Source organism: Solea solea, chromosome 2, assembly GCF_958295425.1.
Source record: "Solea solea chromosome 2, fSolSol10.1, whole genome shotgun sequence".
NCBI lineage: Eukaryota > Metazoa > Chordata > Actinopteri > Pleuronectiformes > Soleidae > Solea > Solea solea.
This window is the reverse complement of record NC_081135.1, coordinates 19,800,047-19,871,264: the sequence shown is the minus strand read 5'-3', so window position 1 is coordinate 19,871,264 and position 71,218 is coordinate 19,800,047. Positions and strand designations below refer to the sequence as shown.

The 71,218-nt window shown below is 41.5% G+C and overlaps 1 protein-coding gene and 1 long non-coding RNA gene across 3 annotated transcripts in view; one reads left to right on the top strand and one right to left on the bottom strand.

Annotated features, from left to right (window-relative positions):
- Positions 1-4,627, top strand: part of tmtc4 (transmembrane O-mannosyltransferase targeting cadherins 4) — an 11,667-nt gene extending 7,040 nt beyond the window's left edge. The window contains exons 10-18 of one of the 2 annotated variants that reach the window (XM_058622912.1): positions 1-45; positions 406-537; positions 665-744; positions 833-940; positions 1,050-1,191; positions 1,332-1,446; positions 3,865-3,977; positions 4,102-4,171; positions 4,357-4,627. The exon at positions 1-45 is cut by the window's left edge and continues 130 nt beyond it. In XM_058622912.1, coding sequence (XP_058478895.1) covers positions 1-45; positions 406-537; positions 665-744; positions 833-940; positions 1,050-1,191; positions 1,332-1,446; positions 3,865-3,977; positions 4,102-4,171; positions 4,357-4,505 — 954 coding nt within the window. In that variant the 3' untranslated portion in view covers positions 4,506-4,627. Of the gene's footprint in view, positions 46-405; positions 538-664; positions 745-814; positions 941-1,049; positions 1,192-1,331; positions 1,447-3,864; positions 3,978-4,101; positions 4,172-4,356 lie in introns of both variants that reach the window. The other variant, XM_058622911.1, reaches the window with a different exon arrangement.
- Positions 4,628-14,584: 9,957 nt separating this feature from the next.
- LOC131454314 (uncharacterized) lies at positions 14,585-58,377 on the bottom strand. Its single transcript, XR_009238988.1, has 5 exons — positions 57,950-58,377; positions 57,696-57,823; positions 57,434-57,604; positions 17,517-17,729; positions 14,585-17,384 (listed from the first exon to the last, which is right to left on the bottom strand). It is a non-coding gene; the product is annotated as an uncharacterized LOC131454314 (long non-coding RNA).
- Positions 58,378-71,218: the final 12,841 nt, after the last annotated feature.

Sequence of the window (71,218 nt, the reverse complement as noted above, 5' to 3'; positions counted from 1 at the left end):
GCCTACTCCGTGGGACACTGCTGCTATCGTTGGACCAAATACAGGGTAGGGTCAAATCATACTGAAAAAAAAAAAAAAAAAAGATCACACCAGAACAAGAGCTACTACATGGTGCTGATGAGCACTCAGAGTCCTGGAAAGGTACAAACCGGTGACCTTTATATTTCACAGACACTACGCCACGATATCCTGTTTTAAATTATTTTATTTATCCACCTGTTAATGCAGCTGTAATCCCTCTAGTGCTTAGACAGATATGCTAGGCTAATGAGTCCTCTGTTATATATATATATATATATATAGAGGCATTTTGAGGCTGTTAAATCTAAGTCACAGATAATTCATTTCTAAGCTTCAGGGTTGTAATGATTTTGCTTTTTCTGTTATTTTTCTCCCACATTACAGAGGTTGCTGTGTGTGTCGGTGCTTTTACTATTGTGTGTGCATGTAGCTCGCTGTGCTCTCCGCAGTTACCAGTGGCGGTCAGAGCAAAGCCTCTTCACCAGTGCCCTGTCTGTGTGTCCACTCAATGCCAAGGTAAAATGTGTTTGCCTCCCTATCTACAGCATGTTTTAGTCTTTTAGTCTTTAGGTGATGATCAATTACAGCCATACATGAGACGTCAAACTCCTTAACTGTATGTTGTTGTCATATGACTCTTCAGGTCCATTACAATGTAGGCAAGAACCTGGCTGACAGAGGAAATGCAAGTGCTGCTATTGGATATTACAGAGAGGCAGTCAGGTATGGTGAATCTCTTCAGAGTTACTCGCAAACTAGTCAGCTGGTAACAAATAGGCAATTAGTGTTATAGGTTTTCTGTGACTTTCAGGCTTCATCCTACTTATGTCCATGCCATGAACAACCTGGGGAATATCCTGAAGGAGCGGAATGAGCTAATTGAGGCAGAGCAGCTTTTGTCTAAAGCTGTTTCTATTCAGTACGTAATCTAACACATCTGATTCTCCTGCACTACATGTATTATTATGTAATATCACTGCTGTGAGTCCCTATTGATGTTATTGCAATGTATGTTTTAATCTGTGCAGGCCCGACTTTGCTGCTGCTTGGATGAATCTGGGAATAGTTCAGAACAGCTTACAGAAATTTGAGGAAGCGGAGCAGAGCTACTGGAATGCTATTCGCTTCCGGAAGAAATACCCAGATTGCTACTATAACTTGGGGCGCTTGGTGAGATTCTGGGGGGGGGAAACTCTGTTAAGGAGGTTTTTGCAAGTGTACATAAAGCATATACATTACATATTGCATGTTTCCTTTACTTGGATACTAATCTGCTCAAAATTAACAATGACTTAATATTGTATGCTTAGTATGCTGACCAGAACAGACATGTGGATGCCCTGAATGCATGGAGGAATGCAACGGTGCTGAAACCTGACCACAGCCTGGCTTGGAACAACATGGTTATTCTGCTGGACAACACTGGTAGCTAAGAATAATGCACACAAACACTCTAAATACTGTACAGAATACAAATGACTTGTTATGTTGGGGAGTCTATTTTTGCAAAAAACAAAACAAAACACAGAAACAACAAAACACTTCAAAATCATAACATGCAAACACTAGCAGATAATGTTGACTCAGTGTCAATCCGGCTTCCTGTCTTTTAATACAAAGATCACACAAAACAACTAGTTTAAAGTTTTCTTATGCTATCAAAGGTTTGTTTAGTTTTATAGTAATAGTTTAGTAGTATATTAATAGTTTTTATTATTGATGATGATGATAATAACAACAATAATAATAATAATAATATTAATAGGGGTTAAAGACGGATTTTCTGTCGATTGTTTAAAAAAAAAATGAGGGGAGAAATAAAACGGCTGCATTTGTTTTTGTTGTGGTTTTATTTTGGCCATTTAATAATCACCTTTTGAGACATTAAACTGATGCTGCTCACAACCAATAAAGCAAGACAGAACGATGGTATTAGCCAGTCAGAAGTAAAGTAGGGTGGGTCGGTCTTGCCAATGATGGACCTGTGCATTTTATTTTTTATCTCTGTGATGCTTGAACAGCTGTGGAATCATAATCTATGTTTATCCTCTCGGCTTTGGTAACACAACTGAGATGCTTGTGTGAACAGAGGCATTTTTATTTATTTTCTTGAGACTGTGGCTGCTAACCGTACACATCACAAGTACACCTCATTTCTTTTGCCTAGCAAAATGTGTAGTTGTATTGAAAAGTTTGAAATCAATGAAACAACTGACAATACAAAAGCTGTTCAAAATCTCCCACCTTCTTTTAAAAATTAGTCTTGAGTATTTAAATGGTGTAGATCAAAGCCTTCTTACTACTTAAATATTGCATTAGAGAACAGAAGATCTGTTGGGCTACGTGCATGTACACTGTACTTTTTTTTTTTTTTTTAAATGAAAACTTTTCAGAAGTGACTGCACAGCAGAAAAATGTGCCTCTTTTAAAGTGTGGTTGCTTTAATCCCTGTATTAATCAATTCCTTGATTAATTTATTTTTTATGAGTCACTCTGCTTGCAAAAAACTGTCCTTGGTTAATTTAGTTTCAGCCTTAACAGGACAGAAACACAGCATTGTTTCTTTTGAAAAAGCAGGAAATCAAAATGGCCAACAAGATTAGACCGGAAGAGCAGGAATCAGCAATGCTTGAAATTTATGTATTAAAGCTTTGTGTTGTGAGTTTTGAAGGCACTCTTCCCTGCCGTGTGGAGAATGCTCTGATTTCCAAACACTCGAGCCGTTTTGTCAGAAGCTGCTCCCGCGGGGGCGGAGCCTCCCTGGAGTGCACTGGAACTGTCCAATCAGGGCTCACTGTGCCTCTGATCAAACGTGGGCAAGCACAGCCAGAACAGCGCCCCCACTGCATTTGTTCCCCAAATCTGACAAAAAATTCTACCCCAGCCCCCCCAAAAAAAAGAGGGAAAAGAAGAACAATAGGTGTCGTTTTTCAAATAGCAAGGAAATGGGGAATATTCCTTTCCCTTTGGTGTTCAACCCCCTCTTTTGTTTTGATCATTACACAAACAAAAGACAGAATCAGTGTAGATTCAGGCAGATTTACTCAGACACAGACACACATGCAGGCACATGTTGGCAAACTGTGTCTGAAGGGCACAGGCCATGACTCAGGACATGACTGTCATTGTCTGACCACCTGTCTTCCTGTCCACTCTGTCTCTTTCTCCATTTCTGGCCAGACCTCAGACGTGTCTGTGACAGAGATCAATAACCCAGTGGGCCTTGTGTTCAACCTTAATTAGGAGACTAAACTGCTCCTCCATGTGTGGAGGAGGAAAAACTCTCCTCAAGACACTGTTGACAAAATAGTGCAAGTCTTCAGTGAGCAGCTCTGTTAAACCAACTGTCATTACCAATTCATCTCTAGGTTTTTAAAATGACTTTAAATGTTAACTAGGGATGAATATTTCAAGCAAATATAGTCATGAAAGGTTCACAGTGTCTTTAACTCAAAGGAGCTAATGAGATGTATTCACAGACCCAGGTAAATTTCATCATTTCTGCCAGATCTACAGTGTGTTGAGCTTAGAAAAGCAGTTTGAAGTTGCATTCAACAGTGTTCCCTAGAACTATGGTTCCTTGAAAGTTTGTGAATTTAAACCCGTCACGTCTGCAAAGTGCACACACGCAGTTCAATTACTAAATGTGTTTATTGCTCACTTTGTGATAATGGATGTACAACACATTAGGGGGTCATTGGAGGTTAAATATTTATTTCCTGAATACAGTCGTTGATAAAAATGTTTTTAAGGTGGGTATGTTTTAAATATAATTGCAAATAGTCACATTCACTGATTGACTTTTTATTATCATAATCTGTAATTTGCTTTTCTGTCTTCCAGGTAACTTGGGTCAAGCAGAACTAATTGGCCGTGAAGCTCTGAGGCTCCTCCCCAACGACCACACTGTCATGTTTTCACTGGCTAATGTCCTTGGGAAATTACAGAAATACAAGGCCAGTCAGCACAGAATAAAAATTTCAACTCAAGATATTATTTTTACATCTTGGTTATTCCATATAATGTCTGTCAGGAGTGGCAAATTAACTAGTATGAGTAATTAAGTGTTTGTTTCCTCAGGAATCCGAGGGCTTCTTCCTTCAAGCTCTTCGGATCAACCCAAATGCTGCCAGTTGCCATGGCAATTTAGGTAAGGCTACTGCAACTTTTGCTGTATCCAATAATTTACACAGCCGATGAGAGATTCAAAGTGCTCAGCAAGTAATTGTTCATGTTTATGCATGCAGACCTGCACTGAATGCATTATATGAAGAATACAATTAGAACTGCAGTGGCTTCTCAGCTTGATGAGCATTTGTGTTTTTTTTACCTCAGCTGTGCTGTATCATCGCTGGGGAAAACTGGAGCTGGCAAAGAAACACTATGAGCTGTCTCTAAAGATGGACCCTGTTGCTCCTGGGACCAGAGACAACTACAACATGCTGCAACGTAAACTGGACCAGCTTAAACACAACACACCCTGAAAGAACCCAGTTGGATCCTTGTCTGCTGTAATACAAATGTTTTCCATTGTTCTATTTGGTATGACCTCAGTTGACTGATTCTAACTTTGTACCATTTAGAAATAAAGACCAAGATTTGTCTATGAGGCTCTAGTTTTGTTCTGTGTTGGAGAAACTGCCTACAATGGCCAAACCGAAGATTAAAACAATATTATTGCATAGTTGCAGTTTGTATTTTTGTAAATACAACTCTTTAAAATGATTTCCTCATGTGTGATACTTCTAACACTATCTCTAATATGATTTCATGGGTGTGAGATTACATTTCCATCGGCACTGTGCCGTTTTGTTGCTGATCTCTTGCCCCATTTGAAGGCCATGTGGAACTGATCCTCGGTGAACCCCAGGCTTTTTTTTCATCTCTGACCCTGTGTTGTGTCAGCTGGACCGAACACCATGCATGTGTGGATCAAGAGAGTCTGTTGTAAAAATGTATTTGGGTTGGCCGTCTGTCAGGAGTCCCAAGTGTTCCCTGTATTCAAAGGCTTCAAGAGCATTAGTTTGAACAGGACTTTTAACTCTTTACTCAAGCGGGAAAACCACAGCACAAACTGAGAAGCATCAGCTGGTGAGTGTTGACCACTGGTGGGCTGATGTGGTGGTCATGTTTGCTTTTTAATACCCATCTCCTTGTTCCTGGGTAAGATGGCACCTTGAGGTTCAAACCTTTTTCCCTCCCCCCCCTCCAACTGTAGCCTCCGGTTAATGGGAGAAAGGTGTTTGCTCTAAGGAGCTTTTCTGAAGTGTCCAAGAGGAGACGAGGGGTCAGCTGAGACAGGAAACCCGTGGCTGGTGTAGTATGAAAACAACTCTATAGCACAGAGCCTTCAAAAGGAGACAGAGGTGCTCCCTGGGGACTATGCATGCACACACACACACATATATATAGTATATATATACTCAAACACACAGACCCGCTCCTCTTGAAGAACACAACCAAGGGAAAAGGCGACCCCGGTCTGAAACATCAGTCAACAAGTGTGCGCCAGAGGTCAAAGTTCATTGCACTTCTGTTTTTTCACCTGCTTCCTACAGCCTGCAGGAAACTTGAAGCTGCGGTGGGTTGGTATAGCTTTGCTTTATGGGCCGCTTAGTTTGTTTACACATACAGTACAATACACCAGTTGATGCTTTGATGCTGGGGAGATGTTACTGATATACACACGGGGGGGGGTGGGGGCGACACGGCACACGTAACCATCGACGGCCTCCTAATAGCTAATATCACATGATGAGGTTTCCTTGTTATGCTCGGTTTGTATTTTTCCTGCTCTGATGTGAAAGACTCAAATAACAAATAGCCTGTGTACACTACACACTCCAAGTATTGTTTAGAGATAAGATTAAACCTGTCTCAACAAGAGTGATGTAAAGGTCAGTATGGGGAAAGGGCTTCATGCTATGGGGCGAATGCAGACAGAATAAGATCAAAAAGGTTTTCATAGTGACATTCAAGACCGAAAGCATTTGCTTCATATTATTTTTCTTCATGCCGCGCCACTGATGGAGAACTGGTTGTAAAACCATCAGCTATTCACTTTATGTACTTATGGATCCAGTCTTTGCTTTGCTTACTGTGTGATCCCTTTATTCAGTGCCTGCAGCTGACTGTCTAGCTGCACAGCTGTGCTGGCACATCAGTGGGGGAGTCCACTTTTATCATAATCATTCTTTGAGTACCTTTCATTATCATAAAATATGTGAGTATTAAAGGGATGGATTCACCGGCCCTGCCAACATCTTCATTATCCATTCTGACTGACAAAAACCTGCTGTCCCAGGGAGTTACATTAATAAAAGATGGGGTACTACTGCCTTATGAAGTCCTTCCCTTGTTCTCTGGGTTTCCACTGTACACCTTTTACCTGCCTGGATGCTCCATCACAGTCATAATGAAATCAGCTCCCAGGTGGGGGTTCTTTATTGTCTTTCTATTAATCAGACTGATGAGTTTTGATCAGTGTAATCAATGGCTTCAGGAGAATCATGTCTGATTGTTCACAACAAAAGCCACTCAACAATCTGTAATACGAAATTCAACGTGGCATTTTGTTTTGATTGCCACAGAACTTGTTATGGAAAAAAGAAAACATTGTCACCCTTTTGTTGCAGCGGAATATTCAATACAAGAACAAGAAGCAGGGGAGCACTAATTTGAACCCAATGAGGGTGTTTTGGAACAGCAGGTGTGCTATTTTGCATCTGATAAGCAGGAACCCCCCCTTCCCAACAAAACAGAGAAACACGGCTTTTTTTTTTTAAAACTGCGACATGAAAATGTCCGGAGACAGTAAATGAAGCAGCAGTGGTAAAACGTGTGATGGCCACGCAGACACTGAATGAGCAGGCTCATTTCGATTTCATTATGTATAGTCAAGAAAACTTGAAACTGCAGTGTGTAACTTAAATGACTGTTACATCCAAACCATTGTCAACTGAGTTTAACCCTATCAGCTCCACTCTCGGCATTGTGATCGTAAAAGTGTGATGTCTGCAAACAGTTTGGAGTACTGAAAACACAAAGAAGCGCCCGCAAAAAAACTTACAGAAGTGAATTATATTGGTAAAAAACAGGATAATTGCCTCTTGCACCTGCCCCTGCGCTGCCACCCTATAGACAGAAACACGCCTTTATAGTATTGCTTGACAGCAGCTTAGAGATGCATTTGGTAGGTAAAGACCACAGTGTATCTAACGTCAGTTGCTGCTATTGTATTTTGTATGATTTGGAGAAGCACTGGAGGCAGGCACGGCAGCATGACGCACACACATAAACAGGCACGCAGCCACAAAGTGACTGTGGCTTTGACAGAGTTCTCATCAATGTGACAGGATATGATCAAGGGCCGTCCTGTGATGTGTCTGCTGGGCCTCCGTCGGGCCCTCGCTGTCCCTCCCTCCTGTTCCTCCCCAACCACAACAATCCTAATGGGCTCTGATGGGCACCTCCATCTTGCCTGTCTAATTGATGTAAATACTGCACATTTGAACTCAGTGTCCTTCCCACCATCTCAGTCTGCCCCTTCCTCTGTTTCTTATAACAGTAGGGGTCAGAGGTGAAGCTGACTGAGTGATCATTAGAATGGCAGTCCTTATTAGAGGAGCAGCTTGTCTGACACTCCATCCGCATCCCGGAGAGGGACCCACCCTGTCTGCTTCATCTAGATCATATTACATGACACGACCTCAGAACAGATACTACCAGTGCACTGCAGCACTGTAGGCCACTAGGGCACGGTGGCATTTTCAAGAGGGGTCCCCTCGCCTGTCACTGCGCTTCTCTGACACCACTCTGTCCGTCTGGCTTGGATGCACTCTGTCATTTTAAGGAGGGCTACTGTCAGTGGGTATTGGGACCGTCATGTCTACATGCCCTGGCATTTTCAGGGGTATTCTCCATAAATGAACATCCAGCCACCCTCTCGAGAGTCGGTGATGTCGCAGCCAATGATTAATAGTTAGAGATGGGCTATAAAATGTCCAGTGTGGCCAGATGCTAGCCAGGGCTTTGCTGAACTGATATAATGGTCCGAGTCTGCCAATTTGGCTCCCTTACAAAGGCTGGAAGTTCCCCAAGATTGATTCTGTTTCGATGTAGCGGTGCCCTGGGGGCTGAATGTTGAGGATGCACTCTTGTGAAAAATGCTATGGTGTATTATCTTCAATGGAGAAAAGCACTGTGAATCATCATGGATAAAACAAAATGGCAAATATAATCTCTGACATTTGCATGCAACAGTGAGATTTTAGGCTGATTTAGGAACATTTTGTCACTTCTCAAGTGAAGGAAAGGCTTTTTGAGAAGGGAGGGTGGGGGGGGGGGGGGTCGCAATTTGCAGCAGGAGACCTCTGAGGCTGTTTTGCAAAACAAAACAAAGCAGCTAGACCCTTATTGAAAAATATAGTGCAGTCAGACGGAAATTTATTAACTGGCACCAGTTAATGTGTGCATTATTCATTTCTGGTGAGCATGAAAAATGATCTAAAGAGGTTTGAAATTGCAGACGCGCAGGCTGACTGCACAGTGGCTGGGCTTGCTGGTTCGTTTCATCCTCTTGCGGGGGTGTTTGGGCAGAGAAGGTGGAGGGCTGGAGGGACAGAGGGATGGAGGATGGAGAGGGGAGGAGTGCAAGCCCCTCTCTGGACAGTAGGGCTTTCCAGTAACAGCTGTGCTTCTCTCACGAGGGGGCGGCAGCAGCACTGGGAGAGAGGCTGCTTGGGACAGATGGACCAGCCCAGCACCACCTCCCCTCTCACCTCCCACTATCGCTTCTCTTATTAAAAATACATCTCTACCACTATTACTGTGTACAAGTCGATGTGCACTGTGTGCGAGTATCACCGTAGCTGATGACATTTAAGGCATTTAAGGATGCATATTACCATTTCTGGGCAATATTGTGCTTGATTTTTCCCTTTCTTATCAAACTCTCGTCTCGATTTGCAATCCCATCGCTCTCCATCCTGCCATTTTCTCTGACTTCCTCCTTCTCCTTCTTCTCTCCACCACTGTTACAGTAGGAGGCGGTGGGCAGTGTAGTCAGTGCCAGTGGCATATGGCTTTCCACTGTGCTAAACATTCATACAAAAGACAGGCCCATCAGTCATGGCTGTGGCCGGATGAGGGGAGAGAGCAGGCCTCTGATGAATGGTGTTTGGGACTTACCTGCTGTTAAAACATTACCTCCCAAACACCGGCTCCCTGAAGCACGTTCAACATTAAGGACGGTATAATACCGCGCAATGCGACCCTTGTGGGCACACATCATGTACGCCAGGTTATAGCAAATAATAAATATGCTTCTTAAACCCCTCGCACAGAACCCCAGGTCAGGCCTTCATAGACCAATTAATGCAGAGCATCTGCTGTATAGAGGGAGCATGCTAAAGAGCCATTTCAAGCATTTTTTTTTTTTAAAAAGAAAGAGGAGCGCTGCTTCCTGCTTGCTCAAATAGCTCTCATTGCTAGAGTAAGCATGGAGTGGGTCTACTCGATTATACCAAATTAATCCATTCTTAGGGGATTCTTTTTCAGGTTCTATGGTGAAACCGGCGCGTCTTTGTTCTTTCTTGAGCCCCGGTGTTTTTTCTGCCAAATTTAACAGAAGGCTCGGAGGGTAACAGGGGTCCAACCCAGTATCACCTTCTGGAGCAGAGCAGAGAACTAGCAGAGAAAGACAATCAGACTGAACCCTGCTGTCTCCAGCACAAAGTGAAAGGACTCTAATTGGGCTTTTTTACGCTGCATTTTCCTGCAGGATTGCTGGATCATGAAAAAGCAATTAAACCCCAGAGCTGCAATTCATTCATTCTTATTTTTATTCTTTCATTGGAAAGAGATAAATTTGAAATCACTTGTGTGTGACAAGAGTGTGTGTTTTTTTTTTAATTTGTAGTTTTTACTGTGAAGGGGAGCAGATGTCCATTAAATGCTGTAAAATATTTAGACAAACACAAACAGAGTCAAATCACAAGAAAATGAATTGTTCTTGAGTAAATAATCAAATTTACTCAAGAACAATAACTCTGTGATTTTTAATGTGGTCTTTATTGCAAAATCATTTTCCACAAAAATAAATAAATCTTAACCTTAAAAACACATAACACAAATTGTGATGGGACTGTAGTTCTCAATGTCACATCTAGAGGCAGCAGTGCCCATAAAACTATGCCCTCTGGACTACAGTGAAAATAATTCAAAAGGGAGGAGAAACATTAGAGAGACCTAAACTCCATTAAGAAAATTTGTTTGAAAGAAAACGTTAAAAAATGTTTTAATTTAAAATATACAAGCATGTGTGTTTTACCTGCTGTATTTAAAATATTAAACCCACAGGCCTCTGCATCAAACTGAAGGAAACAGTATGTATTAGTGGTTGTTTTTTTTTTCTCCATGACTTTGTTAAAAAAAAAAAGCCTAAAAACAAAACAAGCAAAAACTAAAAAAAAGCAATCAATAAAAACAGCAACTCACACTGTGTCTAAGTCAATTGTTCAAATAAATAATAATTATTGAATAAACAGTAGTGAGTGAAAAATCACAATCAGATATGAATATAGAAGTTAGAATTTAAAATAGAAAAAAAGCATTATATACATACACCAGTCTCTTAAGAGACTCTTAGTAATAACTCATAATTAGAGACACACAGGATCACCAGCAGCCATTGGCCTCATTTTCAATCCAAGCATTGTTAACCAAGCGCATAACTATCTCATAACTCCAAATGTTCCAGTCGGCAGAGCCCATACATTGTAAATTAGGTCTGTTAATGTTCTCGACACTGCTCCCAGACACAGGCAGGAACAGTGGTGGGTGTAACCCCACACACACACACACTCACACACACACACACACACACACACACACATTCACACGCACACACTACTCTGTAGCGTTGGCTTTTGCGTGCAGTTTTTGTGTTCCCACCACGCACAAAGTGATCAACTATCACACCCCAGACGGTGAGATGTCAACATGAAATACCTTCATTTGCATCAGCTTTAAAAAACTGCCTGACTTCTTGTTATGCCACCGACCCACCAGTGTCTCCATAAAATTCACTTTAGCCGCGGGGGTCCTGAGACCTTGCTAAATACTGCCCCAATACTGCTGTCAACAGTCCGTCAATCACATGACAAATCCTTCTGATTAAACAGAGCTCCACTGGCCGCTTCACAATGCACTGGAATGAAATGAATTAAGTTTGGTCGTGTCTGTGTCCACAGCATTATGTCATGATTATTTTTTTTGTTTTTGTTTTGTTTTTTAAACTCACACATTAAGGATTGAACAGTAAAATCTTAATTTCAAACATATACACATTTGCTAAAATCAGTGTATTTGAAGTGTAAATTGCAAATGTGCTTAAGCCTGAAAGCAAACAAAACAATGAATAAATGAATATATATATATATATATATATAGACATATATATATGTGTGTGTGTGTGTGTTGATGCATTTGGGAGAATAAATGAATTATCCGATAAATTATGAATAAAGTGACTGTTGTTTTACAGTTGTGTTTTTATTGTTGATTTGAAAAGTAATGACCAAAATGGAGCACTAAATCATTCTTCATGAGGCAGTGAAAGGGTGCATCGTGCAAATCACGCCTTGCCTTTCTTAGAGCATCTAAGCAGTTTGTAAAAGCCTCAGACAGACAGCTAAATAAAAGGCGACTCAAAAGACAGGCTGTAGTAAGATAAGAGGCAACATCTAATCTGACTCGGATAGCTGATACAGCCTTGCCACATCTAAATCCTAGAGGTTTGGTCTGAAGAGGAAGGATTTAATTTAAACCCCCTTTTAACATGCTAAAAGTGTTTTTGTAATTAAACCCATACAATTAACACTGACAAGCACAGGTCAAAGAGATCACAGCTCCTCTGTTCAAATGGATCTCCACGAGTGAAAGGGGACAGAGAAAGAGGACGAGAGAAAGACAGATGAGGGAAGAGGGAAAGATAAAGGGGGGAGAGATCACACGCTGCCTCACTAAGTTACAAAAGCTGCTGGAGTGAGTGAGAGAAAGAGAGAGAGAGAACGAGAGACAGAGAAAGAGAGCGGTGAATGAACGGAGGGTAAGAGAGGCACCTTCATTGAAGTCGTATGGATTTCAGCATTCAGGCTATTTGGTGCTCTGCAAGTTAACCTCCAGACCACAGTGTTTATTCTGGGACTGTGTTCCAGATCTGGGGGGGGATCCAGTTCCCTCACATCAAAGACGCAGAGCTGTTAGAGCAAAGCTTTTAGCTGCTCCTCAAACCCCGACTTTAACTGAATTTGAGCAGCTGTGGCAATTTGTGACAATATTTTTACTATAAATACAGCGCCACATGGTAATGGGACAGCAATACAAACAAAATCCAGATGCATTACATGCGGGAAAAAAAGTGAATTCACAGTAAATATCAAAAAAAAAAGAAAAAAATTGACATAATTTTAAATGAATTAAAAACACTATATAAAACAATGTTATTCATCTATTTAAATAGAAGTACAATTTGGTGTACTAGTTGTTAATTGTTACATTCCATTCTATTATATTTTGTATTTTTTGTGGACTGTCATGTATATGTTCATTGTATTTGTCACTTTTATTTTATCACTACCAATTTTGACTTGCATTAGTAACATGTATAAATGACACATTTTTGATTTATTTATTTATTGTTTGTTATTGATTTGGCTTCTCCGCATTTCCTGCTTTCAAAATTCACCCTGTGCAACATGAAATAAAAGCTTCAGGTAATTCTAAGTGAGGCTGACAACATCTTTTAAGGAGCGTGCGGCTGATAATCTACCCAACCAACCATGAAATCATAATGGATCTCATTCAGTGGCCAATATGATGGTCCACTCATTATTGTGGAACCATTCAAAACACTGGTACCTCTGTTGTTGCCAGCACCACATGAAAGGATTTAATAGAGTGAAGTGAGGCCTGCAAAGAGAAAAATGAATGAGAGAAAATCTTTTATCAGTCTCTCTGTTGACTCAGTTGTCTAGTTATAATTGTAATTTTCTACCAATCTACATTTTATTACCTATTTTTTTAACCAAACATTTCAATTGTTTCTACCTGTCAAAATATGGACTGTAACTCACTGACTCTTAGAAAACACAATTTGTTTTGAAGCATAATTATTCACACACACACACACACACACACACAGTATGTGTGTGTGTGTGTGTGTGAATAATTATGCTATATATATATATGTGTGTGTGTGTGTGTGTGTGTGTGTGTGTAAGGTACATGATACAGCACTAATAAATGCAATACATTTGTAAATACCCTAGAGGTTTGTACATGTTTATGTGTGACAAGTGAGGACTGAAAGAGTTAAAAGGTTTATTTCTCTGTCTTTAATCGTGGGGGGGGGGGGAAAAAGCTGATTTCTTTTAGTTTGAATTAGGGCCATGTGGGAGCTTTGCACATCTCCTCACACATCTCTGTCCTGCACAAACAGCTGGAAGAGCTGCACTGCTGCCATTATCTTAGTAGGTTCTTAGCGTGTGACCCATGTCACAGGCCTCACGACCTGATGGACACAGCTGTCTTGCCGCAGGCAAAAAGGAGCAGAGAGGGACAGTGGGAAAGGGTAGAGACAAGGAAAAAGGACCAAGGGAAAGAAAAAGAGAGGGGGGGCAAGTGATTGTGTGTGTGTGTGTGTGTGTAGTGGCAGTGTCTTTTGGCACTTTCTGGGGCATGAGCCCACTCAGCACGGCAAAAACCCTCCAGAGAACACACAAACACACAGGAAGAAACAGCACCACTGACCATGGCAGGACATAGAGCACATGGGTAAAACTATAAGGTCTGAACACAGCACAGCAACACGATAAAACACTGCTAAGGCACCGGACGCCATAAAGGAAGGGCACACAAACGTCCCATGGGACGCTAATGTCCGAAACAATGGAAGGACCACAAACGCAACACGACTTGGCTGAAAAACAATCCTCACCCTAATGTGGGCTACAATAATATTCTGACAGAGACGAGAACATACCTCGGCAAGTTTTTCTTTATCACATGAGATAAATGTGTTTGCAGTTATTTTAGCAAATGTAATGGACAATAAATAAACACAAAACTTTCCTACTTTGTATGGCTAAGCATCACGTCAGAGGGCATTATCAGAATATTATGTGTACAGTATATCATCTTTATTCGATTGTACAATTATTTTCTATATATAGTTGCTACTGATTCGTTGACTTATTACCTGGATAAATGAGAATGTAAACTGACATTCATTATAATGGTTGAATGTAGTAAAGCACAAATCACATATTTATTTATTTATAAATCCCTCCTTCCCCCCAATTCAACGCATCGGCAGAGGTAGAGAAGAGAAGAAAAAAAGATACACAGAAAAGTGGTAATTATAAACATACATATACAGTATGTTGTAAGTGTATGTGTGTGTGTGTGTGTGTGTGTGTAGGATAACATGGCTTTAATCAACCACATCTCCAGGGATGATTGCAGAATATTTTATTATGTGTATACACAATATCTCCTCACAGTTGCAGGTGTGCACGTCTTTGGAAGCATTCAAATAGTTGGTAAGGCCCTGTTTGCTGCATCCAGGGCCTCAGAGAGCCGAGCAGGACCGGACAGGGACGAGGAGGCACAGAGCACATGTTCAGAACAGAGGAGAGAGCCACACAAACTGGAGGAGAGCCACATGTGCTGGGCCACGGAGAGAGACTCCAACACTGCTCACGCTGTCACCACGCTGACATATACATACGCAAACATTTGTGTGGCGGCGCAGACATGCACACAGACACACACCAGTGCACATACACACAGCAGGGCCAAGCCAATTAACACCCTGCCACAGCAAAGATCATATTCGGAGCAGTAGAGGAACAGGAGGGCATATGTGGATAATCATACATGCAAATGAGATGAACAAGAACGGCATCTAAATTCTGGCAACAACTCGTGACGACACCTCAAAGGCGGACTTTGAATGATCAAAAATGGTGTTAGCATATTCGACGTGAAAATATTTATTTAGGATTTGTTGATGCAGAACATCTAAACATAATTATCAGGGGGATAAAACCACACACGTACTAACAAGAGGCTCAAAATTCACTTAAAATAAATAATTTAGCAGTCGTTGTAGTTGAGAGAGTTCCGCCAGTGTAGAGATAAAGTCAATCTGCAAATATGAAAGATGGAGTGCTTCAGGTCTCAGGTAAAAAAAAACATTTTCCTTTTTCCCCTGAAGTTTGAGTCCAAAACCAGAAGATGGCAACATACCTCTGGCTGTGACACAGGCCACGTCGCTGCTCCTTTAGTTATTCATGCATTCACATGTTCACCTAGTGCTTCATTTATTTATTTATTCATTTACTTGCACTGCAATACAAACATTATACGTCCAGACCAGAGGGGCAGGTAAATATGTTGAATTATTCACAAGGTTCCTGGCTTGACTACTGGTGGTTAGGCAAGATAAAAGCCAGACACCCTCACACACCCGCAAGGTTGCTTTTTGAGTGTGTCTGAATTATTGTATGCACTTGTGTGTGTTTGTGTATATCTATGCCTCACATACTGTAGGTAAAGGGAGATGCATTTGTTAACTGCATCTTTTTTTTTTTTTTTCCGAACACTGTACTATTACTGTTGTGTGTTTTTTTTCCCTCTTTCCTCCTCCTCCTCTTCACTGTATCACGTTATTACATAAACGTAGAGGGAGAGACCACAACAGGGTTCCAATGTTCTTACACCCCAAAGCAAAGATATCAACGTCAGTCCTGACTAATGCAGAGTGGGTGCCTTTCAAACGAGAAGTGTGTGAAGCGGAGACTCAACAGTGCGAGTGGTAAATGATTCCCTTAGTTACAGTAGTAACGGCCCCTCGATATACGACGAGGGGCTGATCCACTTTACCCACTACGCACAGCAACGACTGTCACTTCAAACAGACTGGGCTAAGATGAGACTATTTACCATGGTAAACAATTTAATATTTGATGTACAGTACTGTGAGCAGCAACCCTCCCCTCATCTTTTTCTCCCCTCTTCTCTGTTGTTTTCATGTGTGTGTGTGTGTGTATCTATGTTGGCATAGTCAGCAAGGCTACATGAGGCAATGAGAACATTTGAGTGCATGCATAATCTCTCAGAGAGATGACGATGGAAGAACGGCTGCCATAATGATTAACACATATACGGCTGTCAACATTACTTATCTGTTTTTCAACCTTTTATTTTTTAATATCTCAACAGTAATCATAAAACACATTTGGCCGCGTGACACACATTTTCCCAAATTCATCTTTTATGGCCGTGTGGTTTCGCGATATCCAAAGTACAAAGTGTAGACCGCAATGTGAATAGCTGTCACTGAAACAAATTCTATTGAGGTAAAATAGCAATAAAATGAACATTATTTCTGGAAACAGACAGAAACAAAAGCTTTGAGAAGCATAAACACAAATCTATTTACATCAGTTATATCAGTGCCTACAAAAACCTTCATCTGCATACCACAAAACATACCACAAGAGGTACGTGTGTTTGTATATTGTAATAATAAATTATATTTGGCAATGCAGAAATCTATTTACAACATCAAACACATCAGCAAGTGTAGAGTCCTATTTATTTTTAATTGTGTATGCTTTTAAATCTTCTTGGTGTTGATATGGTATTGAACTGTAGAGTCACTGTATATCAGATCTCTGAGCTAAAGAACTGGGGGCTGATGCCAAGAAGGCCCAAGAGGGCAATGTGGCACAACCAAGAGGATGGAGCCAGTTGGATGGCTGAAGTATAAGAGCTGGGAGCAGAACAATTACAGCAGTCACTTACCATCACAGTGTCTGGTTGAAGCAATGGCACAGCAGGATGCCGCGGGGCAAGATACACGCGTTCATCCAGCTGGTATCACAAGATTAAGCTGGTCATGCCAGAAATGACAAAACAATATCCCGAGCTCATAAAAAGGTTTTAAACATGCTCTCTTTACCTTCTGCTTTTGTTTAACAGTGAACATGTTCAGATTTTGTTTAATGGAATTCAGTTACCACTTAATGGTAATCAATTATGTGAAAGGTTACTGAGGAGCTAACTTAAAATATATCTAAAATATCTAAAAATTGATGATCTATGTTTAACTCAATTTGATATTCTCAACCTCAACATGTGTCATTTGGCATCTGTCACAGTTTTGGGAAGGTCCAGCAGCCGACATGACAAACATTAAAAGTCAAACACTGCTGATATTTTGTCAGCTTTCAAAATAAAATGTAACATTCAGCAGGCAGCTAACGGAATACTTCAGGTCCAGATGGAGAATGTGACTGGAATGAAAAAAAGAGAAGAAAAGAGGATGTGTCAAAAAGCCACCCACAGACAGGTACGTCAAAATGCATGCACTTACAGAGACACATATCAGCATATCAACACATACACGCACACAAACACAAACCTACACACACTGAGGCAGCTGACCGCATCTGCCCCTCGTCCTCAGGTTCAGTGGTGGCCACTGCAGCAGCCTCACCTCCCCCTGTCACGTCTGATTCTCCTGGTAGGATCCATCATCTGGCTGGCAGTCTGGGTGCCAGTCAGCTGCCTCCCAGGGGACTTGCAGTCGATGGGAGCCGGGAGGCACTGGGCTGAAGCCTCCCCAGCCTCGGCAGCAGCTGTGTGGGAGACAGAGAGTTGCGGCACAGATGTGGAAGTCTGGAGCCAACAGAAGGTACGGCTGATTTCAACATCGGCCATATTTGTTATTCCACCTTTTCCTGGGAGGAAGAAGCAGGGCCTTGATCTCAGTCACAGCCAAACACTTAGCTTTTGTTCCCAAGATGAATAACTGCAAGAAGAACGAGGTGTAAGAGAAAACGAGAGAGAAAAGGGGGGGAAAGGAGACTTGGTGCCAGAGGAGAAATCCGGTGACCAAGTACAAAGTGAAGCGGGTCATTTTATTCCTTGCTGAGCCCCGTATTACAAGTGCCTCTGAGCCATGACATACCTTTCCCTTAGCTGCAGTTCCTTAAAGCCACTGACCAGCCTGCACTCAAACTCTGTCACAATTTCTTCACAAAACCTAGTCAAAACATAGTAAATGTGCCCATTTAGCCTCCACTTGAAATACATTTTTTCAGGGAAATAGAAATTGGCTTACATGCGATGTTAGATTTTAGTATGTAGATTTAAATAGAGAAACATAAGTCTGCATTAAATTAAATCAAATTAAATCAAATTAAATTAAATAGGTTTGGGGTTTTTGAAGCAATAATTGTCTTTAATGACAGCACACTCCAGTTACATTTACTATGGGTGGGAAGGGTTTCTGCCCACCATAAACAAACTTGCTCCGCTGGCACTCTGTGCACTCGTGATGAATAGTACCAGTCAAAAAAAAAAAAAAAAAGCTAAAAAAAAAAGCTCATAACTACATTTTCACTGGGAATTTTGCACAACTACGTTTCGGAGTAACACTATCCACCTTGTAAAAATGAACACCCTCTTCTGACAGCACAAGTGAGAAATGGGATAGTTTTCCCACTGAGTTCCCAGATGTAGGATTGCCATTGTATTCACACACCCGGTGTTAGCCCAAGACGGCACCCTCAAATACAGCTCTGTCTTGGCTTTGCAGAGAAAACAAAACTGTGATATGGAAGAGGTGGCAGCGCGAAGCTGTCAGTACAAAATGCTTGTTTATACTAGAATAACCCTGAAAGCACAATTTCGATTGGAAATCTGACAGTCTCTTCTCATGTTGCATTTTAAAACCATTGTAATGCAATAAATATTTGAGTTCCCATGATGCCTTCAACTAAAAAACACTGCATGTATGTGTGGCGAGCGTGAGCGTGTCTGTGTGCAGTACAGCGGAGAGCGGTACATCTGCAATAGCAAGGAAACAGGCTGTTGGCATACAGCTTTGACAACTCCATCAGGCCGGTCTCAAGGTAGCTGTCAATCACAACAAATCATCTCATCCCTCAGCGCTGCGAGGACGTCTCTCCACTACTATGCACATGACAGGCCCCTACAGCTCTATTTACCCATGCACACCCTTCTGGTGCCAGTGGGCTTGTAATTAGAAAACAGAAAATGAGGAAAGAGTCGGGGGTAGGTAAGTAAGTCAGTAACAAGTTTTGAAACAAAGCAAATGAATGGTGCCTTTTCACCAGTGCTGTTGGCATGTGAAGTGGGTTGGCACTTGCACGGTGGCAGTGCATTCAAAAGTAAGGCCTTCTCATTCACTCGTCCTGATTTACGGGACAATATGAGCGTGTGACTGTGTGTGTGTGTGTGGGTGAGTGAGTGGGGGAGTCCTGATTTCCAAGACTCATTCTCAGTTATAATTAATTAGCGCTGCGGTGGTGATGGCATGTAGCACAAATCTGGGCCCATTCTACTTCCATCCCAGAACATATGAATCACAGAATAAACACTTTTCTCTATTACTGGTGCTGGTGTGAGTGTTTAGCATACCCTTTATGATGGTGAAAGATGTTAATTGCATGCCATTACCTCTAAACTGTTTGCTTGTTGTATTAATCACTGTGCTAATTGATGCAGAAATAAAATTGTTGCCACAGGCGAGGAAGGGAGTGAACCAGAGTCAGGGATGGCAGATAAAAGATTATCTTAGTGAACATATGGAGTTGGCACTGCTTTGAAAGTCTGCTGTATCGGCTCATCAGCACCACATGGGATGATAACTGGAGTGCCAATGGAGGCAAAATCTAGCAAGGTTTTACTCGGACTGACACAAAGAATGATGGAAGGTTGGTTTACATAATCAGCTGAAGACAATAAATTACTGTGACGTTTACTTCACGATCATCCGGACCTTGTCATTACCAAATTGATACCCGTCACTAGATGTCATGTACTCAATGTGCATTATAAAGTGACTTATGGTGCCAAATATGGTGATTGACAGCCGCTTGATAACTTATTACCCACAGACTCTATGAAGAATAGCCTTAAGGTAAATCCTTACAACTATATATTCCCTCTAAAAAAAACAATTTAAATTAAAAACAATGTGCTGGTTTTTTTTTTGTTTGCGTTGTTTCATAAAGTACTACTTACGAGGAAACACAATAAAGTAAAAGCACAGACAACAAGGTGGATCTAAAATTAAAAAAAGGAGCTTTCCATTCACATGCCAGTCAGGAAGTAAATATGGAAAACTGTCTCCTCAGAAGTCTTTATTTTGCCTATCCAGACTAAAGCAAAGCCTCAGAGTTTTCAAGAGTAGAGTGGACAGTTGAATCTGCAGCAATATTTAATCTCATTATCCATCTACACTATGTCAATTATCTATACTGCTTATCCTTTGAAGGTTGCAGTGAAAGCTGGAGCCAGACAGTTGACAAGATATACCTTGGACATGTCGCCAGCTTATTATTAGGCCCACATACACTGACAAACAACCTTTCACATTCATACCTGCAGGCAATATAGAGTCTCCAATTAACCTTACTCCAATCTGCATATCTTTGGACTGTGGAAGGAACTATCTGGAGGAAACCCACACACTAAGATCTTTCACAGGAGAAGCCGCTAACACCAAAACACATATGGTCACAAAAACACTGAGGGAGTAAGAATGTAAAAATCAGGCTGGATTTAACTTAGTTTCATGCAAGTGATGTTCATGTGGAGTATCAGGCTGTTTCACTTGGTACTTGAGCTGATGCTCCAAGAGAACTTAGGTTATCATGTCTTCAGTGTGTGACCTGCGGAAGTAGAAGGACAACAGAGGTAATACTGCATGCAGTTTGATGAAAACAAAAGGCAGTTTGCTATTTAAGAAAAGCTTCATCTTATTGATAAATGAAGCGGCTCTACCCTGATTACAGAAATAGCTACAGAGAGATAATCAGAAGAGGTCACCATCTCAATTATCACCATTAAGGCATAATAAATACCAAAATAACCACGAGGGAAATAATATTATTATATGGTGTGTTCATATTAACATTGTAATTATGCAAGATGCTGAGGATAGAGAGATTTCACACTGTGCAGACTAAAGCTGAGACTTATAGAACATCTGTGACACAATTTCCAGAGATTAATTTCCTAAATGCTTTATCAATTGTTGATTAAAAATGTTTTCAATAAACACTCAAGATCGTTGTTGAAAGTATTTATGTTTTTTTTTTTTTTTTTTTTAATTATATGAGAATGCTGGGCATGGCGGGGTATGGTGCCCTCTGCTATTGTGCACATCAGAGCTGCTTAGAAAGAAGCTTCGTACTCTCACGGTTGAGTGTGTACCACATACACAGGATGCATTTTTCCTGTCGTCATTTCTATATTTATCTGAGCCTCTCCTTTTCTGTGTTAGATACGGCGGGTAAAATGAGGTGTAGGTGACAGTAGAAGCACAGAGCATCATTTAATGTGCAGCTGTATGCCTCACTGCCTCAGTAGCCTCCAACAGTGGATAAACAGAGGCAGCCATTTAAAGTACCATAAGTCCATAAGGAGCAGGCAGGCGGTGAATGCAGAGACTCAGAGAGAGCATCAGAGGCCCCTCATCATTGGCCCAGCCACTGCCTCCAAACCCGCTGTGTTTTTGTATGCAGATTCCCCTTGTCAGAATTCATTTATTCAAAGGGAGTTATCCGAGAGAGCGGGTTATGAGACAAAAATAGTCGCATTCACATTCGTCTTGAAAAACATTTGGAATGCTAATGCCACGAGAACATGCCGTTTATGTGCTTGTGTTTGCGTAAGAATCTGATCCAGTGCTGCCTCGGCTTGCTGGCCAAGAGGTGCAGTTCACGTAGAAAGGAGAGCTCTGATACTTCTTACAGGCTTCAGTGGTCTGAATTTGCTCTGGGGGGAACACTTTTTATATTGCCAAGAACATTTACTACTATAGCTCTCTTCACATGCAGCAGTCTGATCATATACCAGAAAAATCTATATCTTTTTAAAGGGTCATTAGATCATTCTGATCACAGCCAATGTTCATACAATTGCAGTCTTGTTGATCAAAATAGATGTCCTCGGTGATGATGACAAAATTGCTCACTCTGAACTAAGAAGCGATAAATCTCCAGCGTTTCACAACAGGCTGAACCATGGCGTCATGATCTTGTTCTCTCTATGGTTCTCGCCCACTCCCCCACTTTCTCTTGCTCTGCACAGGTGGTAGGGAGCTTCCTGGTAGAGTCTTTCTCATTCCTTTTTTGTTCCCTTCCAATTGCTCTGATTGGGAACTGTTGATGATGATGATGACAGTTCTGGCTGTCCATTGATTTGCTGTGGCCCCTAGTTGCGAGTTCACAGCAGATGACTCTCTTCCTTTGGCTTTAATTAAAGCTGCCCCAATCTTCTCTTCTTTCTTGCCCTGGATGTGGTTCGACACTAAGCTCCTGCACATAAAACTCCCTGCCAGGAAACAGCCAACACTTGCCTACTGGGGCTGTGTCTTGAATGAAAAACCTGCATGGTCAAAAAACGTTTTGTATCCTGAACTGTCAGTAAAAAAGATGCATAACATGATATTTCAGCATGTAGCCACAGTGTAAGCCCATTTAAACACATGTACGCATTGCAACATGTATGGATAAAGAGTATATACTGTATAATGTTCCCACACAAACAACATCATAGGGAAAAATACTATTGAGGCTTATCAATCCATTCACCTTCTACCACTTTATCCTCCACATGAGGGTCGCGGGGGGCGCTGGGCCAATCTCAGCTGACATATAATTCTTATAATTCATCCACATATCAGCCCACTGTTCTTTGTTCTGCTGCACTAGGATTTACAAAAGCATTGCTGTTAAAAATGAACCTCTCTAAACCTGGATATAGGAAAGAAACGGTGGGAAGAGGTGAGAGGGGTTATCATCTCAACATCCATGCAGATATTTTAATGGTTGCTCCCAGGGTGTCTTCTCAGCCATCAGCAGGACATACAGTATTCATTCAAAGTACTTGTAGGCATTTAGCAGCATGTACTCTTTCAGTGTTGGGGGGGTGGGGGTGGAAAGGTGAAATAACAAATACAATTCAGACCTTTTTAATATTATATGTAATACATTTAATGTAGTCATCTTTGTCTCACCCAGAGAGACTTCAGAGTGGGCAATTTTACACTTACTAAGGGGCAGATTTAATGCATGTTAAGAACATAATTTAGACATTATTCTGTAAACTAACTGGGCTTTTATACCACCAACTGCAAATGATGGTTAGGAGAGATGAATCCCTCAGTTTTAGCAGTTGAAACTGAGTGCATGAATGAAATATAAGGAGATATAAATGTAAGAACATGAACAGTTACAGAGGCAAAGGAAATAGTAGGCAGCACTGTATACACAGAAATAAGTACCCATGTACTTGTAATGTGTAATTTATGTTTTTGCATCAAACATTGTCCACAGCATAATGCAATCCTAAATTGCTGTGTTCAGAGAAAGTACTGTGAGTTCAGATGCTAAGTTAAACATGCTTGACTGCATGCTTGCAGACAAGCACATAATCAATGCAGTCATACAGCAGGGCTGATCAGTAGGGGGGCATGACCTGACAGGTGACCCATGTACTGTATAACTCCACTAGTGCCAGTCCATGACTCTGAGTGTGTGCACACATGTGTATGTGTCTATCAGAATGAAACTCAGCTGGTCAACCATGCAAGCATTCTACTGCTGTATGTGTCTGTGTTTACAAGTTTAGAAGAAACCATATACATAATGAAGCAGCAGCATGTGCACGTGTACAGTAGAACTACAGACAACACTTGCCCTACATTGCATTCTGTTTCCCAATCTTCTTCTTCTACAGCAAAAGGCGGGGTACACCCTGGGCAGGTCACCTGTCCATCACAGGGCCACAACCATCCAATCTCACACTAACACCTATGGTCAATTTAGAGTGTCCAAATTAACTTATCCCCAACTCTGCATGATCACTGTATAAAAACACTGAAGTGTATAATGAATTACACAGCTCTCCTAACATCTTGCTCGCCACACACACATACAGTATTTGGGCCCGGAAAGAGTCACACACTTAGTTGCTGTGACTTTTCTACACACCTGACAGTTTCAAATGTATTGCAGTACACTTTTCAAACCAATGCACTCTGACACTTTCAATTGACAACATTTTCCAATTCAAATTTTAAAAGCAATAATGATGCCTCTGCATGGATAATTGATGAGAGTGGTCTCACTGCCCACATGACTTGCACCGGAGATGCAATTTTGCAAATAGAGATCTTGCTTACTTTTCCACATACTGCATATGTTTATAAATGATAAATTATCTTTCTCTCAGTTACTTGTCACATATATCAAAAAGACAAAACATCCTACACCCGTTTCAAATTAAATGCAGTGATCCTGTTCCCCAAATCAATTTATTTTTTCAACAAAAAAAAAGCAGGACTGCAGCGTCATACTGAAGAGTTGTTAAATTTTAAGAATTTAACAGCATAATATTTGTATCTATCGAAAACATAGCAGCAGCTCCGTACCAGAGATGCTCCATGTGTGAACAACAACTCTGTGTGAGACACAGCTGTCATCCACTGGAGACGCATGCAGTGCAAAGAGGACCCAAAACACCAAAACCGCTCTCTGAGCATTACACCTTCTAGAAAAGTCTAAGTTTAGAGATGACGGCCTCCTGATGACAGTAGAAAGGAGCGGAGTGGAAGTCCTGTCATAAACCCAATTAGGGGAGTCATCGCTGGGCCTCGTAAATCTCCCTCTTTGTAGGGTTACTGGGAGGTCTGGGAAGTGAAGATTTCCCACTTATTATTCTCAGGAAACCACAGACAACCTCCCCCCCCCAAACTTAGGTCATGCAAGGTTATGACCTCTGGACAATCATCATTGTTGTTTCAGTGTCTGTGGCAATTATGCACCTAAGCGATGCAAGACTCATAACTTCTGTTATGCACAGACACAAAGGGTGTCAATTGTCATAAAGACCCCTTAATGTGTTTTCAGTGTGTGTGCGCATGTGTGTGTGAGTGTGCGTTCATGGGTGCGTTCATTTGTGTGTGTGTGAATATGTTATGTTGAGAGAGTTTTTTTTTCAAAAAGCTTTGTGCCAATGTTCCTGCAGACACCTTAACAGGCATGAGACACATTTCCAGTGGGACACCAACCCCCTCTTTCTATCTCAGCAGAGAGCAATGCTCCAGTGCCAACCCGGTGCCAACAGCACTGGGATAAGCTTCATGACAGAACATCGGCAGGCTTTCAGATTCTCCTGAGGCCATTCTAGACCTTGAGAGGATCAGTAGACTTCCAACAAGTAGTCTTCAGGGCAGCATGGCCTGTCACACTGTGAGGGTCCTCGACAAGTGAACCACAAGAAATGAAGTGACAGGAGCAAAAGACCAATGATGAACTGTATCTAAGACTGCATTGACCTTGTTCTACAATTTTCTTTGTATTTTTTTTGACTATTATTTGAATTAGGAAGACCACAAAATATGACACAGGTCTTAGTTTTATGACTGCAAGGGTTACCACTGAACAATTAATCATTTTCAAATCAAAACTGCAGTTTGAAACAATACAATCAGCAAATTGCAAAGGCTGCAGTTCGAGTCTTCTGTTTATTTTTCTATTTTTTTTATTGTCTATGTAAATGTAACCTATACATGACAACAGTTCATATTTTGATATTTTCATCCTTAAAAATAAAATGTGGGGGTAGTTAATGTTTTAATGGTATTGTGTAAAAATGGTCCATTATTTGTTTTAAATCTATTACACAGTGAATATTGAATTGATTAAAAAAATCAAATTGCAATCACAATATCTGTCATAATAATCACAATCACGATTTTACCCAAATCGTTCAACCCGGGCAAGGGTGACAATGTCAGCTGTGCATTATCCATAGTGACAAGGGGGCATCACACAAACCCACATTTTTTTGGAGAATGTATAACCTATATTTTTACGATTTCATGTGTTTTAGAGTAGTTTTCAACCACATGCTTAAGAAAATTCCTTATTCATGACAACGTATAAAGCAAAAAATGAAGCACACCTTTTACTTCTAATACTTAAAAAGTTTCCCCCTCCCCAAAATATCAAAATGTCTTTTTATGACTTCAGTTCCACTTCTAGTTCTTGTAACAGCCATATAGGCCATGCCAAATGTGCCCAGAAATAAGCTGGGCCTCCCCACTGTCTCTGAGATTGCCCACCCTGGAGTCTGGCACACGCCACAGCAAGCAGGAGGTCCTCTGGATTACAGTAATACACACTATCTCATAATGGAAAGCTGCCGAGCATATTTCCCTCTCTCCGCCCTCATTGTCCACACTACCAACTGCACAATCTGTATATGAGACCGTGATTGCACCCGTTAAGATTTTGCTGGTGCACTTCCTTCCCGCCTTTTCAAGGGATGGGAACTGCTCGACTGCCATAATGTAAAACATTTAAAAAAATACTCTATTCTACTAATAACTATGGCATGACAAGTCAAATTCTTATCACACTGTAAACTAAAACTAGCTAAAAACATCCTGGATATGTAGACATGGACAGCTTGATTAATTTCAGGCAGCAGAGGTCAAGGGTCATAAGGAAACAATGGCCTGAACACACTTAACCTGGGATACTCACATGGTTATATAAACAGTCAATCTGCTCTGTTTGGACCCGCCACACAGTAAGCAAACTCCGCCACTTTCCCTCTCACCCCGTAATCAACACAAGCTGTAATTAATCGGGAGGCTGACCCAGGGTTCAGGGCAGTGGAGAGGACAGCCAGGCAGAGTTGAAAGCTATTAAGAGGAAAGGGAGGTCCAGGGGAAAAGAGAGACACAAGTGTGCAGAGGGACTGTGTTGGCCACCCAGTGCTCTCTGGGTTGCTAACACTATATTGTACAGGTGGGCCAAGGGGAGCCAAGGTGCACTGTGGCCTGGATTTAGACCACCAGGTTACCACAGACTGTACGCAATTACACCAGAGAGGTCATTTACTCCGCTAAGTGGCTTGCCTACCAGCCCAGTCAGTGCGTGCACACTAATCAGGCTTGGTGCTCCAAACAATGGACCATGTGTGCCTCTGAGTGTTGTGGGCGGAGCAGGTGTAACCAGCAGACGACCACTACCCAACATGGACGAGATGTTTCAAAAGGACACAAAAGCGCTGAAAGGGGGAGAACATGAGGAGCAGCCAGGGCCAGACAGACGGATGGGGAATGGCGCTGCTAAAGTTGCAGACTGGTATTTCCTCAGACCTGTATTTATCCAGGAGGTTCTAGAGGATAAACGCGGATACAGTGACACTTGGGGCAAGCGCAGAGCAGATGCTTTCTCACACAAGGACAAAGACGATTTGAAGACATTAACAAACCACAAGTCTCACATATCCTCTTTATTAAAATGTTCTTGGTCTTTCGCTTTTATTTGCTATTTGTGCTCAGGTCACTGTATTGTATTTCAATGATCCACCGTTATAGACTAAAACTAAAGAAAAGTATGTGAAGAGTAAATCAAGATTAATTCTTGGTTACTACTTTATTATTAACCAGTTCCTTTTTCCTTTTTGAACTAAAGGCGTTTTCTAGAAAAGTTGGAAAATCTAAAACTTATACTATGTACAATATAGCCGCTAAGGAAAGCAAGCATACAGTATTGGTCCTGTTGATTAACATTAATACATACACAATGTGCTCTAAAGGTTTAACTTCAGTGATATTCACACTTTGCTTCCACCCTGAGCTCAGTTAGCAGGTTTGCGGGATGTAAAAACCTGTGTTTGAATTTATTTTTGAAAGTTTTTGACAAGCACTCGCTGTCCCACTCAATCAGGTTATCAGCGGCAACTGCAATGTGTGGGCTGTCTGAGAAGTGAGTGGCTGCACAGCTGACCACTAATATCTGAATCATACAGATATTATCTTGTTGTTACTGGCTTTTATTCTCATGGCTTGTGGGAATGTTAACCACATGTTCAGTAACACATTTCTTTTGTCTAACAATGCTGTATTGATAGGCTTTCTAACTTTGGCAATGAAAAAAAGAGTAATGGAACATAACATTATAAAATGATCTGCCCTAATTGGAACTGTGCTGCCGCCACAACACACTCTGAGTCACAGAGGTTTAGTCGGTCTTTCGTATGATACACTGTATATGTTCATCAGTAACAAGCCAATCAGCCCTGCCAACAGAAGCACTGGAAGCACAGAGAGCCATTAAAAGCCCGGCCCCAGCTACAAAAACAAAACCTATCCACCTGAGACCACAGAGGGACAGGATGCAGGCTACTTATAGAAACCCAAATCCAAAGCACAAGAATAGCAGGAAAAACAGCTCGGGAGCTGCACCAAGCCTTTTGAAGTGCGCCACCTCCAAACTATTCTGATACACCACCCCGGCATCTTTGAAGGCAGGTTATCCTCCACGGCGGTGTGTCCTGTTGTGGATGAATTGTTTCCTTTTTCACTTTGCCTCTATTTTCCTGTAGAAATTGACACTGATTTATTGTTCTCTTTGGCCCAACTGGTGTCTTGGGGACCACAAGGGAAGAGGACCTCTCACTGGCCTCCTGTTGGGGAAGAGGGACAGTAGGTAGTCGATCCCAGGTGAAGCAGGGGTGGTTATCCCTGCAGAATCTGCAGAAGGATGACCCCCTGCTTATTGCAACCATTTCCTCTCTCCTCAAGGTTGTGCCCTTTCAATGCCCTTTTGTCCAAGAATGGACCATTAGAGAAATTAATCAGTCAGTGGTCAGTGTTGTCACTGCACAAACATGTCACAGAAATAGGGCTAACAGTGACATAATTTGTTGTTTTTGGTGTGTGTTGATGGGGCTGCTCGTAAAAACCCACAGATTTATGGTGAGAGAACATGCACCTGCTACTTTGAACGAAGGAAAAAACAAATATTACATTCAGACTTTTAAGTAAATAGGAAATACCATGCCTTCATTTTAGCAATAAATAATAAATCATGGCTCATTAGGCAACATATTTGATTCACTAAAGACAGGATATGTTCTGAAATGCAGATATAATTGTGTAATAAATTGTTAAATTATTACACTACTAAAATAAACCATGCTGCAGGTGAAGATAATAGAGGGGGTATTGCATGCCTTACACAAATACATATATAGTGTATCAAGAAAAATGTTTTTGCCTTCTTTTGCCAAGAGCATCATAACTGAGTATTATCTGTGTAATGTGAGATTGAGGTAGAGTACATATGCTTCCCCTGGCTCATGTGGAGACTGTGATCTCACTCTAACACTCAATATCAGGGAATTTAATTGCACTTAACCATATCATTCCTTTTGGCTCATGTCTCTGGAACAAGTCTTTGGCAAATAGTGTCATATCATTGCCCTATCAGGCTTATTACAGGCACCATTTCAGAGACTCAGAAAAAAAGAATAATAAAAGAAGCAATAAGTTGAATCAGATGTAGAGTCTGCAAGAGGTTAATTTGGAATATGTATATGTATCTTAATTCAGAAATAGAATATTGTAGATTATTTGATGTGAATAATACAAAAGTAAATATCTACCATCAGGCCATAGTAATGTTAATTAATTAATCAATTCATTAATGAATTAAAGCCACATTAACTAACAAGGAAAGGTAACATTCTATGTGACTCAGTATTAACTTATCTGCAGCACAATTGTTCCCCACAATGGTGATGCATTAATTGTAAGGGCTCGCTCAGTCATCATTTACTTGCCTTCTCCTTTCCTCTATAAATTTTGCTTTATAGAGGAAAAAAAATCTATTTTTCAAATTTCCACTTTGGTGGACAATAAGGATGATTATTATTATTGCATTGTATGCTATGGCCAGTAAACGCTCTGGTATTTCCTCTGATAATTTGGCTAACATGCAGGTCAGCACTGACTTTCTTTGTGCGTGGCCACTGGATCAAAGTGCAGTCTGAATGCTCTCCGGAGTTAAAAATATCATATTTGATTCAGGGTAGAGGTTAATATACCTCACCTCGAGTAGCCACTTTGTTTACATTCAACAAAGACACTGATTGGTCTTTTGATTAGTTTCCCTGGCCTCATCCTTGAAGCCACTTCCACCCATAAAATCTATTCCAGGTTTTAAGCATTGTGCACATCTGCCAGTCGTCTTCTAAACAACAAATGCCTAGTCTTAAAAACAAACATGTGTTAATTTTCTTGATAATGTTCTGTACCTTGAATAAGACTAGACACATTAATGTAGCATTTTTACAAATTAAAAAGAAGGATAATATTTTAGTATTTGTAAAAAGGAAATTAAAATGTGCTATGCAGAATCACAGTACGGTAAATATAACGAAACACACAGGGATGGTGTATGTCACACCGTTCAAAATACATCTAAACCGATTAATAGACAATCTGAACCATTTATTTATTAATTTTAATCAAATGTGTCCAACACCTATATGTTCTGGTGCAAATTGCAATTAAGCAGTAAAAAAAACAATTTTTAGAGTTAAATGTTTCCCTTCCCTTTTATCATCTTCTTTAGACACCATTGTGTAATTTTGTTAACTATATGAGAATTATATCAAGAATTATTTGGTGTGTGTATTTTTATCGCCTGACCTCAAAACTAGAACTAATTCTGCTTCCATAAATCTGTTGTCACGTGACTCATAGCCTTTGTGCAGATACAATTTGTGTCAGCACTTGTTGGACATCAAATTGTCACTCATGTAAATTAAGAGAGCTAAACAACAGAACTTAAGCTAATGGAATATTGCTTGGGGTAATGACAAGAAATGAGGATAATGGATTGTTAGTTTGCTTCATAATGATGTTAGATATCCGGAGACGTGTAGATAAGCACATTAGAAGTCAAAGACTGTTCCAGAATAATAGGAAGGCTCAGAGATAATGTACTCACACAAGGGGGCCTCGACATTAGCAACAGCCCAGCAGGACTCAGCTTGCACGTGTGCCAATGACGCATTAAATCCCTCAATGACAAAAGATACAAGAAAGGTAAATGTGAAGGCACATACCCTTTTCACCACAAACCATACTGTACACAGTAACACAGAGGGATGATGAGGTGGTTAATTGCATGGAGAGGGGAGTAGCAAGAAAAAAACAGTGAGGGGAAAATCATGCGTGAATGTTTATCCTTTTTAGATGTCCCAGATCTCCAGATTGCCCACAAAATAATACAAGCATCTATGCTTCCTGAAAGACAAAATAGAGCAAAAGACAGTGACAAACAATATTGGTCACTATTTAAAAATTGGAGAAAAGAAAAGAAAAAAAACCACTTACACGAGTCAAATCTTTAATCAGCCTTCACTGTGATGAAAGCACGGCTTCAGCGTGACCACAGACAAGAACACAAATAAGACAAAAGAAAAAAGTACAGATGAAATTAACTTCTGCTAAAATGAGCACAGTAGGAGAGCACACAAAGTATTTAGCACTGTTATTTCTGTCTTTTGATGGTGTTTGTCAGTTCACAGCATTAACTGCCATGTTTTCGTGTCTTCAACCCCGATCTTCCTTGATGGCATGAGTGCAGGGTGAGTGTAACACTGGCCCTCTCCTTCATTAGATATTAATTTATTCATTACATGTTAACTCTGTGAGACCTTGGAAGGAGATTCCAGGTGACTCCTCTTCATTTGGTCCCTACTGCTCTCCACTGGGCCCAGGAAAATCACAGTAATGCCACACAGTTGGGGAAGAGCGGAGCAAATTATTCAGCTCCATAGAGAGGGACTCTGTTATAAACACACGGTGGGACGCTTGTGCTGTCATAATTAAATCTGCAAATCCATAAGACCATAAGAGGTGGCGTCATTTTAGTACAAAAACATGTGAACTAGTAAACACAATCAAGCAGAGGCCCTAAACAAGTACTGCTCATAGGTTTGAAAAATGGTCAACCACAAGTATACAGTATGGTATATGCTAGATATTTTATACAGTGTATTGACTAAAGTATGCATTCTGTATATACACACATACTGTCATCTGGATCATCCTTGAAATATAAGAGTCAACTTTTGATAAAAGTACATTGCAAACGTATGTCTTTGAGATATAAAAACAGGGAAAGTGTCACAAATACATAGGAAAAAGCGGGAGAATATGGCTAGTAATTTCATCATATGAGAGCAAAATAAATCTCAATTTTCAACCAACCAGGCAGATCAGAGGGAAAAGACACCAGCGAGCATCAATCCCTGCTCCTCTAGTGGTCCTTCAATTGGGGGAAATCCCCATTGAACAGGCCGCCTGGCTAATCCACGGCTAAATGACACCTCCAGACACTAATGCCCAGACTGACCACAGAAGCAATCCGCGGCGACTCCTCCACACATGTACCCAACGATGGTTTTATGGCTCAGGGAACTTAAAAAGGCCGGGTCTGTCTCTGTCTCTCTGTGTGCCACCTGCTTAGCATCCCTGCATTGCAAGCTGCTATAGAGAGACATCTCCGGCACAGGAGAAAGGCCCATTGTGTCCAGTCGCCTTTGAGGGCATTGTTCTGCTTCAGTGAGGCCAGCCCGACATCTGCACCATTCACACTAAAGGAAGTTGTAATCACTCCCCTGCTCTTAGCTCTGTGGATCCAACTTCATACCAAGTAGGCTTGTGAAGTTGGGCCTGTGGTAAACAACAAGGCGTGAGGAGTGAGAATGGATGTATAGGATTTAGAAGGGTGGCTGTTTTTGTAGAGAGCCATCAGTTTAAATAGAAACTCTTACATACCCCCATACAGGCCCCCTGATCCCCACCCTCACTTCCAACCCCCAATTCACACAAGCGCACTCACAATACAAAGCTGGCAACTGATTTATAGACTCACCTCTCCGTCAAAAGAACTTATTAACTGCTTGTCTTTCACAAGAAGTGCAAAAGATTTCAAACATGTCCAAGCATTAAAACTGTGTGGTGCGTTTTCAAAATGCTCTCTTGCGCTGCTTTCATCAGGTGAAAAGAAACACTGAGAGCCAAGATTAATTTAGTGGTCAAGTCAAGAAAAGTTTTTTTTTTTTTTTTTCTTTGTATTTTTCATTTACATATAATTACACTTTAATGGAAGCCTGCTGACTGTGGGGTACAAGGCTGGGCATGTGGGCTTTCTGAGGAGGCCCCCCTATGATACAGGATGACAGGCTGTAACGCAAACTCCATCTCCGGCTAATTAAACGAATCAATTATAGAGACTACTGTTGTAACTGTGTAACTGATGTTCTGTAGTAGCAAAAATGGTCCCTTGGGGATGTCTTTAAACCATATTAAAACCCTATCCTCTACATCTCCATCTGATACCAATATAGACACTTATTTGCGCCTTGCTGTCATGTCATTGGAGGCGGGCACATTATGGAAATTGAAATAGAGGGGTTGAGGGGAGCAGGACTACGCTCAGTGTGAAGCGGCGAGGGTTCACTTCCCATCACCCTCCAAGGAGAACTCGCTTCAGCAAACTCCAAAGTCCCTCAAAGTTCCCTAATAGCAGAGCTAGAGCATGCACACCCAGCTGTGTGCATCCAGTCACTAGGTAAGGGTCGGGCAATTAGCATACTCCTCCCTGCCAGGCGAGTCGCATTGATGCAGATAAATTATCATATTAGATTTACCCTCCTCAGTTCAACTGATTGGCTCCCAAATTGTTTTAGATAGCCGTCATTAATCCTTAGCATAGGCTAAGTGCTTTGGCTTCAGATCTGATTGCATGGAGGTGCCTAGGGTCAAATTAAAAGAATACTAATGTCTGAACTCCATCTCATTTGCAGTGTCAGGATGCTGCCTCTATAATAGGAAACAGAAAAGAGTCAATTCCCATTCATCTAATGTCAGGTTTGGAAACTCTCAAGATGGTAATTGAGGTCCAAGGACATCTTCTATATTGTTAATTGGCATGTGTGTGTGTATATATATATATATATACATATACATGTATATATATATGTGTGTGTGTGTATGTATATACTGTATGTGTACACATTTCACAATATTTCAAAGACAGTCTTCCCAGACTATGTATCCCCAAAATCTTCCTCTTCATTTATCATCATCATCGTTCTAAGCATCATGAGGAAGACACTTTCATGAACTTCTTATTGATATATAAAAAAAGCAATTGAATCAGTGTTAAAGCTTATTAAATGTATGCCAGCTATTGAATACATCCCCACCGCCACCCACCCCACCCCCCCAGCTGCTTCAAATATTCCCATGTCCAGGAAGACTGACAGATTTATGAACATAGCACATCTGAGGACCTGACCCACAGTTGAATGGATCCGTGTCACTCCAATATCTTTGTAAGCCAACCCTGTTTGTTTAAGGCCCACAGTGCTGGCACCACATGAGGGACTGCCTTGGCGCCTTGGCTGTCTTGGCTCCTGTGGCCAAAGTCAGCATCGGCATGTCGTTGAGAACTTCTGATGGAGATCAAGGGATAATCCCTATCTTTCTCACACACGGAGAATTCACATTCATTATATTTATGCCCATGTGTACTCAGTACACCCCTAAAATCTTCAAAAACACAGACTGAAACATACTCTCTTACATACTTTCTGCACATATGATCAGGCACAGTTCTCCTAATAGCATCCTATCATCCCATCATGCCAACTAGTCACGCAGACCCAGAAGGAGAGCAATCTGAGCAGGGGCATCAGCAGGTGCTGATGTCAACGCCTCTAAGACAGTGGAGACACAGTATAGCCAAAATAATAATCGTTAGATCCCGAGATCTTAGACCAACCTACAGCAGGGGGTAAGGAATAGTCTCTCTGATGGGATGACATTCAGATTATATACACCCAATGCTAGCGTCTCATTGAGGAGAACACTGAATCAAAGACACGGAAGGTATTTTTTCTGATAGTTTCTCAGCAGTAATGATCCAAAGCTCAAAAACTAAAAAAGAAGACATGAACTGAGCTTCTGCACAGTTCATGTGGCAGAGATGCTGGTATGCTTCTGCTTTTCCTCAGTCACTGTGTGCAGTGCTGGTGACAAAACACTGCTATAGTGAGAAACACAGAGAAAGTTGTGTGGAGTTGATTGTGTGGCGCTTAATCAGCACTTTGTGAACTCATTTGACAGACATTAATTGTCATTTGTTTATTTTAAAAGATACGCACTACAACATCAAACTAGTTAGCCTTACCCAAACTGATCTAAAGTGTTTCATGATAGTTAGGAGCCATTTTACGTCTGGTAGCCATGAAGTATGGCCTATATTTTTAAAGGTTTTGCTGCTATGTCTAAATATATGAAATTACAGCACCTATAATAACAAGCATGATTAGAAATCTACAGTAAAGGCAATTTACTGAATTCAAGAGCTGGTCTTGGATTGATGGAGCGTGACAGGAGAAACACTGAGCAAACCATGTTAACTGTTAAGAAAGTATATTTAAAACACTAAACATGCTCTTCAGGATATTTTTTCCCTGCCGTGTTGCTGAGCTCCAAAACACGATGCAGTGTCCTTCAGCTGGCTGCAGCTGTACGTGTGACCACATATATGTGTGTTAAGGGTGTGTTTCTTTAATTTTGCCTCGCTCGTACCTGTCATCTGGCAAGGCTAACCCCTGGTAGCTCCCCGCCAACTGCACAAATGCACACACACATACTCGTTGTAAATCCCCGCCAAATGCCCGCCCTTCCATCCCCCTCACACGGCAGCCGGTGTCAGCGAATCAGCTGAACCGTCTCCGCCCCGAGAATAACCCCCTGACAGACAGCCCTAGTGGCCTCCCCTTGTCACCGCAGCCTGCCTGGAAAGTTGACAGCCAGGGCACAAGGTGGTCAGGCTACTGTACGCGGGAGTTTACGCTGGGTTGGGCCTGGAGAGGATGGGCCTTGGGGTAAGGACAGAAGAGGGAATCATGATATACTATGTAGAGTAAGGATATAGCTTAGGATGTGGATGGGGTTATGTGAGTATGAGATGGGGATTATCATAATGCTAAAGCTAAGGATAGAAGCAGGATTGATGATCTGAGTAGGGAACGTGCAGCCTGGGCTCAAAAATATATCAACTAATTTAGAAAAAGAGCTCCAGTTCATCAGAAAGTAGGGATTATAATTACATAGGTCAGCTCCTGTCAAGGTTACTGCTGTATAGTACTTTGCTGGCAGAGTTGAGTGGTCAGTCCCTGCAGAGCAAAGATGGAAAGGTTCAGTTTGGCCCACAGCCGGGATACTGTCATTCCTCTATCCTCTCTACAACAATTCAGACTATACACTTATTTCTCCTCTGACAAGCCGTCATAAAAAAACAAAAAAAGAAATGTTCAAAGCAAGAATTCCATGTTGCATGATGTTTTTGTTGAGTTCTGACAGATAGTTGACATGCCATTTATATTTAATAATTTGGCTCAGCTTGAGGATCATTCCACACTGGAAAAAAGGCATAGAACATTACAATACATTTGATTCAAAAGTGGGACGTGGGTGACATGACAAAAATAAGTACAACGACTGCATCTTCCTAGTCTCCTTTGTCATGTGGATGATGAAACCCTTTTCTAGCTGTTGGCCTTTGAAACGAGTACACACGTGCCCATGACACACATGAAATTTTAATTCTTAATCAAGGGATGCATACGCCACAGTAAGTGACGGGGGAAATAATAACAAGCATGTAATAAAAGCAGAATATCTTGATGAGCACATGTTCAACTACAAAGACGGCAGTCATGTAGTAAGAATAAGCAGACGTGCTTTTGTTTTGAGGGCACTCATATTTTCACTCCAATTTAAAAATGTCTTATCTTTTGCTTGGTTGCATCAAACAATGAAAGAAATGTGCAGCCCTTCAGGGAAATAAGCACCATATCCACGCTGCATTCTCTGAATGATATTAGCCTTTTTCATAAGAACAAGAGGAGAATTTTATATGTTGTTGTCCTATCATTATTTTAAGTTAGATAACACCAACAAGAGTTGCTTAAAAGAAACAGTGATAAAACTGTCTTCGCACCCTTTGCTCTTTGGCAAACCTTCCTTGATCAAGATTTAAAGCTATGATGTTTCAAGGAGCCATTAATTCTTGGTTTTCAGGGGGAGTTTTCAGATTTCTGAGAATTGTCAGAGAACATGAGCAGCATAAGTAGCTCTGTCTGAGCATAAACCTAATAATAACATTAATGTGCATAAATAAAGGCAAAGGGGGAAGGATCAGCACACAGCTTAACAATACACAGCTTCTGATTAAGACAGAGCTTCCAATACAATTGTAAAATCAAAGAGAATATCACTTATCATCAGCAATTTTTGCTTTTCAACGACAAGATATGATAGATAGATTTTCAATAAGACGATTCCTAGGAAAGGCACAAGACAGGGAGAGAGAGATGGTGAATGATGGTGATGTGAGGCTGCAGCTCATACACATGCACGGAAACACACAAATGCACACACACAAACACCAACTGTGTAGATGAAAAGAGATTGTCACATGCCAGATTCCCAGCAGATTGTACATGCAGAGATCTTAGATCTTAGCTTCTGTGCCTTTTGACTTGGAGCGCATAGGGGGGGGGGGGAGTACACCCTCACAAACACTAGCTGCAACCTAAATTTGAAATTCAGGATCAGGATTATGGGATCAGTCAGACACATCTCAATTTCCAAGGTCTAAAAAAGAAAAAGAAAATCTCCTTCAGGAATTATTCAAGTTATATTTAAGGACTATTTCAGTGGGGTTTCTTTGAAACTCACCAGTGAGCTTTGAATAGAATCAGAGAGGTGCTAATGAAGCCATCTGTGAAGATAGATAGATAGATAGATAGATAGACTGTAAATACATTTCAAAGGTCAGAATTGGCCATAGAAAAACCAATATGAACCTATAGTTACAATGACGGCAATCATTCTGCTGTGCCTGATCATATTCGGCATTTATGCCCCAGGAATTTGCATCCCTAAGTTATGAAGGACTCAGAGTTAGAGGAGCATAAGGTTCAGGCAAGCAAGTCAAAGCTGAGCACGGTGGGACAGCACGGCTTAAGCCAAATACATATTTATGAGTAGCATCCACCCACAAGCCTGACTTTTCAAACCCAGCCAAGCTCAGGCAGGTATGTAGGCACACAAGCTGGGCCAGAATAGGGCAGGCTGATTGGGCCAGAATCTGCAGGGGTTTGTGTCTCCACTCAACATTAGTTACGTAGCATTGTGTCCACTCCTTTCAATGTTGTGGCTGTCAGAGAATGCATAGATTTGTGATGTTAATACCACAGATGTAAATGAAAGCAGAAATGCTGTAAGCTTTTTGTAATGGTACATGTGGCGGGTACATGGACACAAGGAGAGGGATGAAAGAAGGGTCGGTGGAGGATGTCGGACAACTGTTATTTTTAAGAGGATTTCGAAGGTGATTGGCCTCTGAATAATTTCACTGCCACGTATCCTCCCCTTCCTGCTGATATTCCTCTTCCATGTGCTCTCATGGAATTTTCCTCTTCAAGGTCATTATGCGAGTCCTAAAGATCTGGCCATGCAAGAAAGGAAAAAGGAGTTACTTGGATAGCAGTGACTTGGAGAGTAGAGCAATGGGTCAGTTATTGACTGGCTCATCGAGAATGGCTACAACCACCACAGTTTGTTCTCCTTCACCCACTTCTTCAAGGCAACCTTTAATCTCTCCCTGTGCCTCCTAGTCCATGCCTTTGATGTGGTGATGCCCTTCCTTCACTTACTCAATATTTGATCTATCTCACTTCATACGGCTAAATCCAGTTGAAGTAGATTCTCACAGACAGGGTTCCCCCACTCTTCCTCTGGTTCTTCCTCCTCTTTTTTCTCCCTTCCTCACAACGTGTTGAACAAAATGACCACCTAACCGACTAAAGAAAATCACTTTCTCTTTGTCATGAAACACAGAGTGGAAGTTAGTGTTAATTGATAGAACAGTCCAATAAGTCTACCTCAACACGCGGTACATGGATTCATCTACTCAGATGGATGTGTAAACAGGTTGAAATCCATGCAGCTTTTACATGAGCGCTCTCGCTCTCTCTCTCTCTCATACGCACACTTTCACACACACTGCTATGTCTTAATAAAAGTCAACCAGCTGCTGTGCTCCCACCCACCCATGTTAAGCCAGAGGTGTAAGTATCAACTCTCATCTCCTCCCCGCCGTCACCCACAGACGGGCCTACAAAACAGAAACGAGATACCAAATTACTGCCAGTTTACTCCAACTGGAGACCTAACACATGTTGTGTAGGAAGATAGACTTTGTTGTCAGCGTGAACAGAGCTGAAGTTGTATTTCCATAAACATTACAGATGTTTCACAATGCAATAGACCACATTCTGAAAGCATGCGGTCCTAGCACAGTCCCCAGGCTACTGTTTACTGGCCATGTGAATATAATTGCTGTCATTTTATGGTGCACAGGACTCGGTGTCAGAGAGTGACCCTGCAGCCCGTTCCCAAGTCTTCTCTTCGTCACAATGGCGAGGAGACATCTACCATATGGCCTCGCCTTCTGCATACTTGTCCCTGCATAATCACAAGACCAGTACTGTATGCAGGGCAACAATTCAGCTGCAATATCAGAGAAAAAACAATAGACCCTCCAAAAGAACCTTTCCCATACTGAGAATCATGAGTGTGCTTTCCTTTCTGTTTCGCATAGACCTGTGTCTGTGCCCCTTGTAATGAAGAAAAGCCAAAACACAAACAAACAACCACTAAACAAATAACAAACAAACCCCAGATTTGTTTCAGTCACGACTCTGTTCAGTGAGGCGCTCTCCCTCCCACTTAACAGCAATCAAGGATTCCTGATTACAGAGCAGAGGGTTTGTGTAACACTGAACCCAAACCCTCCACTATTCTGTCCCGCATTAGTTCCACTTAGTTGGGTCCCAATGACCTATTCAATGTAAATGTACTGAGCAATAATGAGTGGCGGACCGCAGCAGCTCCTTTATGGGTGAGTACATCCAGGGAGAGTGAAATGACAAGGCAGAAAGAGAAGTGTTCAAGGCTTTTCAGGATGGGGTGTTTAAGCTGGGTAATGATGGGAAAGTAAATGACTTTAAAGGAATAATTAAGCTAAGATAAGAAGAAGGGCCAATTGTGTCTCAACAGACACACCTTCAGATTCATTAAATAAAAACAGTGTCAGTCTACCATTAGGGAAACATGGGTGAGTGGTGGTTTTCTAAACTGTGATTTCAACAAAGGACTACAGAGGCGGAAAAAAAGCAGAAATGGTACTGTAATGACAACATGGTGGACTCAAAGGTAAAAGACCTGCAAATCCATCTGAATCACACCTCAAAGCTATCCACACTGTTTTGATTTAAATGTCATTTACTGAAAACAGGACTCAAATTAATGAGTGAGGTGAACAAATGAGTGCATCAGAGACATATTAATGACTTAGGTGTTAAGAGGAGTGCGACAGTCGCTTCTTTTCTTCAGCTCAATTTGGCAAGAGGAGGTGTTGAGGGAAACAGGCTTTTGAGGAAGCGCAATGTCGGCAGCCAGAGAGTGTTAAGAGAACTTGAGTCAATCTGTTATGCTCTGGGACTGCCTCTCATATACTGCTTTAGCTTAATGACCCGAGGTGTATCTGTACTGATCAGTGAAGGGTGTTTCATTTCCTTTTTTCATCATTTTGTGTGTGTTTGTATACATATATATACATATACATATATATATATATATATATATATATACATATATATATATATATATATATATATATATATATATATATATATATATACATATATATATATAATTATTTTAGAAAAACTATAAGTCCATATACTATGAGACAAATTTACATTACATTTCTTCTGTGGTACACAGTAAAATCTGTGTTGTATAATCTTTTACATTACATCCACCTGGTGAACTGGAATGGAACCGCTTGTTGTGGCCTTGGGTTGTTCATGTTTCAGAGATTTTTTGATTACCAGGTGACATGATGGAACCTCTGGAGTCAGTGATGAGTTGAGTTGAAAGATTGTATGGAAGACAGCTCAGATCTGAGGAGAACCAAGACGATGCCTGACATCCGGACAGTAGGGCAACTTTGTCTGATGCATATAGTTAGTAAGCCTTGAGATAGTGTATCCAGTCCAGATGCCTGGGGCCTTGCTATCTAGCGAGTTAACTTAAAGTTGGCTGAAGATTAAAACGTTCTCTCACAGGTCACACGTCAATATGCAAATGTGCATAAACTTGCCTGGTCTTTCAATAGTGTAAAGCCAGACAGCGGAATCACATTCTCTATGGGGCTGAGGCTGTACCTGTATACGTCCTTAGGGTGCTGTTTGATGCTAGCTAGCACCTGCACATGACTCCCTTGTTCTCTCTCTCTCTCTCTCTCTCTCTCTCTCTCTTTCTCTCTCCTGCACCTCCCATCACAATCCCCTTGTAAAAACCAGGAGACAGGACTGTTACCTCTGAGACAGACACCAAGCAGATCTCAGGTTGAGCTCCCTGTAACCATGCGGCAGCCATTGGAAACAGATGGTCTCCAAACAGCCTGTCATGTTTACTGCTGCTGCCATAAAAGACAAGAGTCCAACAACACGCTCCCTCAGGAGCCCCACGGGATCGCACAGGGGCCTGCAAACAGCTGCCTGGGGAGCCCACTGGTCCTGCACACTCACTCATGGACACACACACACACAGATTCACACCTTGAACTGACTCCTACCTTAACTACCATCCAAATGCCTCTATTACCCAACATTCTCTCTCGCTCTCTCTCTCTTTCTCTCTCTCTCTCTCTCTCACACACACAAACACACACACACGTGCACGCACGCACACTTAAATACTGACACAAAAACCACCAAGCATGCACTCCAAATGTCCTCCGCCAACCCGTCCGGACATGCTACATTTACTGCAATTAAACAAGCATGCCATTTGAATATCTGATGACACCTTGCAACCTGCTCCATGGGCTCTGAATATAATGGTGTCCCTGTGGAGCCTGGGAGAAATTGTCCATGTCACAGTTAATGAAGGGAATTTGCATTGTTATCTCAATTAAGGGCAGCCGAATAATGAAGCTCACTTCTGAATTAGTTAATCGGCAAAAACTTGTACAAATGTGTTTGCCTGGCCCATAGGTACGGCGCGTGGATAATGTATACTCTTCGGGGTTAGTGGGGTTACGTCAGCTGGAGGGGGGGCGGACAGTAATGAGGCAGGTGCTACTGGACACTTCTCTTCCTCTCCTCAGGAGCTGAGATGTTACTCTGACCTCCCAACGCCTCATCCTCCATCTCTTCCTCCCTGTCTCGCACACGCCACGTCTCCCTTGCCTCTCGATTAGCTCTCTTCCTGCTGCCCCTTTCCTTCACTCACTGGCTACATCAAATACACAAACCAGTGGCAGATAGCAGATTGGAGCTGCAAACCCAGCTGCTTTGCCCCCACACCACATCACCTTCCCTCACCATCTCCTCCTTCTCCCTCAAGACATCAAAACTGACCCAAGCTGGAGCTTCTGTATGGAAAGCCAACTGCAAGGTAAGTGATGAAAGAATTCTACTGAAAGATTTGTTTTCTCTACGTATTGTTAGATGGATATAAAGCTAAGCTGTGGCATAAAAGGATAACATGGAGTTTGGGCTCTCCATTGTTCTGCTGTGACAGTTTAAGTGGCTGTTTTGGTCTGGTGTGAAACGAGTACGCTTGTTTGTGAGAAGTGTTCAAGTGTATTTTTATAAAGAGTGACTAAAGGCCATCACTAAAGGCTTGCACAAGTGCTCTTTTGCGCTGAGGGCCTCAAATGGCCGATGAATTATTTATAACAGGCAGGACATGAGTTGATGTCAGTGAACGCACACACACATACACACACAAATGTGGCCTCTGAAGGGGGTCAGTGTGCCAGACTGCCACAGGCTAAGCAGACAGCTCAGAGTCAAAGTGCACTGTGCAACAGTAGCAAGAACAGGACTGGTCAAAGGGGAAATGGATGGATTCATTGCTGTTTTCTGCTCAATCTACTAACCACTCAAGCTCAAGGGAACACAAAAACAGCCTGTTACAGCTCTAAAGAAATCACAGCTACCGTTCAGTGCACAGGTGTGATGGTATCCACTGGATCAGTAGAGCTTCCCAACGGGAGCAAAAGCAAACAGACATTTTTAATATTTTAGTATGTCTCACAACAACGTAAATACAAATTCCCCTCTGTCAACAGTGACAGTTGTTCTGCATGACAGGATTCACAATAACGGCATAAATGTTGCGCAAACTCTTGCATATCATGGACTTCTCCTCTACAGTAGGTACACATGGTCACAAATAAAGGCATGTGTCTGCATAACAGTGATGGCAAAAATCACAGAAATGATCTACATCTTCTGATCTGTTACTTCCAAATACATATATATAAAAGGGATTAAACCAAACTATATGCTCTCTCTTTCTCTTTAAAAATGTACTTCTTCTTCCCTGCACTCACATGTACAATTACAACGATAATCGATGAGGACATGTACAACCCTGACAAAAACAATGATAAATAATTAATTAAAAAGTGCTGTTTTCCACAATATTAAACAGACAGTAGATAAATTTCTAGTTCACGGAGTGCTCAGCCTTTTCAGATAGGCTGTTGCGTTTGTGACATATGGCAATGGCATTCCCAAGAACCTGAAAAGGACATGAGATTGGTAGCATGGCTGCTTCGGCTGACATATCTGTGGGAATGATGTGATGGATTCACGTCAATGTGGACAAGAATCTTAAAGGAAAGTTCCCAACATCTTGAGAGCAAAGTAAGGCTCTATCCAGAATAGGTATGATGTTCCCAATAAAGTGCTCAAATGATGTACATGTTTAATTAAATTTAAAGACACTGAATTATTCAAGCCCAAGTTTTCCCAGTAGATTGTTCATCATTCTCTGCAGTTTGGGATCCCAAATTAAATCATTGTCAACCCATAAAAAAAAAAGAAAATCTTTCATCAAGCTCAAATGGAGGATATAGACAGAAGACGGAAAAGAAAGCAACAACAAGAGGGAAGAGGAGACCAAATCATATGAAAGAAGACAGGAACAAGTAAATGGGAGAACCCAGATGAAGAATGTCAGCTCTTGGTTTCAATAATGGTTAAGTCTGAAGCAAAACAATGTGAATGCGGATGTCAGTAATAAAAGCTTCATTAAAAGGTCAAAGGATGTAGAGGTCACTCAGATGGATTTCCCCCACCTCTGAACTGTCACACTCATTCTCTGCACATTCCCAGCAGCCTCTGATGCAACATGGCATCTTAAAACAAGCAGTTTACATTGAAAGGTCAGTCAGGGGAGGGCAATTTGCTGAATATGTAGAGTTAAGATGAAGCAGGCATCTGAGTGACACACACACAAATGTGTGTGAGGTTAATATATAAAATTGTTTCCACAATCATCCATACTGTAGGTAGATGCTCACATGCAGTGCATACAGCACACACACACACATGCATTGATGCACAGTTTTAATATCTGTCTCTCACAATGCACATGAGGTTCACAAACAGAGAAACCAAAGAAGCAAGAGAAATCGACAAAACTAAAGTTTCAATACAGTTTCAGATGCATACAAAGTTAGATTTCCATCTGTGTAAAAGAGTCACATGGAAGGTTAATATCAGATGGAGGTGATAATGAAAAGCCTATCAGGGCTAAAAGTGAACATATTTAACACCAGTCTTTAATCAACATGACCTGTGATGTACTTATAAGAAAGTGTACAGCTAACAACACCTCTTACTAATTAATTAAGTTTTAATGAATTTTATAATGAGCTATAGATGTTGTTGCAAGGTTGAATATACAGTATATATGTGTTTTAATTATGTGCGTATATGTGTGTGTGTGTGTGTGTGCCTGCGTGTTCAACTGCTGTGTGTGTTCCTGTTCTGATATTTACTTCCTCCTCACACACACAGCCACAGTGAACGGCTGCTTGATTAATTCTGATCCACTTAATTAGAAGGCTGACGATTTCCCACATGAATACTGATAACACGGGGAACTGCTGTCATTGACTGTTATTGACTGATGGGTTCATTAAGACCGAGGAACACAACTGTAGAGCTTTCTTGAAACTTTCTTGTATGAAATGTTAGAAAATACACAAAATAATGATACACTAAAAAAAGCTGATCATTACTATGTAACACACACACATATGAATCAAAGCACTGCGAGGCTAGGATATAAACTGACGTCAGATAAAGACACTTGTGTGAAGAGGGTTCAGTGGTTGTCACCCTCTTGAAGGCGTGTATTGCTAAATCTGTGTGAGAGCTAAAGTTAAGTCCCAAAATGAGTGCTAAATTAGGAGCAGACCTAAAGCAACAAACATGCTGTATGTGTTTAATTGTGTCTGTATGTGGTTGCGTGTAGCAACAGTGTTCCTTCTGTTGAAGCAACACATTATGTGCAAGTGTGTGTGTGTGTATGCGTGTTCTGTTGAAACATAATGTGAGCATCAGCAGGAAGTTTTGACAGCTGCACGTGCGCAGGTGTAACTTCTTTCAGTTACACGAGCAGCGAGATGCTTTCACGGCTGATGAGAGAAAAATTTCCCCGTATACTGCAACCTGACAGAAACATGCAGAGATGCAAAGCTGCTTGATCGCGCTGCTGAAAAAGCATGACAGTGTGACTCCTGTTCACTTTTATAGAGCCTATATACGTTATGTTTGTCAAAACAGCCAAACTGGTCTACATCTATTTTGCTTATCAACTTGTCTCCATTAGGCTCACAGCAGCACACAAAGTGAACAGGTTAATAGTGAGAGTATGGGAGGTATGTGTGTGAGGGCTGTGGATAGATGTGTTGGGAGTGTAGGAGGTCAGAGGACACTTTTCCCCAGTGACACTCTCCAGTCGGGTAGACAGTGCTGGTATAGACCACCGATCTTCATCCCCACCAACAACTCCTGCTGCCAGCAACTCCACTAAACAACGACTTAATTCACTTACTTTCTCACAGAGCCTGTCTCTCTCTCTTTCTCTCTCTCTCTATCTGTCTTTCTCATCAGTGTGCAGATTCACAGATCAGATCAGATCAGTATAAACTCCTTGACAGCTCAGTCAGGCTGGCAACATGTATTTCCCTTCAATCCACATATTTGAAAAGTACACATCCAGCCTCTTGCAACTCAAACAGAATTTATTTGTGGAGAAAGTGGATGCGTGACACATGTTCTAAAATGGATATGGACGAGATTGAAATTACTGTAATAACCACATGTTGGCTTTGACTTGCAACTTCTCAGCTTTCAGAAACCGTTGGGATTATTCTGATAGCACAAACTGTCGCGTTATTACAGTAACGCAAACGTGTCTTCTGCAATACGCTCGGTGTAAAATATTTTGACAGAATTTAGCTGATCGCAGTACTTCATCATACTAATTAGAATGTCCGTCTGCTTCACTATAGGGGCACAAATGCATACATCCTCCCTAAGTGAATTGGTTGCACTCCTCTTGTCTCCTACACACATCTCACACAAATCAACTTAGCCAATATTGAAAAGTCTTGATTATGCGTAATTCTGATATATTGCTTTGGTTCATTAGGAAAAAGCACAGAAACCGGGAAATATGATCTATTTCTGTGTTGCTCCCTTTGCCATTTTGGCAGCTCCCACTCACTTCTACAAAACCCATTAAAAGTGAACCTTGCACCTTCATGCGTACAGAGACACACACATTTTGGGTAAATCAAAAAATGTGAGAACATCTGGGAGGTCAGGTTTGGCATCGAGTTCCTGCTTTATATGTTTTTTTGTGGGGAGTGGGGGGGATTTGGGTCATGCATCAATCAGAAGAAAAACAAAAAATTGGAAACAAACAATTCTCTCTGGAGGAAAGCTGCTTCATTCCCATCTGAGAGAGGTCGTTTGCGTTGTTCGACATTCCCAGTGCTTCCCACAACCCTACAGTTGCGCTCCCACCTCCTTTGAAGTCAAGTGGAATTACTTATGACACAATAAGCTGCAACAATGAAGCAACAAAAGAGAAGGGAATTTAAAGGTTATTCCAAAATTTTTTTTTTACCAAAATATTACCACAAATTCTCAAGGAGCCATACATTTTTACTCGACCAGTGTAAAAGGCGAAGATCCAAAATCCAGATTTGGTATCACTGAGCTGTCGATCAAGTTTGGAAACTGGAAGTGTATGATAGTGTTTTTAATATGATCTATGATTTACATCTCATCTAATTCAGGCTTGGCAGAGGGACTTAACCAGAGCTCCCACACTGGCTCTGAGCCAGGCTGGCGCTGTGACTTGTCTTCTCACAGACAGAGGGATGAGGCTGGGACATGAGGATGGGAGATGTGGGGGCCTGGACAGACGCACTGCAGACACAATACTGGCTCTGTGACAACAGACAGTGATCAAGACAATTCTCCAACTCCGAATACAACACACTTTCATTCACACATGTACGTTATCTGTAGATTAATTTATTCTACTGCATGCCTTCCACAAATGAAAGAGTATACGTTCAGTGCATTATCCCACATGCTGTATGATACCTTTTAGCTTATTGTGCAAGATAAGATAATCAAGTTTAATCTCAGTTATTAATTTTAAAAATAATTTAAAAAAAAAAACATGTTGAAGATGTGTTAAAGCAATTTAATTTATTTCTTTTCATACCAGAAGGTCACCACGTTAAACCTGCCACAGCTCAGTTTTCCTTCATTAATAGAGGAGCTCACTGTCATTGGACTGTGCTTAGCAATTATTGTCATAATCACACAGGGTTATGTATATTTTACCAAAGTTGTGTCAGTGTAGATTCCCTGGTTTCTTGTATCTATATTTGACCGGCTGGTTACAAGATTGAGGGAGACATTTGAACATAAAACACTGTTAATAGTCAGAGCATCATTAAGGGATCTTTCCTCATAACTGGCATCGCAGGGGGCAGAGGAATGATCAAGAATAATGTGCGGTGCTTTGTAGCCACCCAGGTCACAGCCTGCATACAAATCTGCAATAAGGAGGGGAGGCAGGGAAGAAGGGAAGACCGGGGATGAGGCGGGAGGGGGTCTCAAACGATAGGTTTGCAAGTGGAGAGACAGGGTGAGGATAACTGATCTCAATAAGGCGAGTCACTTTTGTGTAGCAAGTTCAGAGATTCTGTGGGTCCTTGTTAGGAAGAGGTGGAGGGAGGTAAAGGGAGGGGAGGCTATTTGGGAGAGTTGGGGGAGAGGTAACAGGATAGAGAAGGGGGAGTCTTGTGCAGGCTGAGGCCCAAAGCTGTATTCAGTGGGGGTAGGCTGCTCCAGCTCCAACACTACTACAAAGCTGGACTCCTAGGGTTCATGAATAAGGCGAGGAAATGATCAGAAAAAAGGGAAAAGAACCCTGAGAGATGTTTATACAGATGGCCCACTTAAAACGATGCAAGGACACAGAGAGAGAAAAGTGGTTTTAATGAAACTTCAGATTCGGCAAATAATTGATCTTCATTTCCCCCCACTCACAATCCCAGCAGAAAGGTGCTAAATTTGATGTGTTAAAAGTGCCGTTTTAACAGACATTAAAAGATTCTGGTTGTTTTAAATCCTTTAGATTGAATTAAATTGACATCATGAGAAGGGCCTGGAAGAGAGGGAGTGGGAAGGGGGGAAAAGGAGAAGCATGCAATCAAATGGAAGAGGTTCAGAAAAGAACTGTGGCGCCAAAGAAAATAGATAGCAGGGGACTTCTCTCCTCCTCCAGCTGATCTTAAAGGGCCACTGAGAGCCTTTGAGAAAGAACATGCTACTCAGTATTTTTAGAAATTTCATTTGATGGGATTCTGGCAAACATTTCTGCTCTGGGCCTTAGATGTAATATCAAATGTTACTTGCTAGGGACAAGATGATGTTTTATGAATTTAGTGAGCATGAATTATTAATGGCCAAAATGCTATGAAATATCTAAAATGTGCGACTAATTATTTGATATGGAAGACAGAAATGAAAGGTATTGCTTTTGTGGTTCCTTCAAATTAAGTCTGATTATTTGACCGTATCAAACCTTCGCACTTGAGTTCCCTCATAAGAAGGAAAAAAGCCAGAGGAGATTTCAAAGGTTCCCTGTTGCATAGACGAGGCTTAGTGAAGGTTTTCAATGGAAGGGCAAATAAGGTATGAGTTGAACTGCACAGGCACCATATTGTGTGTGTACAGAGAAATGGCATAAAGAAAATTACCAAAGCTACAGTTTAGACGAAAGGACAGTGAGACTCCTGGGGTGAGCTTCACCATATTAATGCTGCACGGTGTAGGTATACTGCCAACCTTCTACCTATCCTTTATAATCATAATCCATTTCCACTGCTATTGTCCTCCATGGAAAAGGCTCACTCCATGGGATCACCAAATGAGAGAGAAAGAAAGACGAAGAAAGAGCAATAACAATGTGGAAATACTGTGCATGTGTGTGTATGTGTGTAGCTCTCACCAACTGAATGCCTGTTAGAAAATCCCCCTGAAACCAACCTGCCTATCCCACCCACAGTCTCCCCTCGGCCTCACCCAAACCTGCCGAGGCCTAATCATACGCTTGAATTTCTCTGAGATGACATGACCATAGCATTGTGGCAGTAGCAGTTAACCACTCCACCTCTGGAACAAGGAATTAGATTTAGGATGGCGATGAAAGCCAAAGTAGCTTGATCTGGGAGTTCTGGTGTTCCAGTCATTTCTCAACATTTGAGCTGTGTTTATTAACCTCTCTGACGCATCTCTCTCTGAGGCCTGTTTGCTTGTGACTGTCTTCCATGCTCAGGGTGTCATTACTGAGTGAGTGAGCAATAGCGGTTCTGCTTGGCTGACGAGGGTTTTCTGGATTATGGTTAATCAGATGTTGGGTATCTCAGTGAGAAAAATCTAATCAAATGGTAGAGGATATGGTTTGAATATTTACAATATTTGGGATCAACTAAATACTGTATGGCCTAAGGTGTAAATGCAGTGGGCACAAAACATATTTTACTGCTCTCATTTTTGTTGTCTTGGTATGTCAACATTATACGAAAAGCAAGAGGATATACGGCCTCAACCAAGACGCAGTCTTGTGCTGTGTTTGTGTGCCTGTATGTGTATTTTCTATAGGCGAGAATAGTGCTCACTTAAACCCAAACATGCTGACCTCTCTAAGTGTCCTGTGATTATGATAGCCTGCCATTACTCCAAACACTTCAAGTGAACACACTGTACTGCTGACACACATTCATGCACCACTGTGGCATCAACAGCTCACCAGCATTGATTTTCACTTAAGTCTTACAGGTCCAGCACACACCTCTAACCCCCTACCATCCACAATATTTACCTAGTTGTCAACAGGGAATACCCTATTGTCAAGTTGTGGTGACAGATAGGTGTACAATGTGACTGAGAGGCCTATCCTTTGACATCTGTGCTGGTTCTATTCAACTGGGCACCACAGGGGAGCCACATATGAGATGCCTTCTTCATTTATGTGTTCCTGCGTGGTCTCCATCCACCTATCTGTCTAACTGCCCTATTTTACCTGTTCTCGCCTCCGTCCAACTATTGTCACCTTCTCTGGGTTACGTATATGTTGGCGACAATAGCTGCTTTTCAGTCTCTATGATGAGCTTTCTTTCTTGTCGTTAATAACTGTAACCTCCATGGCCACAAACAAGAGTTGACACAAACCAAGACCAAGTGTGATTCTTTTTGAAGACACAGAAGTTTATGTACTGCACTAGTAGGTTCAAGTTCCATTTACCTCCAAAGTTGGGCCTGGTTCTGGACATGGACGGATTGCTGTGACCGACCCACCAACCAACCCGAGAGAGAGAGAGAGCAGCATGTTGAATTCAAAGAGCGAGCACCAATGGGGAACACAAACTTGTGAATCAAAGATCCAAAAGGAATATTTTCGTGACACTTCCAACCACGGTTCAAATCGGCACAAAAACAAGCTTCTGGAAGGTTAATTTCCAATTAGTATGCGTTGGATTTTTCATCATGATGCAGTTGAATTATGGCAACTGGGAAATATTGATCTTTAAACAACTGAATTACTGTAAAGTTGGTCATGCTTAGGTTGCCAATATTTATAAACTATAGATGTATCTATAATAACTAGACAAAACACTCAACGAGCACAAACCTCCGCTAAAGTACCACAGTTTCCTACAGTGTCAATATCCTCAACCCCGGATTGCCACCACGGTCTAATAGTTACTTACAGGACATTCACACTTTTAAAATGATGCTGCTCACAACCAGATGAAAATATAATCTCCTTTAATAATGAAAAATAATCAAATATTCACACACACATTTTTCAACATGGAAAGCAAAAGAAGAGAGATATTTTAGTCCACCCTTCATCTACTACTACACCTGTTTGAGCCGATCAGAGTCTCGCTCTCACTGTTGTGGCAAGTAATATTTAATATTATAGCAACCATCTTACCTGAATATTCATGGATGGCATGTTTCCAAATCTAGTGGTGAAGGAGAAACACAGGCTAAAGAGCAGATTAAAAACAGGAGTCAAAGTCCTGGGGAGGGACCATGAAGGAGCGTCTGTGTGTGTGTGTGTGTGTGAGAGACAGAGTGGTGGGGGGGCAGATTTTAATGCGCGGTCAGAACCAAATTGATTTCAACACTAAGTGAAGGACAAGGAGTGCAGTGCTCGATTCCAAATCAATGACACAGTCCAAAATGTCTGCCTTGCTGAGTGCAAGGTTCCCAGATTAGTGTGCAAAATGCCGAGTGGCACAAATTTTGTCAGACACACACGTGATGAAACAGCTAGGCTTATTCAGGGAGAAGATGGACACTCTGACAGAACCAGACTGGCCTTTCCCTTATGACTTAAATTATATTTGTATTTCTTCCCATCATTTTACAAGAAAAAAAAAAACCAGAAGCTATAGTCTATAAATTTGCATAGCATATGCAAAGGAGTACTACTTATGGGGATCCTATAGAGACCAAAGCAGTGGGTGTGATGGACTAATTAAGTAGGGCCTGTGTACTCAGACATCAATAGGTTCCATTAGACTGCACATAGCTTCTATAATGGCACATCCAAGCCCAATCATAGAGGGAATTCTGCTGAAAGCACACCTGCACATAAGCACACACTGAAACGCATGCACGGCTAAGATATGATAACATGAGTTGAAATGAGATGAGATTGGATGAAATAAGAATTTTCCCATTAGAAAATTGTTGTGCCGTCAACGCAATACATTTTATATTTTCTAACATTTTCCACTTTTTTCACTTCATGTGCAGGTGACTTTCACTGGTTGCAAACAAATGAAAATCCAAAAAATATTGAAAGAATCGCAAGGAACCAAATTAAAGATGTGAATCAATTTACTCTCTTGACTGGTTAAAGAGATGTAAAGACGTCACACAAAGAGAAAGAAAGAAGAAACCTCTGAGTGGAGATGCGTGCAGAAATTAAAATGTTTCATATTGAGCAATACGAAATGAATTGGGCGAGGCTCGAGGAGTGAAAAGAAAAATCAATGGATCTCTGGCTGTGGTGAAAGGACGGCATCACGAATGGGATTTGCCAGTGGGGCACAGCAGCTGCCAAATAACCTAGAGCTAAAGAATTACAATAATACTGATGAAGTGTGTGAGGGCTTTTAGAGGCATTGCTGGAAAATTGCTGGGATGAAGGCATAACAATGCTGTCTAATTTGACTGCCCTCTGTAACTGCTCTGAAAAGGCCTGGCTACAGATGTAACAATATGTTCTCCGACTGCTAAAACCATGAAGGAAAGGCACATCATGAGTTAGAGGTGTGTTTTTGCATCTATTCGCCGCTGAGAGGCATTAGTAAATATTTATTTTTTTATTTTACATTTTCATAATCTGTGATCAGTAAACCCTCCACCACTATAAGTAACTCCACCCGTGATCATCACCTGTCAAGAAAAGAACCTACAGTCCACCCTGCAGAGAGAGAGCAAGTGTGCCACACTTCCGCTGTTACATTTCAGCATGTAGCTGTATAAAAAAGCAAAGGAGGAAGGAGGGAAAGATAAGATGGGGTGATGAATAAAGGGATGAGAGGAACAAGCTCCCATCATCTATTTTTATGCTGCGTTTAATTTACATTTTCTTTTTGCTGCCGATAAAAGCAGACAGGGAACACAAGGACGATGACACCCAGAGAGCTCCCCAGGTCAGAGGGCGGCAGTTAACCTGTCAGAAGCAGAGTACTGATTAGAATAAATCTACACACTCACCAGAGGTCAGCTACAGCCTTTGCTTCTGATCTGATCCACCACTCTCTCAGCCTGTGTCTGCATATGCACCAGCTATTCATTGTGTGGCTGTGTGTCAGTGTGTGTGTGCACATGCATGCCAGAGTATGACTTAATTTAAATGAAAGCATGGATATGAACTAGTGTGATGATATGTGCATGCATATTTCCTTTGTGGAAAATAATTAAATTCTTTGTATAACTTCATTTCTGTTTTACTTTGTATGTATGTATGTATTTCATGTTACAACTCCTGTATTTCTACTTTTCTCTAAAAAAAATGGTGAGTGTGGAACATTGAAATATAAAAAAAAAAAGGCATGCAGTATAGCAGTGTTTAGATCTCACGTCGCCTGGTGACATTCACACACTGCGACTCAAAACAGATGGAGGCAACAGCAACGTAAAGCAAGACAACTGCAAACTGTTGAACGCACGCCCACAAACTATTTAAGCTGTGAATTGCACCGCTCAAAAACTTCCCATTGCAGTATGCGTCACCATTGTACTGGTGGTGTATACACAAGCGCTCCCTCATTAAGGTCTGATAGTATTGCTTGACAGAGTCTGTCATCAGATAAAGGATGCAGCATACAAATAATGTTACATCGCTTCTGCTCACAAAGAACAAAGAGAGTTCAGAATAACAACAACAAAAAATCCCCAAAAGTTGTGCACTACAGCTTTAACTTTACTAATGATGTTCTAGGGTTCCAGAACACAGGTTTATTTTTATTAGATGTGAGTGATATTGTTCTATTCTATTCCAATTCTTTCAATCCAAATAAACAAAAAAGTTCAAAGAATAGCTGTAAAAATAGTTTAGTGATAAGTCTACCAGCAGCTATTTATCCTAGGTCCTTGATGCCTCTGGAAACTGACATCTACAAAAATGTAAACCACGAGGCTGTTCACATCTCCTCTTTAATGTGAGTGGAAGGGGAGGGCCTGCACTGTGGGATGGAAATCTAACGCACATAAACACTAGACTTCATCTCTGGGGCTCAGAGGGCAAGACCCTGCGGCCCTCTTACAGAGGATGAAAGCACTATCCCTGAATAAAAGAGAAAGGCAGCCAGTGTACACATACATGCACACTAGCAGATGCGTGCGCAGACACAGAATGCCTCATATAAAGAGCTGGAGGCTATCCCAGTGTGAGCTACCATGTGGGATGAGTCTGGGCCCACACCTATAGAGGGTGTAAAGCTGCTGCTGCTGCTGCTGCTGCTGCTGCTGAATGTGTAGGGTGAATCGAGGTTACCCACTGGAGAACTGGGAGGCCGGGTGTGCACATTAAAAATTAATCTGCAGCACATCATCAACAGATTGTTAATCAAGAAATGTACCTCTCTTTCACTTTTATTTTCAATTGTTTTAATTAGATTGTGTTTAGTTTTGTTCATTTACATTTTAGACATTTGAGGATTAATTGCAACAATTGAATAAGCTTTCTCCTTTTAATTGCCACCTTTGCCAGAAACAAAATGCTAATGAGTACAAGGGTCATCCACTGCATTCAGACAAAACATGGAACAAATATTCTGGTGTGCCTTGAATTTATATTTAGACTACAAACAACAAATAGTATTTGTTGGTGTCGTCCCTTTTGCAGACACTATGTCATTTTGCGTTTTTCAGTTTTTGCCTCCAGTCTTGATATATATTAAACATGAACATTTTAAAATGTTCTTTACCTGCTTTATTAATAAAGGTTGTAGATAAAGAGTAGACACAGTTGTGCAAATGTGTCGTGTGTATTGATGAAAAGAAAAAAGTCATTTAGAGGAGAAAACAACACCTTTGACTGCAATTATGTCCATACAATAAAACCAGTCATCAAAAATGTCAAAACTCAGAACTGGAGAGCTGAGAACCAAACAATAAAGCACAAATGCCCACTGGTTTCCTGGTGGTGTTGTATATGAGATAAATACACATTCACACAGGTGGCTGTCACAAACACCGTAATGGTTGCGTAGAGCTTGCTGCTTTTGGCTTGAATTCATACGACTACAATGGAGTCTAATGGTGATTTTGCTGCCAAGAAAATCCAATGAAATGATCCGGTCACTCCTCTGTTGTATCCAACCAAAGAACTCCTGCTAAAACTGTGTTCATATTACATCAACTTTGAGAAAGAAAATGGATCAGGGTTGACCATGTCATTCTCTACCCTGTTTGCATCTTCGCATCAGTATAATTTAGTTTAAAAAGCCAGGCTGGACATACTTCCCAAATATTTTCCAAACATGTTTTACAGCTTCTAGTCATAAACTGAGATCACAAGACAAAGTCTGTCTCCAGTGTACTGACAAAGCTGGGAAATAAAGCTTTCATGTTTCCTTTCCTGGCTTGGAATATTTTGCATATTAAAGAACTATTAAATAACTTGGTATCCCGGGCTGACTTCAAGTGTATTATAAACTCTGTGGTGAATGATTTCTTTACTAATTACATTTATTTAAAAAAAAAAAAAAAAAAAAAAAAAACACACAAAAAAACAACTTATTTTAGCTTCATTTATTTATTATTTTTCTTGAGAGTGGTTTTGTAACCTAAAATAGAATAAATAAATAATCCCCAAAAATATGTTTAAATAAACTGCTTTTATGTTATGCTATCATCCTGTTTGAAGTTGGGTGGAATACCACTCTAAATAACTTCACAACAATAGCTTCAAACATACACAGACACAAAATGTACACTCCTCGTTTGGTTACCAGAGAGCACTGCCTTTAAAATAAAGTTACATACAGTACCTTTAAATATTGTTTCGTTCAAATGTCCAAACTTTTTTTGTAATTGACTCCATCCTTGTTTTTTAAGTCATACAAAACATGCACAATCTATTTTAAGCCTGAGCACAAATACATATAAATAATCGTAACACATGTAACACACGTCTGTCACTCCTGAATGAGTCAGGTGCTTATGCAGCAGAAGCGGCAGCAACAGCAGTAGCAGCAACAGTAGCAACACATAAAGCCCACAGGTACAAACCTCCAGTCTTTTTCTTTTTTTCTTTGTTAGAGTCAGTCAGAAAGATCAGTGGTGTCAGAGCTATCTGGGCCCAGCCTCAACAGAAGGGGAGTCAGGTCAGGGGAGCTCTTTCTTCCTCTGACCTATTGTTCTTCCTCAGTTTGAAAACACACCGCAGCTCTTTCATCTGCGGCTCTGCACCCAGAGAAACAGGAAGTGTCTGCATCACAGACTCCATCCATCATCTGCAGCCAAAAGACCAGTCACATTTACAGACTTTTGACTCTCATTGTTATCCATCTGACATGACTGACTCACGCCATTACTCATGGCAGTATGAACATTGCTGTGATGATAATATCCTCCTACGCTGATGTTTTCAAACCCTCCTTTGATATTTCCACTTTTTTTCCCCCAATGCTGTTAACGATCTGTAATAATAGTTGAAAATATATAAATATTGTATTGCTGTTAAAACAATTTCCCCCTGGGGAGGAATAAAGTATTTCTATTCTATTGAATTCTATAAGTGTCAGAACCTCATATAACTTACGGTATATCCTTCTTTTTTTGAGCCTAACTGGAGCAGCCCACTCAGACAGGCTTAATTCTCCTCATCACCACTTCACCAAGCTCCAGGCCAACTCTAATAGCAATCAATGAAGCCCCAGACACAATACTTAATTCAATTTCCCTGGACCAGGTTTCTCATCAGGGCTCAAGGTCCTGTCCCCAACTGATAGGGCCCCAGAACATGTCTGGGAGAGTGAGGATTTATCCAGGCTGTCAGCCACCCATCTGTAATAGACACAGATAACCGGATTGTTAGAGAAGGAGGGAGAGTAGAGTGAGGTGAGGACCAGCTCACCTGCCTGCGTGCCCAAAGTGAGGCCCTCACTCCCAGCCGTGAGACACATCTCTCTCCCCCCTCTCTGCCACCCTTTCCCTCTCCCCCTCTATTACCAAAACCTAATCAAGAGACTCCGACTTCCACTTTTCAGTCTTCAATATGATTTCAAGACTTACTGTAGGTCCAAAAAAGGATGGAAGAGAGTTAGAAGGAAGAGGATTGTGGTGCATGACTGGGGGGGGGGGGGGGGGGGGGGAGGGGAGATTAACATCTGTGTGGCTTTGGTTCACTTACCTGGGGGTCCCCAGATGATTCCTGGGTGCAAAACGGTTTGTATCCCAAATGACAAAAAGTGAGAGAAGAGAGGATAAGAACAGAGGAGGAAAGGAGGCACCCTCCTCTGGCTGTCTGACAGCTGGTGACCCATGGGGCCAGAGGTTTGAGGAGATGGGGATCAAAGGCAAACTGAAGAGGGGAGAGAAGCAGTATGTGAACAAATATAGGGGCAAAATATATAGTCAATGATCTCTTTCTGTCTCCTTCGATCTCTGCCTACCTTTTTCCCCTTGCTCTCTTTGCACGGCCTTTCAGCTCTCCTGGACAGTAACCTGCTGTACACACCAGTCATATTTAATAATCCAAGGCTAGGGTGAGGCCTAAGTGTGCAACAATCTCCTACATGCACTGGGACAACAGAGTAAACAATACAAACATCAGAGACACAACAGCCCTCAGGCTCTTTATTCTGCCTCTCACACACACTTCACAGACGCTGTGAAGTGTGTGTGTGTGTGTACTTGTATTTGTTACCTCGTTTGGGACCTTTTCTGGCATAAACACAGGACCAGTAGTCCTCACAGAAACCAAAACCTGGTCCTATTGAGGCAGAGGAAGTGGTTAGGGTAAAGGTTAGGGATAATGCCACCTGTGTATGTGTGTGTGTGAGTGAGCGAGTGTATTTCTGTCTTTGTGAGGTCACAAAAAACATAGAAACTTATCTCTGTGAGGACATTTTGACCTTGTGGGGACATTTTAAATGGCTCTTTCAGGGTTTAGGTTCAGGTTACATTTTTAGGATTAGGGTAAGGTTTAGGGTTAGGCACTTTGTGGTGATGGTTAATTTTAGAGAATGCATGATGTCTATGGTATGCCCTCTCTAAGATGTAAAAACAGGTTTGTGTGTGTGTGACTGTGTTGGTGCGTGCATTCAAAGTGTTCCCCTTTTTTCATCATTTTGTGTGTAACATGCACATCCCAATGTCATGTTCATCAGCGTGAAAGCAGATATACTCGCTTCTCCAGCACCATTGTGGTTCCCCGGTGAGAAGACACCTTGATGGCAGATGCTGCAGTCTGATGGCAACTGAGTTATCCAAACACACCAAACCATTAGCTTTTAACTAACTCAACTCATGTACTCATACACACTGAGAGATCCAGATGTCTAATGCAGCACATATGCTCATTGGTACACACACATCCTTAGCATCATCATTTTCAAATCACACTGCTCAAACCAGCTTTTTCCTTTTGTCTTTGAAAGATGAAATCTCTGCCCCAGTTCGTGATGCATGGCAACAAACAAAGGCAAATCCATCCTTTCACAACTAAAGAGATAGGCAGTAAAAACCAACAGAAACACTGGTTTCCATTCCTAATGCATCAGACATGGTCGGGAGATGTTGTTTTGAATGGCGTGCCGGCAGTTGTCATCTGTCTGCTGTACAGCCAGTTAAAACCGCCATGGCAGCCAAGTCCATGCTGGTGTACAATGAGCTGGATGCTGGCCAAAATTGTCTCCTCTCTAAACATCACACATTTCAGATGGCCCTTTCAACTCACACAGTGTGGCGGGAAGACTCTGAATTCACAGAACAAAACAAAAAAAGCAAATCATTTAATTTCTCATGTGCATGAGATAAGAGTTTAAAGCCTGAGAATTTGCAGAAATATTTCAAAAATGTCTAAGTGCAGAGGCCGTCTAAGCTGAAACAATGTAATAGTGTCATCAGCGTGATTAATGAAGATGTCAGATAATTGTTTTTTCTTGCAGCGTTTCATTATTCTGTGTCCCCCTGCTCAAAGGCCTGAACTAAAGCAAGAATTCATAAAATATGTAATTTAGCGCTGACCTTTGGCAGAGTTCAGCAGGTCCCCATCTGTGTGTGAGGAGCAGAGAGGAGCAGAGAAAGAGAAGAATGATGACCCCTTTAACAGCTTGCCTTCGACTACCTGCTGATCCAAAAACACTGGGCAGACATGAAGCCCCTGCATAGTCAAAGGATCAAACACAGCCAGAGAATACTGCTTATTTCAGAGAAACAGAAAGACGGGGGATGGGGGGTACATTTTGTGCTACTTTGGCCGCTGGGGAAAGGAGGGGAGATAAAAAATAGAGGGATGTGAGAAAGCTGTACACAGTGCGGACGACAGGAAGAGCCACAACGAAACAAGAAGACGTTAATGGGTTAATGCCACCATTAGGGGGTAACCCGTACCTCAACTGCTGGAGGGAGAAGCAAACTACAAAAAATGGTGCCGTTTGAAGCCTAATCCCCTTTTACATTCTTAATTAGGAAACAAGAAGCCACAAGCCTCTTTGTTGTGCTGACCCACACATACTACAGTACATGCCTGTTGTGTGTGGGTGTGTTAAGGGAGGACATTTTCTTTGTGGTCTGCTGTGGCATTGGGTGAACACTATCATGAACTATATCAATCACCATGTGAGGTCATTTAGTTGTACATGCAATTTGCTCTTTGAGTGTCTGAGATGAATTCATAGGCTCCAATCACTGACATCATATGACTGGATGATTGGAATGGAAGGAAAACGTGGACACACAATGGTTTTATTCCATTACCTTGCTATAGATTTTCAGCAGTTGTGTTAAAGCGTGGTGTCTAATTGTAAATCAATACAACCAAACTCGAGCTAATTACATATATACAGCTGCCGCTGTCAATCAATTTAACCACTGAGTCAGATATACTTTAAATGTTAGACATCCTTAGGTTTCCATTGAAATGAAATGAAAAGACTAAATACTTGCGTCTCTAAAATCCTTACAGACACTACTTGTGTCAGTCATCACACACACGTCCTCACTTCATCCTCATTGTGTCACATGCTGGCCACTGTATAAACACACACCCCTAAATGTATGTGCCCTCACTCGCACACACGCATGCACACAGAAGCAGCTGGGGAACACAGTGGCGGGTGACATCAAATGCCCACAATGGCTCCAGAGGGATTAAACCCCCCCCCCCCATCTTTTTCTAACTGCTTGGAAGACAACTGGGGAAGAATTGGCACAACAAGCACGATATACCAACACGAGTAGGATTGTCCTGTCGTTTCTAATGTCTCAAACTGATGTAGGACTTTATTCTCTTCAAAGCAACCACCAAATATTTTGCTTTGATCTTTGTATCTTCGGTTGCCGTGTTCATTTAAACAAACACTTGCTTCACAATAGCTGAAGTTAATAAATTATTCCAAGTATTTTCCTAAAGGTAAAATAAAAAGGCTCACTGCTGATGCAAAACCCCTCACATATCCAGCTGATAATGACCTATTTTATGATTTATTTAATAATAACAATAATAACGAAAAAATCCAACATGTTTAATGACAAATTCTCAATGATGTAAGCCTATCAAGCTGATAATACTGTCTTAAACTGATGTTAAAGAGATCAACATTGTGATTAATGTTGTTTTTTTTTATTTATCAGATATATACAGGGGATAGTAAAAGTGTTACTACAAAAGTTATCCTCTGTCAAATAAGTCAAAACACCTGCATTTACCACAGCAAATGATTGTAATTATCTTTTGTTCAGCGTATTGCTAGGATGAGATATTCTGTCATAATACTGTAACCAGCTTTAATGTAAAACATCTGCATTGGCTGCTAAAATGATATTCTCTGTACTGCATTTGATAAGAAAGTACACTAAAATAGGAGTAGTGTAGACTAGAATATCAATTTGTCGATAAATATACTCACATCTGCACCCCGGTATGACCAAGGATGAGCTTGATTTCCTTTTCATTACATTCAGACATATTTTTGCAATTTCTTAAGCGACATTCCTCCTTCCTCACAGCGAGAGGCTCACTCTATCCATCTCATAAGGGACTAATGGGAGTCATACTTACGCGTACAGTATATACTCTCATATGTGTGAACAAACTTAGACTCTAAATCACTTGTAGGGCTGTGAGGACTCAACAATTATCCATACGAATAAGAGCAAGTAAAGAACATGATTCCTCTTGTGGCTGATTCAATCCACAGCTTTAAGGACAAATGAGCATCAAGTGATTAAAAAATACATTACTCATGCACAATAGAGTCAAATCAGCCCTCATCATCCGTGCATTAGCTTTTGCAAGAAAATGGCAATTGCACAAATTAATTTTTTAATGTCCATTCAGTGTCATGATTGTCCATGTTTTAATTCCCGGCTAATTTCCAACTAACTGGAAAAATGATATTCAATTAGTTAATTAAGTATGATCCAGCTGCGTGCCATATCTCCACACCAGGGGCTGTCTCCCTGTGGATCACTGGTTTAAGCCTCTCTGCACTAATTATCACACTGACATTATCAGGCTGTACCTGGCGTTCTCTGTTACCTTAAGCTCTGCAGCATTATGGGCTGCTATATGACTGCATCCCATTAAAGGACAATGACCTAAGTACGTAAGGACCATAACGGGTGGTGGGAGTTTGCTTGAGTCACTAGAATTTAATTTCACACTTTCAATCACTTTCACTCTCTCTGAAACTTTCAAATCATCGCATGCTTGTTACAGTTTTTTCTGAAATGAGGTGTTTCGTAATACATTAGATAATAAATGGTATGACTGCAAGGTATAACGACACTGAGCATTAAGACAATGATTATGCTTGCTGTTATATGGAGATTCAAAGCGATGCCATACATATAGCCACAAAAACATATCCTGTGTGCTGTAATAATAATGTCCTATAAATGACCACAAAACACGTAAACACCAGACAAGTGAATAAGCATGCGAGTGGCTCCTCTTCCTCATTAACTCTGGGGTGCATGCTGTATTTTTAGACTCTTAGGGTTGCTTCTGTTTGGATGGAAGTACCTAATTAAAAACACTTAAGGGACCCGAGACAGCACACACACAGAGTGTCCGGCCCACCCATGTCTACCTGACAACTGACAGCCCAATCTGATTAAAGGCTGACTCAAGGAGGGGCCTCTGTTGGCGGGCCAAAAGTGATCACCATGGCGATGGGTAATTACAGCTGTCAACGCATCCTCCATCCTGCTGGCACCAGTTTGATTGCGTTCTACAAACAATGATAGACAAGCTTAGCATGCACTGCACCAACCGCCAATCATGCCCCTCTCTGCTCCATTTAGCTGACATGCAACATTCACATGGCCACACAGCACAAGCCCGTCATGGTATCCCAGCCTGGTTTTAATTGTTTCTCTCCCTCTTTCTTTTTGTCCCAGCCTCCGCCTCCTCCCTCTGTTCCTTCCTCTGTTCTCCTGTCTCCCTCTCCTCTCCCTCTCATACGCGGACAGCTCAGAAGTGCAAGTGTTATTACATGAAACTCCTGCTGTAGCATTAATTGAAGGGAGATATGGTGGGACAAAAACGACAGGGGGTAGAGCATGTCCATTATCACTCCTGCTTTCAACAGGTCTCACATTTGGAAACTGCAAATTGCAAAAACTTGCAAGGGCATAATGTTTGACATTATTTGATCTGCAACCATATGGTGTAAACGGGGGGGTAAACACAGGCACAGATAAATAAGTAAACAAAAGGAGTATGAAGCAGGCAACGCAATAGGAAATGTGCCCACAGAGAGCACACAAATGAAGAAAATAATTATCTTTAGGGTGTAATTAATGAGGATTCTTGCTTGGAAGAGGATATGTCAAGTGCCCCCCCCCCCCTCCAGTAACGTCTCTGCCTGGTAGCCTCCCCTCTACCATGTCCTTGCCTCCTATCCTATGCCAGTGACAGTGACAATAGCCATACTGTGGATGCTAAACAGCCTATTGTGAAGTCTGCGAGACAGAACTACAAGTTCACATTGAGAAAAACATAGCCTTCCTGCTAGCATTGTGACGGTTGATTTAAGTTGGCCGTATTAATGAAGTCCAGTGGAGCTGGACAGGGCTGACTCCAGCTTCCACACCCTCTCTTAATTACCTGGCTTTGTCTCGGCATGCGTGTCCTTAATCTGACCTAATGTGGCTAATAGCTGAACTTGAAAACAATCACAAACAGCAATTAGGGAGATGGTCGCAGAGTTAGTGAAGTTAATGCGGTAAAAATGTTTACCGCCTTTCATGTGAACAGGACACATTCAAAAAGAAAGATTGAAGAAGGGAATTAAGATAAAATGATCCAATGTCATGTTTGAATACCTAATCTTATCTTCCCTTATCTTTGTCAGCGCAGTATAGTGAAAAAATGTTTTTTTTTCTACTCTAACATAAATATGTCTTCAAGGAGGTCTTGTTTAAGCCTGTAAATTCCTTGAAAGTGGATGAAATTAGGATCTGCCTATTCCGGTTACAGTCCCGGCATGGTACTGACAAAAACAGATGAGTGTTTCTCCTGAGGGAAAGAATTGTGGGTATGGAACCAGTTAGCACTGCCTGTTATTGCAGCTGATCATAAAAGGCTATGTGCATGGGAATTCCATTGTAAAAACTGGAAAATGTTTGTTCCTATATAAAAAACATGTTAATGCAAAACAGTTAGGTGAAAGACTAAGCTTCACCGCACTTGATAAGGTCATAAATGATGGCCATTTAGTTGTCCACAGTGTGTTAATTAATGGGATGGATTTCTTAACATTTGGTTAGACTCGCAAACTGTTGTGTAAAAACATAAAAACTAAGTTTATATGAGCAGAATACAGTATGTAAGCAATTTGCTAAAGACAAATAGTGCATTTTCTCTACAATAATTCCCTTTTTTGACCAAATAAAAAAAAAATGCTCTGACAAACCTTGTCCTCTATCTGCGCATGGGCACACTGGACAGGAAAGCAACTCCTTACTGATGTTTGACTGAATTCAGGCACCTCCTCTCTCTGGCCCCCAGTGCTGCCTCAATCCACCAATGGAATGAAGGCAAGTGGATTAGCAGGATTCCTGAGAGGAAGTTTAAACAAGAGGAAACATTAAGTTTGAAATAAAACACAGGAAGCAGGGTTAACTGCAACTCCTCCCAGCCAGTGCTAGTGGCAGGGCTATTTTTTGCCCAATTATCCTTGGTTAACGGGATTAATTACTCTAACTTCTCTTTCTTTTCTTCCCCTTCAAGCAAACGGGCAATAAATCCTTCTCTGTGTTGCACAGTCTGAGAGGGCCACTCCAATTAGCATAACAAGTTACAAAATCATTATGGCCTTAAAGTGCTTACAGAGAAAACAACATCAGAAGGGCACAGGATGCAGGATGGGATTTAGGAGGGCTATTTAACTGAATAAAAATGTTTGGTGAGGTGGGAAGAGGGGGAAAACACAACAGTGGTGATGTGAGGGGAGGGCAGCGGCACAAAGTGGACGGAGTGACCCTGGTAAACATGCACACAAAATCAGACGAGGAACCGAACTTTGAGAACATGGCAACGTCTGTAAACCTGCAGCGGAGAAAATCCACTGCAGCTATGAGACTATTTGCTCACTATCCACCGACCATGTGCCAAAACACACACCGCGGAGTCTAAGGGCAAAAACAGCCGTTTTCTCGCCAACCTGTTTAGCATGAGTCCCACCCAGTTGTCTGCTTTCACTAACCTGTCTTGACAAGTACCCAGATTAACGTAATCTTATATCAGTGCAGAGGAGCAGAAGAGAGCAGATGGACCCACGCTCCCCCCCCCACACGCTGCCCTCCCTCCACCCAACACTACCACACTCACACACTGATTCTGACCCACACAGACATAAGCAAGCACACATGCAAAAGCAAACTCAGTCACTCCTAAACACACACACACACATTACACAGAGAAGAGCTGCAGAGTTGTTATCATGAAAAACCTGGGCCTCAGCCATAGCAATTAATGTTCTCCCAGCAAATTGCCACAGCTTTGAATGACGCTGTTCGGGGGAATGTTACCACGTATCTTCATACACTGCGCTTCAGGGAACACTACCCATGTGAAGAGCATGCCACTTTATTCATTTTAATTCACAAAAAAATTCACTCCTTTGGAAAAAAAAAAAAAAAAAAGTAATTAAACATGCTAATAGACAAGTAATTGAATAAGATTCAAAAAGGAGAATGCAGGCTGGGGAATTGAATTTGTTATTTCTATCACTTGTCAGCTGCCGCGTAGAAGTGATCTTATCTTTTTTACAGTTTCCATGGTAAATCTCAACAACTTTGCTGAACTGAACAGATGGGCTCGCTAATTAGCGGCGCTCAGGCTGTAAGTTTGTTTATAAAGAGAGAAAGGGTTCCAGACATCTTGACACATTTTATTAACATATCATACCTTAAAGCTATGCTTCCTGATACTCACCAGGCTCTTTAGCTAAAAGCACACACACACACACATATGCACGCCTTCACACACACACACACGCACACATGCACACACACCCTTATATAAACATGCCCATGTGCATCAGTGTGCACACATACACTGTACACACCAGGGAAACAATAAAAGTCAGTCTTGCGAAACGGAACACCCTGTACGTACGCTCATGAATATGCAAAATTAAGTGTGTGTGTGTGTGTGTGTGTGTGTTTGTGTGGTTTTACAGAATTGCAATAGCGTATTGTGCTCATGAGTGTGTGTGTGTGTGCACTGTATAAATATGTGTGTACGAGAGAGATGGTGTTTGTTTTACGAGAGTGCCATTGTGTGTATCATGCATCTTTGTCCTTGCCAGGACAGTGGCATGCTTCGCTCTCCATCAGACCCTCTCCCTAAAATTCACCCCCTGTAGTTTAGTCAGCTTTCACTACTGTGTGTCAGGACACTGACACTCGACAATGTCCCCGGCAGACAGGGCCGGTGAGCTCCCAGAGGGGCGGGGAGTATTCAGCAGCAGGAAAGGATGGACTGCGGCTCCATCAGTGCCAAGTAAACCTCCTGCCGGGTCCCACTTAGGACAGGGCCACATCATGGCACCCACCCACTATGCCGGTGCAGTGAAATGTGCAAAAAACATGGTGTGAGCGAAAGACAATAGCAGAGGAAGAGTATGTGATAGAGAGCAATTGAGAGACAGAAAACAATCCATAAGCAATGCCTGATGATACAGTTCATCTCACTGTTATAAATGTTTTCCTCTTTCCAACACACACACACACAAACACACACTTGTCCACAGACATACCATAGCCCAGTGTTTCAGCAGGCACATATTGCCATGGTGATCCTGGTTAAGAGGCTTACATTCGGCCCATGCTGATGGTTGCTGGGGGACACTCCCATTGCCATGGTGATGGCTACCGGGAGGACACTCACATTGCCATGGTGATGATGGCAGGAGCCAGGCATGCCAACCAATGAGACAATGGATAGATGCCATGCAGGAGGTGAAGAGAAAACGTGACTAGAATGCCCACTTGTCATGTCAAGGAGACATTTAGTAAACTGCATCTTCACCTAGCTGCAAAAAGCAAATATCACTAGCTTAAATAACAATTTAACTTTCATGAGCGGGGGCAATCATATATTTAACTTGTGAAAACGGATAGACGGATATAGATGGGGGTAATTCTGAACATTGCAAAACAATAAAAGTGTATAAAACAGATATAAGATTGCAGATTACATGAATTATGGAGTGGAAACATGCAAAGAAGGAGCTTCAAAACATGTAGAAATGCAAATTACATCAGAGAAAAACATGGATTTAATCATCATTCATTTAGTCGTTGATGGTAAACGTTTTTTGTATCAGCCTTTATGTGTTAAAATAGCATACTACCTAATTCTGCATTCCATCAGTCACGATAAAAACACAGAAGCAAAGGTGATGACAATCTGACAGTTTAACTCCAGATAACAACTCAAGCCATTTTGCCTTCGTCCCAGTAGAGAGAGGCTGGGGCTGGGTTGAAGGCCAGTGACAAAGGTTGTGGGCAATCAAGGCTGCCCGAAGGTATGGACCATGCCCAAATCTGGCTAACGACGACCAAAAGTTGTTGTGTGTTTGATTTTTGTGAATATACACAACAGAAAAAAGAGAATGGAGAAGAGCATGGGTCTTGCAACAGCGCATAGAAATATCAGATCCGGCTTCGCCACTAATACTCAAATCCTGATCAAATAATACACACACACACACAAGAATGCACAGGTCACCACATGTTGCTTATGTTTTCTGTGTCAGGAGAGACTATGAATCTCTCACCCAATAAGAATCAGCCCAGACTGTTATCACTGACCCTCAAGCAAAGGGACCCACATTGACTGGACAAATTGTGTGTGTGTCTGTGGGTTCCTGTGTGTCCATGCAGCTCCAAAGGGGGGCCCCACACCTTTGACTGTCTTCATTTTGCTTTGGTTGACAGTTCAGCCAAGATAAAATATTTACCTTTCTTCCTGCGAGACACACACACATAAAACACCAAAGAAAGAAGGTGTTTAAAACACATTGGAGAGTGTCATGTCCACAAATCGGTTTCTGCATGACCAGGAGCACCTGCAGGACACTATCTCACAAGCCAGAGAAACACTCTTCTCGATCCCGTAGCCAGATACACAGTAACGCAACCACACATTTATTTTACAATGTAATCCATAAATTGCATTAATGTTGTGCATAATCATCTTAAAACTCTATAACTTTAGTAACCCTTTACTGCATGCTCTATATGCAATCAAACACACAGGATAAAGCATGATAAACACCACCAGCTTTAATGTTATTAATGCTTAAAGATGGTCCACATTTGATGGAGTATGGCACACATTAGCTCCTACTAAACATGGTAGTGTGTTGGTTAGTATTGTTGTCTCACAGCAAGAAGGACACTTGTTCGAATCAAGGTTTGACCAAATCAAGAATCAATGATCTCTGTGGGTACCTTTGTTCTTTTCACAGTCCAAGGATGTGTCGATGTCTCACTTTGCAAAATAAATGATTCACTTAATGTGACATAAAGGTTAAATAAAACTATGTAAAATCTAATTTTAGAATATAATAGATATGTATAACAGTGAAAGCAACACATTCAGGTGTGATATTTCTTCATGTAGATCTCAGACCTTTCCGACTTTCAGTGCAGCCGTTATTTTTTACTTTCAGTTTAGTGATGCGATTGAAAATCTATTAAATCGGCTGTCACTGCTGTTAACATTTATCTCTCTGTAGAGAAAGTGAAAGTATGTGAAGTACAAGTCTATGTACAAAAACATTTGGGAGGCTGGAGCATTGTTAGAGTCACCTGCTTTCATGAGAAACTTGTCAGAAATGAATATCTTTAAAGGACAAATGCTTAATCTGAATAACCACATAAAGCAATGGAAAAATGGAGGAGACTTAATGCTGTATTTGTAATTCTTTTGTGATTTTGTTTTTGCTTTCCACGCAAAGAGCCTTAGGGAGCCTTTTGTGTGGATTACACCTTGAAGGACACCCCCAAAACTGGCCCAGCCCCTGAGGAGACCAATAGAGAGCTGTGTTACCGAAGTCCCCGCAGAGACTACACGCCATGTGAAGTGTGAAACCCCTCAACAGCATGGATTTAAGATTTCAAAAACGAACATCAGTACAAATGGAAATATTCAGAGCGAAAGAAGAGAACGAAAGAAAGAGAGAAAGAATGGACAGACTGCTGTTTGACAAATATTGTGAGACATGGTGGAGGGGTGGTGGTGTTTTCATTGCTGACATCAACATAAATTTTCCTGGCGCGGCTCTCTTTGCCCAGCATGGGCTCAGCACTGGGAAACTGGAGAGGAAATTCTCCGAGCCGCTAGGGAGTGGAATCAAAGAGCCGTGGCTCCGAGACCTCTAACACACTGAACTCCTCGCTGACCCTACTAGTCTCTTTTGCTCTCGCTCTCTCTCACACACACAGTTACAGGCACAGGCACACGTTTAATAGACACATATGATGTCACGTACTATTCAGGAGGACTGTGGTCAGGTGGGCAGAAACAAAACAGCCACTTTCATGATAATTTGCAGCCAATGCGCATCATTTTGTATTTTCAGTGTCTGTGTAATCTGAAAGCCAGTGCTGTTTTGCTCTCCTCGTCTCTGTAGTTCTTGTCTATGACTTTAGACTTTTGACTTGTTAAGAACTTTAGAACTGTGTTAGAACTGTAAAGCTCCATTTTCACCAAGCCCTATAGTTTGGTTAAGTTCTGTGTGCTGCACAGTTGTGCTGCAAGGGTTCCAAAATAACAGGCTCTTACTCTTACACACTTTTTTGGCATTCTTCTCATGGGGTCCAGCACTTAGCAATAGACATGCTGCAGTCCATTGATTGGCTGACTGTCACTACCGTGCAACAACAGGATGCATGGGATAATTGGGAATAGGAAAAACACTGAACGCACCATTATATAAATATACTATGCATTACAACAGAATGTCACCTCACAGCAGTGTTAACTGTGTCAGGTTCATTTTCATTGAATATATTGACAGGTTATAATGAGTCAGTCTATAGCCATCCGGTCTACACGCGCCACAGTGTTAACGTTAGCCTGATCTTGGTTTTCGTTTCAAACCGCACTGCAGCGAGTGGAACTGCACTTTGGTGAAAACACATCTTCAGGTCATCTCTTCTATGAACTAGCACATACACACGTGTGTGTGTGTGTGTGTGTCATACTGAGCAAGTATGCACACATGCAAACACATGCAGCTCGAGTTGATGATGTAATTAGCCCCGATATCCTTGAAATGACGGGTCCCAGGAAGTGGAGGGAGGTGTGTCATGTCATGTGTGGCGTTGGAGTGTGAATGCGCACATGTGTGAGCACACTATGGCCTCAGATTTGTTGGAGGTTGCACAATGAACTTGATGGCCATCCTATTCTATGCCACAGTGAGTCGGCTTTCCAGGCCAGCTCCCCCGAAAAGAAGTGCATCCACAATGAAGGCCATAATGAGGTGCTCTTTCACGGCTGCACACAAACACATAATCTGACAATTTGACCAGGTGTGTGCAACTGCTGCAAAAAAAACCAACAGCATTTTTGAATGGTGGATTGCTGTGAATGTGTGCGTCGTACTTGAGGTGGGTCCTTGCTTCGTGTCTATGTCTGGATCCAGTGACCATTCATGATTGGACACCAGGTGAAAGAGGGTGCAGCTGGCAAGACTTGGATGAATGGACTTTCCCTTGACCCCTGCATGTGTGTGGTGGGGGAGCGTGATGTGTGGACAAAGCGACTCTCAGATGCCACCACAAAAACACATCATCAATTTGAGAGGAAGGGTACAGAGGTGACGGAAAGGGGGTTTACAACACTGCTCAACCATGGCAACTTGTTCAGACCTTCTTTTTTATGTGTACAACTGTCTCGCCCCACCACTCACTCAATGGGACACAGACAAGATTCTCAGTGGGTGAAGGGTGAAGAGGGTTTTAGTCCCAAGGCACTATTCTGTAAATAAAATATATCAGCTGTAAATATAATATTAACATTAGGTACATACAAAGCAGCGATTTTACAGAACTGAATCTCCATTCATCTACTGTCCTTATCTCAGTACAGAGCTCCGGACATCACGTAACTTGGTCCCTGTGAACCGCCATGATGGCAGCCTGCGATGAACAGCAAAAATGAATGAGACCAGTACTGGATTCAACCTGTCAGAGTTCACTGAGCACTCTAAATCCATGGAGATCCACCGCTGTATCGCAAAACTTGACATAGTGAATATATCTGATTCTTATAATGCCCCCGGGTGCTTTTTACGAGTTTGTAAACAGGCGGAGAGGACATTATTCCAGACATGCAGTATCCTGACATCTTCAACTTCCTGATTAACTTCCCCTTCATCTTACTCCGGAGAGTCACTGAAAGTTTACAAGAGTCTGCAATGGACGCAATCTGGCTTTGTGACAAACA